At 44.6% G+C, this 72,089-nt stretch overlaps 2 protein-coding genes across 4 annotated transcripts; both read right to left on the bottom strand.

Annotated features, from left to right (window-relative positions):
- Window positions 1-19,410: 19,410 nt before the first annotated feature.
- Window positions 19,411-44,229, bottom strand: fbxw4 (F-box and WD repeat domain containing 4). The gene is made up of 9 exons (XM_035754158.2): window positions 43,776-44,229; window positions 42,674-42,769; window positions 41,237-41,422; window positions 40,856-40,988; window positions 40,377-40,462; window positions 30,474-30,539; window positions 22,142-22,282; window positions 19,790-19,931; window positions 19,411-19,605 (listed from the first exon to the last, which is right to left on the bottom strand). The coding sequence occupies exons 1-9, from the start codon at window positions 43,958-43,960 to the stop codon at window positions 19,474-19,476; spliced, it is 1,167 nt and encodes a 388-aa protein (XP_035610051.1). The 5' UTR covers window positions 43,961-44,229; the 3' UTR covers window positions 19,411-19,473.
- Window positions 44,230-64,180: 19,951 nt separating this feature from the next.
- fgf8a (fibroblast growth factor 8a) lies at window positions 64,181-70,631 on the bottom strand. 3 transcript variants are annotated; one of them, XM_035754156.2, is made up of 5 exons: window positions 69,826-70,631; window positions 69,708-69,744; window positions 68,479-68,626; window positions 66,622-66,728; window positions 64,181-65,318 (listed from the first exon to the last, which is right to left on the bottom strand). In XM_035754156.2, exons 1-5 carry the CDS (start codon window positions 69,855-69,857, stop codon window positions 65,034-65,036), a joined length of 609 nt encoding a protein of 202 aa, XP_035610049.1. In that variant the 5' UTR covers window positions 69,858-70,631; the 3' UTR covers window positions 64,181-65,033. The 3 variants fall into 3 exon arrangements, with proteins under 3 accessions (XP_035610049.1, XP_035610048.1, XP_035610050.1); XM_035754155.2 differs by having other exon boundaries at window positions 68,479-68,659; window positions 69,826-70,629; XM_035754157.2 differs by having other exon boundaries at window positions 68,479-68,555; window positions 69,826-70,627.
- Window positions 70,632-72,089: the final 1,458 nt, after the last annotated feature.

Genomic DNA, 72,089 nt, shown 5'->3' with positions numbered 1-72,089 from the left:
AGACACACATACACCCTAACCGACACTCCCATGTCTGACCTATGTAGTCTCAATTTTAATTGCAGCCTCGAAAATCGCAAATGCAGATTTGACAATTACATGTCACGCAATCACAACAACGACTGCCAAGCAGCCCCGAATTTAGATTAGCCTCACTCCTGTATCGGCTATTACTGAAACACGCTGGCCAGACCCGAGGGGTATACTACGAAGGAAGCTAGATCTGCTCAATGTTTTCTAAAGCTAGCCAGCTGCAGTTAGCTTCACATTCCAGCTCCAGCTCAATCTGTACTTCGACTGTGGATATTGCTTGCTTATCAATGCACAAGCAGCTTTTTTGCCACTCCTATCGATAACATAACTGTATTAAGTGGGGTTGGGGAGTATCGGATTACAAAAGATGCTAACTGTAATCCCAGTAAAAAATATATTTATATAATATAAATCAGCATTGAAAAAGGTGCAAATTTAAGTTTGTTCCACCTGAGCGAGTCTGACCACAAGTCAGAGGCCACTATGATGACACACCAAATATAAAAACAGATTCCCTACCAAAAAAAGTAAGAGATAAAAATAACAAATAATAAAAGAGCAGCAGTAAATAACAATAGCGGGACTATATACAGGGGGTACCGATACAGAGTCAATGTGAAGGGGCACCGGTGTCGAGGTAACTGAGGTAATATGTACATGTAGGTAGAGTTATTAAAGTGACTATGCATAGATAATAACAGAGTAGCGTAGAAGGGGGAGGGGGGCACTGCAAATAGTCTGGGTAGCTATTTGATTAGATGTTCAGGAGTCTTATGGCTTGCGGGTAGAAGTTGTTTAGAAGCCTCTTGGACCTAGACTTGGCACTCCGGTACCGCTTGCCATGCGATAGCAGAGAGAACAGTCTATGACTAGGGTGGCTTGAGTCTTTGACAATTGTTATGGCCTTCCTCTGACACCGCCAGGTATGGAGGTCCTGGATGGCTGGAAGCTTGGCCCCAGTGATGTACTGGGCCGTACGCACTACCCTCTGTAGTGCCTTGCGGTCGGAGGCCGAGCAGTTGCAATACCAGGCAGTGATGCAACCCGTCAGGATGCTCTAAATCGTGCAGCTGTAAAACCTTTTGAGGATCTGAGGACCCATGCCAAATCTTTTCAGTCTCCTGGGGGGAATAGAATTTGTTGTGCCCTCTTCACGACTGTCTTGGTGTGCTTGGACCATGTTAGTTTGATGGTGATGTGTACGCCAAGGAACTTGAAGCTCTCCACAACAGCCCCGTCGATGAGAATGGGGGTGTGCTCTGTCCTTATTTTCCTGTAGTCCACAATCATCTCCTTTGTCTTGGTCACATTGAGGGAGAGGTTGTTGTCCTTGCACCACACGGTCAGGTCTCTGACCTCCTCCCTATATGCTGTCTCATCGTTGTCACTGTTGTGTCATCAGCAAACTTAATGATGGTGTTGGAGTCATGCCTGGCCGTGTAGTCATGAGTGAACAGGGAGTACAGGAGGGGACTGAGCACACACCCCTGAGGGGCCCCCGTGCTGAGAATCAGCGTGGCGGATGTGTTGTTACCTACCCTTACCACCTGGGGACGGCCTATCAGGAAGTCCAGGATCTAGTTGCAGAGAGAGGTGTTTAGTCCCAGGGTCCTTAGCTCATTGACTACAGACCCGTCGATGTGAATGGGGGCATGCTTGGCCCTCCGTTTCCTTTAGTCCACGATCAGCTCCTTGCTCATGTTGAGGGAGAGATTGTTTTCTTCCTCCTAACATCATCATGTCGTCTGCAAATTGAATGATGGTGTTGGAGTCGTGCGCGGTGCAATTGTCGTGGGTGAACAGGGAGTACAGGAAGGGACTAAGCACGCACCCCTGAGGGGCCCCTGAGTTCAAATCAAATGTATTTATATAGCCCTTCGTACATCAGCTGATATCTCAAAGTGCTGTACAGAAACCCAGCCTAAAACCCCAAACAGCAAGCAATGTAGGTGTAGAAGCACAGTGGCTAGGAAAAACTCCCTAGAAAGGCCAAAACCTAGGAAGAAACCTAGAGAGGAACCAGGCTATGTGGGGTGGCCAGTCCTCTTCTGGCTGTGCCGTATGGAGATTGTAACAGAGCATGGCCAAGATGTTCAAATGTTCATAAATGACCAGCATGGTCAAATAATAATAATCACAGGCAGAACAGTTGAAACTGGATCAGCAGCACGGCCAGGTGGACTGGGGACAGCAAGGAGTCATCATGTAACAGAACATGGCCAAGATGTTCAAATGTTCATAAATGACCAGCATGGTCAAATAATAATAATCACAGGCAGAACAGTTGAAACTGGATCAGCAGCACGGCCAGGTGGACTGGGGACAGCAAGGAGTCATCATGTCAGGTAGTCCTGAGGCATGGTCCTAGGGCTCAGGTCCTCCGAGAGAGAGAAAGAAAGAGAGAATTAGAAAGAGCATACTTAAATTCACACAGGACACCGGATAGGACATGAGAAGTACTCCAGATATAACAAACTGACCCTAGCCCCCTGACACATAAACTACTGCAGCATAAATACTGGAGGCTGAGACAGGAAGGGTCAGGAGACACTGTGGCTCCATCCGAGTTGAGGGTCAGTGTGGCGGATGTGTTGTTGTCTACCCTCACCACCTATGGGTGGCCCATCCAGGATCCAGTTGCAGAGGGAGGTGTTCAGTCCCAAGGTCTTTAGACATTTTTAAAAACTTGTATTTATTCAGGGGAGCCCAATTGTGAACTGGGTCTCATTTTCAATGGTGCCCTGAGGACATAAAATAAAAACTAAACTACTAGATACAAGGCAGAATAACAATATACAAGTACATTACATTAGAACATCAAACATCACAGGCATCATAAACAAATGAAAATCAAAACAATTGCACACCTCAGTGAACTCATTAAGGGGTTTAAGCTGCCAAAATGGCACCAGTGAATCCAAATGAATGTATTTTATTCCAAAAATGTGAGTGACTGGCTCAAATTCGGTTTATGTAGCAAAATTTGAAATTGTGTTTTTTACATTGGATAAAAGTAGAGACTCAGAGCTTAAATTATATATCATACACTACAGTTGAGGAACAATGGGAAAGTAGTTATGCTTCTAAACTTCTAACCCCACTTTTGAGAAAATGGACCTTGAATGTTTGGGTACACCCACTAGAGAGCTCCTCTTTGTCTACACCCATTCAGCATCGTTCACACCCTCTTAAGCCTTAGCCCCACCCATCTCTTTAAGGATTCACATGTGAGGCCATGTGCTATACTGAGTGAATAAAGTAGTGTACTAAACAACCAACGATTTCAAGACTTAAGGCTGGTTGAAACTATGTCTATAGACAGTTGTCGCAGTGACATCATGAACGTTCTGTTGTCATCCGACATCGAACTAATTGTCGTTATGAAAAAGTATACACACAAATCGACTGGCTGCATGACATCAGCAGCCTTGTGGTCCAAAATAACATAACTGGTGTATTTTAACACTAATCCATCCCCTCAAAAAGATATTGAATATATGTCAATCTAGCAAACCAGCCAACTAAAATCAACTTTCTAAACAATGTTTTGGTTTGTTTCGAGCTTGTTAGCTAGCTAACTCTAAGTTAGCTGGCTAGCCAGTTCAAATAATGACCATATCATATAGCTGACAACGTCTTAGCTAATTTGTATTTGTTAATACAGAAAAATAAACTCACAACAATATAATTATTTACAAGTTAATGGTAAATATACCTCGTTTCCTGACAAGAGTCACAAATGTGGAGCGTTAAAACTAAAAGTGGATTTACCTAGTTCGGTGAAGACCCAAGGACTTTCAAGAGTTAACCAACCCTGGGAACGGTGTTGGGATCTCATGTTTTTATACTTTAACTGCAAAGTTAGGTAAGTCGGAAGCTTGTATAGTAGAGCGTTGTAAACAAAAAGGAGTCATGAAGTGATCTACGGAACTTTAATGAGGACCAGCCAACCTTTTGATACAGGATGCAGTGATGCGTATTAAAAGGAACACCTGTGATAAGGCGAAGGGTGCTATGGTAGACGACATCCAAAGGATTAAGAGTAGTGGTTGTGCATTCCGATAAATAGTGTCACCATAGTCAAGAACTGGCAGGAATGTTGACTGTACAATCTGCATCCTGCTGTTCAGAGAGAGGCATTATTTATAGATGGGATATTTATAGGCGGGAACCTGCTCAATGAAAGAAACATCCCATGCATAAATGTGTAAGCCATCTGAAATATTTCTACGAGAATTAGAAAACAGCATACGTTTAGTTTTTCCCGCATTAAGTACTAATCTTAAATCAACAAGGACTTTCTGCATGGCAACAAAATCAGATTGCAGCTTCAACATAGCCTGGTCAGCTGTAGAATAGGGTACATAAGTGTCTTCTGCATACAGATGAACGTTACATGTTTTTGCATATAGTTCTTTGTGATATTATTTATATAAATAGTAAAGAGGACAGGTCCCAAAATCGCCCCCTGCGGGACACCTTTAGTAATATCGAGATAACATCAGAAAGCACACATTGGCCTTACTGACAGATAGTTTCCTATTTCAGACAACCTTTGAATGAGTAGTGGATGGTATCAAAAGCCTTGGATGGGTCTATAAATATGTCAGCACTGTGATTCCTATGATCTAAGCCAGGGGTTCTTAAACTTTCAGCCTGGGACCCAAATGAGAAATTCAGTGTTTTCCTGGTACCCAAGCTTTTGAAAATATGCAACTATACATACATATTGGTACATTTCATTACCCATATGCCTAAAACAAATGCAATATAGACCAAAATAAAGAACTATGAAATTAAATGTTCATTTAAATAAGTATTCATGTTTATTTTTCCCCATTAAAAGCACTTTTACATATCTGTCTAGGTTGGAACTGTTGCTGTTAAAATACAATAAATAATTTCATTCTGACCTGGAATAAACTGATTGATCACATCACACAGATGAATAACAGAACACAGGCTTTTTGATAATGCAACCCTAAGTAACAGTACAGATGAAAGAAAATGATCAGGCCTACTGTACATCTTACTGTTGGAAGTATTATTGAAAAAAAAGTCTAATTTTGAACTGTTGCCGTTAAAATACAATAACTATTTGTTTATTCAGAACTGGAATCACACAGGTTGAAGTATTCAACAACATGTCTATTCTGGACTCAGTGCAACACAGAGGTCATGCTCAGCATTGAGTCTATTTCTGTACTTGTTTTTTAAGTATGTCAGAGTTGAGAACCATGACTCACATAGTGTAACGGTTTTCAGGTGGTGAAGGAGAGTCGGACCAAAATGCAGCGTGTAGATTGCGATCCATGTTTAATCAAACAAACATAACACGAATCAATACAAATCAATACAAAACAATAAACGTAACAAAAAACCGAAACAGCCTATACTTGTGTCAACTGACACAGACCAAGGACATCAGGACACTAAGGACAATCACCCACAACACAACCAAAGAATATGGCTGCCTAAATATGGTTCCCAATCAGAGACAACGATAAACACCTGCCTCTGATTGAGAACCACTTCAGACAGCCATAGACTTACCTAGAACACCCCACTAAGCTACAATCCCACTACATACACACCACATACAAAAACCCATGTCACACCCTGGCCTGACCAAATAAATGAAGATAAACACAAAATACTTCGACCAGGGCGTGACACATAGGTATGTGGTGCCAAACTGGACCAGAACATCTACTGCTTTCTCAGTCAGGCAGGAGACCGCTTCCTGTTGTAGATGAGCAACCCAGAACTGTGTGCCGTTTGCCTCAAAAAGCATCTTGCTTCAATCAGTATATTCCAGTTATTATTATTGTATTTTAACAGCAACAGTTCAAACCTAGATCATTTTTCATCTTCATCTGTACTGTTTACTTAGGGTTGCACTATTAGTAGTTTGCTAGCTTTCTTTGGCTAACATTAGCTGTTAACTATGTACAAGGCCAGGTGATTGTTTGAAAGAGAAACTCACATCTACAACTGTTGACTAACCCCATTCCGTACAAATTTCGCGCAACTGCGGCATTCAAACGAGGCTGCAATGAAAACTAATGGGACTGTAGCGAATGTGTTGGCTTCAAAATCTGGGGTGTGAACTACGTTTCTATTCAAGCGTTGATTGACATGGTAATAGCCCTCTAGTATTAGAAAAAAGTTTTTAAAAACGGACCCCTCTGATGCTGTACGTTAAATTGTGACGTGTCATGACGTACAGCAAGCATAATGCAACTCATTCTGTGCTGTACAGCCTCTCTCCACCAGATGTAGTGCTCCTCTCGCACATTAAAAACAGGAAAGGGACAGGGACAGGAACAGGGACAGGGTAAGGGGGGATACCAAGTTAATTGTACAACTTAATGCATTCATTTTTTGCGTCATCACTGCAAGCCAACTTGACTCTCAAAAGCCGCTGTTTACTTCTGAAGATCACTTTAGTGCCGCCCTAAAAACCTGATTCAAATTTGACACAAACTTTCAAATAGGTATGTAATGCCACATTATATAAACTCTTTATAGTGTTTTATTTACATTTTAGAGGTGATAAGTTGGACAGATCGGGTCATTGCCAGATCATTGCCTTCTTCAATCATGCAGAGACGGGCAGCATCAAGGTCTCGTCATTGATTTTGCAGGAAAGGGGAGAAATTGTGCATTACAAGGGTATTCATATTACAGTTGACCTGGAAGTATTACGTTTTTTGGGGCGCTAAAATAAGGTAAATTATATGTTACAGCATTATGTACAAAAGTGTGTTAGCTAACTATATTATGAAAGATAGTACTCCCTTATTTCGGCTTACTTACTTTTCCACTGTCGAGGCACTGTTTCCTGAAGCATTCTTCACTGTTCTGAAAGAACTCCCTGGGTTTACCCTCATGCTGTGGATGTTTGGACAGGACGTGTCGTTTTATACATTTTTCCATATTGAGAGACTCACTACTAAGCACTTCCCAGCACAAAACACATTGTGGGTGCTCCTCATTATTTCTCAAAGTTTGTATGAAACCGAGAGAGAGAAACTCATCTCTGTATTTGCGTTTCATGACGACTGAGCTCAGTCAAAACTAGTGGCTAGCTTGAGTCCATTTGATGACAGTGGTGAGAGATGGCGAGTGGGAATGATAAGTCAGTGGCTGACAGTGCATCATCTGTTGCTGAACGACAGCGCTGCAGCGGGTGGATCAAGGAGTGATTTTCAATAAAACTGCAGAAAAAAAAGATACTGTAAACCCCGAAGCACACGGCATCTCCCACTTGTGCAGCTGCCAAACGGAGCAGAGACCGCTGCTAAGCAGAGAGCGCACTGAACAGTGAGCACAGTTGCACTTGGCTAAATCAATTCCAGTAATCAATTATATAATTATACATTTACTCTGACACGTTGCGACCCACCATTAACAGGTCCACGACCCACTTTGGGTCTCAACCCATACTTTAAAAAAGGGTGATCTAAGCTATTTAATATACAATTTAAGATAAGTGTAGCCGCTGAAACGGTGCTATGTCCAGTTCTAAAACCAGACTGGTGTTTTTTTTATCTCCAAAGATTTGACCCTTTTCCAGAATTTTGCTGGATTTCTCCACTCAGATACACAATTCAAGAAGTATGTTGAGTGTTGCTTTTCTAACCAGTGTAAGACAGCTATTTCTCAAATGTCTGAAGGACTGAGGTAGAATCAGTCAATTAAGCCTTAGCCCAAACTAAGTTTCTTTCATGAAATCTTTCATGAAATTCATGTGTGAACCATGTGTTAGATCTGTCTTTTACCCTTAATCTCTTATATGGGGCATGCTTATCTGCAACAGAGTTAAACAGAGAGGTAAATTATTTAAGGGTCTGATAGAGGACACATACAACAATCATACAACCACAGGTCAGACAGGAAATGTTGCTCATTGAAAATTCTTAATTTCCTCTTTGTAATAATGTGTGGATTTGATTTTGGTAGCTTAGTATCTCTAATGCAGGCAACAGGACAATGGTCACTAAGCTCGTTAGCAAAGATTCCACTGGCTGTATACTTGTAAGGTGCGTTTTTTAGAATGAATTCCAAAAAAGATGTCAGGGTGTATTAAGTTGAGTTATATGTAGCTCAGCACAAATATATTTCAGTCTATCTGATACTGGCATCACCAATCCAGGTTAAGATCACCCAATATTAATAATTCAGATTTAGCATAGTTACAGTGCCTTAGTTAAAGTATTCACCCCCTTGGCATTTTTCCTATTTTGTTGCATTACAACCTGTAATTTAGATATATTTGGATTTGGATTTCATGTAACGGACATACACAAAATAATAAAAATTGGTGAAGTGAAAAAAAATTGTTTAAAAATATTCTCAAAAGTAAAAAACGGAAAAGTGGTGCGCGGATATGTATTCACCCCCAATTACCTTCAGAAGTCACATAATTAGTTAAATAAAGTTAACCTGTGTGCAATCTAAATGTCACATGATCTGTCACATGATCTCAGTATATATATATATATACACCTGTTCTGAAAGGCCCAAGAGTCTACAACACCACTAAGCAAGGGGCATCACCAAGCAAGCGGCACTATGAAGAGCAAGGAGCTCGCCAAACAGGTCAGGGACAAAGTTGTGAAGTACAGATCAGGGTTGGGTTATAAAAAAATATCTTGAAACTTTGAACATCCCACGGAGCACCATTAAATTCATTATTAAAAAAATATAAACAATATGGCACCAAAACGAACCTGCCAAGAGAGGGCCGCCCACCAAAACTCACAGACCAGGCAAGGAGGGCATTGATCAGGGGGGCAGCAAAGAGACCAAAGACAACCCTGAAGGAGCTGCAAAGCTCCACAGCGGAGATTGGAGTATCTGTCCATAGGACCAATTTAATCCACTTCGCGGAAGAGTGGCAAGAAAAAATCCATTGCTTAAAGAAAAAAATAAGCAACACGTTTGGTGTTCGCCAAAAAGCGTGTGGGAGACTCCCCAAACATTTGTATTTTTATTTCACCTTTATTTAACCAGGTAGGCTAGTTGAGAATAAGTTCTCATTTGCAACTGCGACCTGGCCAAGATAAAGCAAAGCAGTTCGACACATACAACAACACAGAGTTACACATGGAATAAACAAACATACAATCAATAATACAATAGAAAACTATATACAGCATGTGCAAATGAGGTAGCATCAGAGAGGTAAAGCAATAAATAGGCCATGGTGGCAAATTAATTACAATATAGCAATTAAACACTGGAATGGTAGGATGTGCAGAAGATGAATGTGCAAGATGAGATACTGGGGTGCAAAGGAGCAAGATAAATAAATAAATACATACCGTATGGGGATGAGGTAGATTGGATGGACTATTGACAGATGAGCTATGTACAGGTGGAGTGATCTGTGAGCTGCTCTGACAGCTGGTGCTTAAAGCTAGTGAGAGAGGTAAGAGTCTCCAGCTTCAGAGTTTTTGCAGTTCGTTCCAGTCATTGGCAGCAGAGAACTGGAAGGAGAGGCGGCCAAAGGAATAATTGGCTTTGGGGGTGACCAGTGAGATATACCTGCTGGAGCGCTTGCTACGGGTGGGTGCTGCTATGGTGACCAGTGAGCTGAGATAAGGCGGGCTTTACCTAGCAGAGACTTGTAGATGACCTGGAGCCAGTGGGTTTGGCGACGAGTATGAAGCGAGGGCCAGCCAACGAGAGCATACAGGTCGCAATGGTGGGTAGTAGAGAGAGTCGGCCCGAGAATTCAACCCTGTGGCACCCCCATAGAAACTGCCAGAGGTCCGGACAACAGGCCCTCCGATTTGACACACTGAACTCTATCGAAGAAGTAGTTGGTGAACCAAGCGAGGCAATCATTTGAGAAACCAACGCTGTTGAGTCTGCCAATAAGCATGTTGTGATTGACAGAGTCGAAAGCCTTATCCAGGCCGATGAATATGGCTGCACAGTAATGTCTCTTATCGATCGATGGTGGTTATGATATCGTTTAGGACATTGAGCGTGGCTGAGGTGCACCCATGACACGCTCTGAAACCAGATTGCGTAGTGGAGAAGGTACGGTGAGATTCGAAATAGTCGGTAATCTGTTTGTTAACTTGGCTTTCAAAGACATTAGACATTAGTGCCCGTGTTTACGGATTTGGGGTTGTAACGGGTAGGTTCATTGATAATTTGTGTGAGATTGAGGGCATCAAGCTTAGATTGTAGGATGACCGGGGTGTTAAGCATGTCCCAGTTTAGGTCACCTAGCAGCACGAGCTCAGACGATAGATGGGTGGCAATCAATACACATATGTTGTCCAGGGCACTGCTGAGGGCAGAGGGTGGTCTATAGCAAGCGACAACAGTGAGAGAATTGTTTCTGAAAAGGTGAATTTTTAGAAGTAGAAGCTCAAATTGTTTTGGTACAGACCTGGATAGTAAAACAGAACTCTGCAGGCTAAAGCTGCAGTAGATTGCAACACCGCCCCCTTTGGCAGTTCTATCTTGGCGGAAAATGTTATAGTTAGGGTTGGAAATTTCTGGGTTTTTGGTGGTTTTCCTAAGCTAGGATTCAGACACGGCTAATACATCCGGGTTGGCAGAATGTGCTAAAACAGTGAATAAAGCGAACTTAGGGAGTAGGCTTCTAATGTTAACATGCATGAAACCAAGGCTTTTACGGTTACAGAAGTCAACAAATGAGAGCACCTGGGGAGTAGGGGAGTAGGAGTGGAGCTAGGCACTGCAGGTCCTGGATTAACCTCTACATCACCAGAGGAACAGAGGAGAAGTAGGATAAGGGTACGGCTAAAGGCTATAAGGAGTGGCCATCTAGCGTGTTCAGAACAGAGAGTAAAGGGAGCAGGTTTCTGGGCACGATAGCATAGATTCAAGGCATAATGTACAGACAAAGGTATGGTAGGAAGAGAGTACATTGGAGGTAAACCTAGGCATTGAGTAATGATGAAAGAGATATAGTCTCTAGAGACGTTTAAACCAGGTGATGTCATCGCATATATGGGAGGTGAAACAACATGGTCGGTTAAGGCATATTGAGCAGGGCTAGAGGTTCTACAGTGAAATAAGACAGTAATCACTAACCAGGACAGTAATAGACAAGGCATATTGATATTAGGGAGAGGCATGCATAGCCAAGTGATCGTATGGGTCCAGTGAGTGGTTGGGCTGGCTGGGGACATGGCGATTCAGACAGTTAGCAGGCCGGGGCTAGCAAGCTAGCATAAGGGCCTTAGAGGGACATCGCGATGGGGGAAAATCTGTTTTTGTCTCCTCGTGTGGTGACGTCGATAGACCAGTCGTGGAATTAGTATGGTTCCAAGTAGCAGAGGGGTCCAAGTCCAATTTGTCCAAGAAACTGGCCGATGGATCAGCTAACAGTCCAATATGCTATAGATAGCTAGCAGGCCGCGGTTAGCAGAATGGGCCTTCAGGGGAAATCGTGCCTGAGGGGCTTGTTGGGATCCTTGGGCAGATTATGTCGGTATTCCAGTCGTGAAGGATCGGCGAGGTTCCGTGCCCCGTACCGGTATCCTTTAGCTCGATGCTTGGGGTCTTTTAATATAAGCTCCCTCTCTTGTCAGTCAGTAAAGCCACCAAGCATTGAAGGAAGGCAGCTAGCTGGTTAGTGTTAAGGGAAGTTTTATCAATGATGACTAATTATGTATACATTTCAATCAGGACTGACTAATCAGAATACTATTATGTTACTGTATATGTACTAATCCGAATACTATTATGTTACTGTATATGTACTAATCAGAATACTATTATGTTGCTGTATATGTGTGAGTTTTCTTTCTTGATCCCAGTACTGAATATAATGTGTGTGAATGTGGTCAAGAGTTAGAACAATGACTGTCTGTTCCTTGGTAGCAATGAATGAACGATATCTTCAGACTGGCTAGAATGCTTATCTACACGAGAAGACCTTGGCTCGTAAATTATATTAAATTGGTAGGGAGACGGATGTGGGAAGGCTTGAGATACAGCCTTTGTACTGGAATGGAGATGGCACGGGTTGGTGCTGAAACTAATGACATCATTTTCAGTTTATAACCTGTGGTAAACTGTATCGTATTCAGTACTCTCGTGAATAAAGGCTGCTATTTGACTTTAAGACCGGGCTCTGTCGATCTCTATAAAATTAGGGTCATACAAATTCTTATGAATTGACAGAGTGTTTAATTTTAATTGGGAATTAAAACAGAGGAATTAAATTCCTGTAACAGTTAGCTAACTAACTAACGTTACTTGTTGGTGGCCCTTACTATAACTAACCTGGCGAAAGCTAGCTAGCTGGAGCGATGGCCAGGTAATGTTAGATAGTCACATGGCAGCGCAGGTATTCTGTTGCATCCCCTCCTCTCCACACCCACACTGCCTCTGTTCATTCATTCAATCTTGTGAACGACATTAGAAAAATGAATTAATGCAGTCGAAATGCTTGTCCGTCTTTGTTGTCTAAGTTTGGATATTGATTGAAAGAACGGTACACGATAACGATGCAGTGCCAGCCATGTTATTTGTGAGGATTGTGAGGTGCTATACAAATTAGACAGTCACAAGACAGGGAATTGACACATCAAGGGAACTGTATAGGCTACTGGGTTAAATAGAATAGTAGCCTGAAATCTGGACACTGACTGTAGGTCTATAACCATTCACATTGCCTAATATAATGTTAAGTCCTGCAGAATGAAGCATTTCTTGCAGTAAAATGCTACACCAAATGTACATTTTAACACCGGAACAGGAGTGGAGGGACCGTCTGTAAAGTTGCTATCTTTATCACCATCATAAAAGTTGATTAGTAGCCTATTTCAACCACATAAAATATGTATCCAAGACAAACTGAAATCTTATTAGAAACGTTAGGTAGTTTTCACAGCTGTTAATTTACTTAATTTAAAACCGGTTAAACAGATTTTTTCTAAATTACATTTTTGTGCATTTTCACCCCGGTCCCCAAATGTCTTTGCTATATTGTGTGCAGAGAAGCCGAGATGAAAGAGAAAACTTTACTGATTCAACTTTATTGAAGCATTCATTTTATCAATGTATTGCATTATTCTGGTGAGCAAGGGTTTATTTATTTCAAAGTCCTGCGAATGTCGCTCTGTGTTCATCACAATCCTGCCACTGCCCAAATACATACCTGTCACATGTCTATTATATTGACCCACCACACCCACAGTTCAATATACTGGCCCACCACTAATATTCAATGTGCCATACATTCACCTGTAGGTGGCAGCATGGAGTTTCAATGTAATTCCCCATACTGGCAGTCTATGGGTATTATTGGGTACACATACAGTATATTGACTCATTGGGGACTCCTAGGGGTTTAGACCATTTAGCACTTACAGGTTTGCCAATGTCCATTTTTCCATTTTGGGGGGTGCTGTCAATTGTTCCCTGACTAAGTGTAGCCTAAACATTGTATTTTATGGATGGAGCTTTGGGTTAATTTTCTTGATAGAGATTGATGCCATGTCTCATTCTCCTGGAGTCTATGGGAAGTGTATGTGGGATGACGATCAATGGCTGGAGAGAAAAAAAATAGGTAATGGTGCAATTCTATCACTTTAAAAACAGGCAATACATAAGGCAATACGTCATGTATTCAAGTACAAAAAAACAAGATAGGCCTACATGTTTGTTATAGAAATCTCCCCCTCTCTCCCTCCCTTCCTTCATCTCTCTTACACTCCCTTTTCCTTCTCCCGCCTTGGTTCCCTCTGTCTCTCTTTCCCTCCATCTTTCCTTTCCTCTCTCTCGCTATCAATCTCCTCAGGAAGCTCTTTGAACCTTTCAGCCCAGTTAAAGGGAACAAAAGGAAACAAATCACATTGTTCTTTCAAGAATTTTTCTTGTTCACTGCCTTTCATTGCCTCTTTTTTAGGCACTTCTCTCATTCAGATCCCAGAAGTCAATGGTTCTTTACATCCCGACTTGACAAGTAAGGAGGATACAAACTAATCCCCTTAATCTGGCCTTTCTCCCGCGCGCAGCCACAGGGAGAGAGGGACCACAGAGAGTAATCCTGTAGAGGACACAATAGGATTAGGCTGCGACTCTCAGAGTGACAATCAGGTATCTACTGAGTGATCTGCAAAGTAGGGCCGCCTTTCTTAAATTTGACTTATTTTGGCAGGGGAAGGGGGGGTCTTTCTTTGAGGGCTAGTAGAAGTCCCTCTGACAGGACTGTGTTCCTCAGCCCAGGGACCCTTGGATGACTGACAGGTGAGGGCAGAGTTAGAGTTGACGGTGTTTGGGATGGAGAGATTGGTATCATTCACATTCTGGTACAAACAAAGGCACACACACACAATTCATTTGAGTGAAACCATTTTCCTTCAGTAAATGTTAAAGTGGGTTCCCTCCGTCTTCCTTAAGAGCAAACACATGGGAATGGGTCGCTGCACAAAGGGAAGGGTTCGAGGAGCACAGATGTGCCTCTTCCCGATGGTGCAGCGAATTTCCCAAGGCAGAAGTTGACGGCCCTCCTTTCTTTAAAGTTCACATTTCTGATGCATTGCGTTGACAGCCGGTCCAAACAGTTTCTTCAGCTCGAAAGGAGCGTCAAGGAAACCTGCTTTCTCCCTGTCCGACAGGCTGGACAAGTTGAGCCACAGGGCTCTCTCCCCCACCAATGCAAGGCTCATGGCACGGCCACAGTCTTGAATGTCGCCTCTGGAGGTTGAGGTCTGTGACACCACAGACCTCAAAGGTCTTCTGGGTTACACTTGCCAATGGCTAGAAGACTATGCATCTCCAGTATCAAATCGGCTTGGTAGGCCAACGGTATGGACATAACATTCAACGGCCATAATTAACATGCGGTAGACACGTAGACTTTTTGGTAGATGGATGTGGAAATGTGGTCCGTCTTATCAGGGAGGGAAGTGCCTGTCAGTGATGAGGCACTGGGGTTGAGGTGGTTGGCCAGTGACAGCTCGATCACCGGTGGCTTGCCAAGGCCCAGATCCTCTATGTTCTTGACATTCATGTTGGCAAAAAGTCTGGTTTGGACTTTGCCTGTCAAGGGTTTGTCCCAGTTACATTTGGCTTGCCTGGGACGGTGCGAGAGGGGAGTTTCCTCCATTCATACCAGTCTCTCTCTGCGCTGCCACCCCCAATGGGTTCGGGCCACTCAATGGGCCACTGCGCGTTTTGAAGATGTCGATGGGCAAATATCTGTCATCTGCCATCAATGCCCTGCTAAGGGTGGAAGAGGGCCTAAAGGTAAGGGTTGCGCCTCCATGTCCTCTTCCTCTTCTGTGCCTTGAGAAGGTCAGTCATGCCCTCGCCATTGTACTCGTCGACGACAAGATTCTCGGGGTAGCCGTCCAAGACGTCGGCCCATGTGGGCTGGGTCTGTGAGGTAGCCTCCCTGCTTGAAGGCAGTGTAGGAGACTGATCAAGCTGGGCTGCTCTGCACACTCTTCAACGGAGGGTGTTAGCAGGAAAGTCTTTCCTCCGAGTCATGAACGCATGACTCGGAGTCGTAGAATGCCGCTTGTGTGTGTTTTCGAGCGCAAGGCAGACTGCACACAGGGGGTGCGTGTCTTTGCTTGATCTGGTTTCCCCGCATGGACACGGATTTTCCGGTGCTAGGGCAGGGGCCATCGCCTTGCTCGGTACGCCTTGGGCCCGGCTAGCAGGCTCCATGGCGCCAAAAAACAGCTCTTCCGAGACCAAAGTGAAACTTAACTAGCGGCCTCCGCGTGGGCTAATAGCCTAGCTAGTTAGCAAGGTGCTAGCAGGAGTAAGATAATCCTTTAACAATATGAACATAGCTAGAATTCACCTCGTGGGCTTGTAGCCTAGCTAGCAGCACACTGTTAGCCAAAGGAAGATAGTGCTTTGTTAGTCTTCCACTTCCAACTAACAAAAACGTGTCTCTCGAGAGATAAGCAGTATAGCTAGGACGGTATGTCTAGTCAATGCGGCACGGTAGTGGGTTGAGCTAAACGAGATAGCAAACTAGTAGCTAGTCGGTAGGATAGCCAGCTTTGAGGTCGAACAAGCCAGGTTAGCTAAGCCTTGAAGTCTCAGAAGCTAGCCGTGTGACGCTAGTTACGACAGGAGACTAAGGGAAGAAAAAGCGGAAAAGCTCATTCTTACCCGAAGCGAAAACTTTCCTTTCGGTAAAGTCACCCGGCACCGAAGACGAGAGCTGAACAACCTGCACTCTGAGTTATGATCTAGCTGCACACCTGTGAACAGTTTATCAAGAAACCTGCGAACAATTAAGCAAGTAACATGGCTCAAGTCCTGCTGAGGAGAACTTAGAGAAGTGCTCTTCGTGAGGAAGAGAGGTGAGAATGACCAGAGGATGGGCGTGTGGCTTCTTATAATGAGGGGAGGGGTCACCTCATTCGCCACTCGACCTGTCTGTCTCTGAAAGACGTGTGTGATTGGTTCTTCGGACTTCTGAGATTCAGGTGAATCTCACATGTGAAAACTCTAGTAGTGGTGTCATGCATGCATTTACTCTCATCACCTGTAGATGGCAGCATTGGTATAAAAATCATAGAATTCAAACAGGTTTTCTTTCTAAAATGTGATTCAACTGGATGCTAGAGCTCCAGCACCTTTTGGTACATAAATGCACAATGGTAAGTCAGTGTAAAAACCTTTTAACAGACAGCCCATTTATAACAGCTCAACCACCTCCCCAAAACCAATCTCAACCCTGGTATGATGCTCCTATGCTCAGCCCAGAATTGCTCTGACATCTGATCCTCTCTGTGGTTGTACCCCCTGAGCCCAAGGAAACAGGGCTCACCTCCACTGAAAGGGAAGCCATTCCTTCCATTCAAGTCCAATGAACTTGGCCAAAGAAAACACTGTGTGATTCTTCACATGTTCTCATGTTACTCTGCTAGTCTTGCTAAGTGCTGAGGATAAATTACAGGTTATCCATTGTGAGAGAGAACAAAGTCAAAGGATGGTGGATTGCTCTGTGAGACAGGTGCCAGTGAGTTACTCTGTGTTTATCTAGTGGGAGAAGTAACAGTAGTGGTACGGAAATTACAATTCTAATTGGTCAAACCATATTGTGTTGAAAACAGTTAAACATTGTTCCTTCACACACACACAGCCTGGTTTGTTCCATCAGCTCTCATCTGCTAACACGTTTTGGCATTAAGCTAATGCAATTTAGTGCAAGTCATGCTCCACTGCGAGGTAGTTGCAGTACTAGACTATACTTTATTTCCACATCCGTCATCTGCTTGATCCAAGTGTGTGTGTGATTTACGTCTTAAAGCAGGTCGCCACTAACCCACAGACGCACCCTGATGCTCTGCATATGGTTCCCTCAGCTAAATATACTGTGTGTCTCGGCTGGCTGTGTTTCAGTGAGGTCACGATGGCTTGCCCTCTTCATACTTGCTAGATGTCAGATTGAGCCTCAGACTCTTCATTTGAATATCCTGCTAAACAAACAGCCACCAAGGCCAGAACATTTAGCAAAATCTAATGAGTGTATCTAAATGTAGAATTCTGCTAACCATACTTTTCTTATTTCACAAGCCATTTACTAACAATTTGTACTGGTACATTTAACTTGAATTAAAATCCTTATCTTTTGTGTTGTTGTTGATTTAAACCATTGATTTAATCATTTCTGTCAATGGACATGTTGTTATATCCATGTCTGAAACAGGAATCATATTGTTTAGATGTAAATTACAGTGGTACAACTTGTACAACAGTAGCTTTTAAATCATGATGTAACTGAATATGATGTCACAGAAATTAAGGCAGTGTGGCAGAGTTGAGTGAGGTGAAATCTTTTGTCTCCCTGCTAAGCTCCCATCACCTGTGACTGAGAGAGGTTTGCACAGGTGCCCTCTGCACCCACTCCTCCTCATCCATTCCCACCAAACTGACACTACTGAGGGAGAGGGGCAGGTATAGATAGGCAAGGCATACATCACTCACTATTGAGTCTGTATGTGAGCCCATGGTTTGTGAAAGTGTAGCTAGGTGAGTGTGGTGTGCGTATTGGTGTGTGTGAGCTCTTTAGGTCTGATGAGGGATACCACAAATACCCTTCGTGTGACCCTCAGCCCAGCCCCCTCTCCACCACTTCTGTCCCACCAGGGGGTCTTCATTTCAGCCTCTTCCTGAGAGCGGGGTGGGTGGGTGGTGGGGTTGGGTGAGTCACTGTGTTGAGTTTGTGATGGAACCTCAAGACAACAGCACTGCATCGTGGGTACCAAGTAGTGTGGCCTAAAGGCTCTTCAGTTTGGGGCATCCTCTGTGTGTGTATGTGTGTGCTTCCTCACACGGTCAGGCATTTCATACCAAGCCACACAATAGGGGAAGGACGACATTTTAAACTATCAAATCATCATTATCATCAGTGCCAAACCAGTATATCTAGCCCTTTCACGCAGTGTTTCAGTCTACTGAGTTACAGATAACAAAACACTGGCCACACTACTGAACAACTTCTGTGGGGCCCCTTCCCTGGGTAGTTATGATTAATTCAACTCTGCCGTCTCTGGGGGCCACATCTCCTGCATGGTTGTGCAATGTCTGTCCGCAGCATGGCCATTCCTCTTTTCTGCAACTGTGATATTAGCTAATGGACTGCCCCACCTTGCATATGATCTAATATATGCCATTAATGGCCAGCAGGGAGGGTCTCCGGGAATTCACTGTGGAACCCCGCCAAATGCACACACCCCAATCTCCAAATCACCCTCCCACCCAAGCACAACACAGAATAAAACCCCAAACTATCTCTCCCCACTGACCAAACGAATCCGAAGACAGAAATGAGTCTAATTTGAACTATCTACAATGACTGACACACCGCCAGGTGTACGTGGGGTTTGGATATGCTTCTAGAACTTTGATATGCCAGATGTGTGTATATTTGACATCTGTCCATCAAATGAATCCTTACATGATAAGATGTGGATTTTCTAAGCTCAAACACTTCAATCCATAAAACTGATTGATCACAGGTGTTGAGGTCAAATGAATGGAAGACTAAACACAGTGTTTCTATGTTACTGTCAGTGGCTAATATGGTTTATCCCCTCAAAGCAAATGACAGAACCCACAGCCACTCAAAGTGTAAGGTGGAAACACCTCCCTGTGTGTTCTTCAATGGAAGACTTATCTAGGTTAGGGCTTTAGCCTGTTTGTGTGTGTCTGTGGGCCTCCAGGCCACTGGATTAGTTCTGTAACAACAGGTTATTGCATGCCCTCTAGTCCAGGATCTGTGTTGCCCTGGCAGAGGTTAATATGTTGGTATCAGTGTGGCGTATCCCCATATTTGATATTTCATGCATGAACATTCCCAACGGTCTTTCTAGCTCAGTGTTCCAGTTATTACAGAGAATGAAGCCATTTACTGTCAAAAACATTGAATTTATTGTTTTAAATCCTAACAGCTGTCTGTGGGAGTGGGTGTTATCTGCGAGGCCGGGGGCCCTGTTTGAAGTCAAGAGAGTGCAGTGCTGTGGCGAGGGCAGCGTACAGGTGAGAGGTGTTGAAACGCAGGCAGTACACTGGGCTACTCACAGCAGAGGACAGCTGGAACATCTGTGGCAAGGACAACCACAGTCATAAATGGCACTCACCCACACACATTCGATTCCATACACACACACACACACACACACACACACACACACACACACACACACACACACACACACACACACACACACACACACACACACACACACACACACACACACACACACACACACACACACACACACACCTCTAAGCAGCGGGTTTGCCGCTTATCCCACGTCCGTATGACGCCATAGTAAGAGGAGCCACTGGCAATCATGTGATTCCCATCCGTCTGGATGCAGTAGAGGGCACTGTCGTGAGGCTCCTCCCACTCCATGACACACTTCCTGTTGGGATAGGAGGAAATGACATCAGAGAATGTTCAGAAAAAGTAGACATCAGTTTAATTTGAAATACAGCATGACAGCAATACGGCATTCATTTTGTTCAACTAACGTTGATGAGCTATGTTAAAAGGTCCACTGCAACACAGTGCAGAGTGTGACTGGATTTAGGAAAGTGCACTCTGAAGAATTTTAAAGAAGGCAAATGTCTGTGTGCATGTTATGAGGAAGTTACGTTTTGTATGTTGGCGTGCGTTTTGTGAGGATGCTGAAACTTCCTCTGTTGTTAACGGAAAGGCGCTGGGGTATTGGAGCGCTGGCTGGGGAAAGAGGTGGTGGTAGGGGAAGTATTTTGGGGGTTCTGCCAATAGAGATCGATCATCCATTAGAGCCTCATCAATAAGTGATGCACAGGGGCCGAGAGCAGACAGAAGGGCAGATGTCTGGAGTCCCTCTCACAAGTATGCACATACGCAAATACACAAGGGCGCACATACAGATAGGCTTACAGGCTTACACACACACACACACACACACACACACACACACACACACACACACACACACACACACACACACACACACACACACACACACACACACACACACACACACACACACACACACACAGTCTGTTCGTCCTCATTTTAGCAATCCAATGAGTGCAAGCTCAATTCCCTGTAATTAACCAGGTTTCCATCCAACCAATTAATTACCTGACACATAAAAAAAAAAAACTCACGGCAACAAGTCAATTTGATGTAAACCTAGCTAGTGGGTACTAAAGGGTTGAGAGACACCACCAGATATCGACAAATATAGCACCGATTCAACCAGACTCAAAGGAGGGTCGCCATCACAAGTCTACTTTGCCTGTCGTGGCATTTGAGGTAAAGACATAAAATAACATTGTGCGTGTCTGAGAGTTTGAGCTGAGTCGGTTTCTCAGAGTGTGTTTTTCTGGGACAATTTGAGACAAGAGTGCATGAGGTAGACTAGGCCAATTGGGCTGACTCCTCTTTCTCTCTTTTTCCCTCTCTCTGCCAAACCTATAGCCGACGTGGTGTGTGGTTAGTCGGACGAGGTGAGAATGCAACAGTTTGTGAACAAAATGCATACACACTGACCATTTCACCCAGAGAATGTCACAGCCACGACACAAAAACATAACTAAATAAGACAATACCACATTGCATGAGAAAACTATTTGCCATGACCCAATTACAAAAAGCCACACTATAAATACAAAGAAACAACCCCAAAAAGATGATGCAATGACCCAACACACAAAAACACAAAACTCACATATTCAACAAGACCATGAGATGATAAAAGACACTACGTACATCCCAACAACACTACACAACATAAAGCCATAATAAGAGACAACACCAAGACAACACTGTATTTCAGACAGAGAACAAAGTGTGTATGTGTGTTGGGCATGTGTTTTTGTCCGCTGGTCAGTTACACTCAAGGCGTCTGCGAGACTCAAAGTCCTGCTTTCAGCGGGAACCCAAGGTCCACACACCCTGCACCACCTCACTGTCCCAGGGAGCCTCCTGGTGGTGCTGTGTGTGTGAATTATTGATGTCTAAAGAGGGACCCCCTCCCAGCCCAGCCCCCCCGTTCAACTCCCCAGAGCTAACTGACAATCAGCTCTTATTTGTGTTACTTGACTGACCCACGCCACACACACACACACACACACACACACACACACACACACACACACACACACACACACACACACACACACACACACACACACACACACACACACACACATACACACAAACACACACACACACCGCACCCAAATAAAAAGGCACCCTCCCCTCTGATAGCAGGACCCTGCTTGGTTTGTAGTGGAAATGTGCAAGGGTCCGAATCATTCAGGTACCGCCCAGATTGGACTGGGTTGGAATATACTGTGCTCTTTCTTTTTGGAAGATGGAGTGGAGGGGAATGATTGGACTGTGTTGCTAGTGCTGTTATGTGTGCTGTGTTGACTCATAGCACGTGTGTAGATGTGTATGATGTAGCCGTGATGTTATTCTTGTTTTGGTATGGCTCAGAACGCCTCCCTGCCAATCATAATGCTTGATCGGAATCTACATTTTGACAATTTATACATAAATACGAACAAAATTATTGATTGACAGCTTAATATATGGACTAACTGACTGACGGCTGACTGATTGACGGTGTACCTGGGGCTGAGGCGAAGGTCCCAGGAGCGGATGTAGGTGTCATAGCCACAGGTGAGCAGCTGGACAGGCGACTCATAGACTATATCCAACACACCTGCACCCCGACGGAACTCTGAACCCAGACAACACAGCAGCTCACACCTGAGAGACAGGGAGAGGGAGGATGGAGAAATAGGGAGAAAGTAAGAAGAAAGATGAAGACAGAGACAGTTCAGGGGAAGTTCTGCACCTAAGATCACAGGCATGTTACACTGTATCAATACTATAAATGCCTGCTGGCCACTGACTACTAATATGTCCAATACAGGATGTCCTTGGTGCTTCAAATGAGGATGTGCAGTTTTCACTTACGCCCCTAAGCAACCATGAATAATAAATGGAGCCCCTACTCATTGATGTAAGGTATAACTCACCTTAACCCACAGTGAGATGGATAAAACACTATTTCCACCTGTCTCGGTCTTTATAGCGATCCTTGATACACCCCTAAGCTCTCTGTGTGTATCTTTATATTCCCATATACTACCATTCTCTCTCCATCTCTATATTCCCAATCCCACTGGCTCCAGACCACCCAGAGGAGATCAAAGTCAACACCTCTCTATCTGGGAGAGGGCTCTGAGACTGATTACAGGGATCCCCCCACGCTACAACACCAGGATGGTGAGGTGTGTGTGTGAGAGAAAGAGAGAGAATGAGCGAGAGAGAGAAAGAAAGAGAATGAGAGAGAGAGAGAAGACATCGTGGTGTATGAATGCACAAAGGATGTGTAAGGTGTGTGTATGGGCAGTACCATGCTCTTGTGATCACAGTCCTCCGTTGGCTGCCCACTCGGCGGCTCTGATTCTTGGAGAATAACTTGCCCTCCGCAGGGCGGATTATTGCAGAATAACTGTCTCTTTGTTGCGGTTTAATTCCCTCCATGACCGTGACTGTGTGTTACTCGCAGACCTTTGATACCTGCTCCCTAGCAACCATTTAAAGGAGGCCACTGGCCCTGGTGACCGCACTCCCTCCCCCTTCTCGCTCGTGCCCCCACTGCTCCAAACACCAGGGGCAGACTAGTAATCCGCTAGCCTCACCCCAGGGGGCCATCTTATTGGACGAGGGCTTTCCCCACGTGGCGTCTTATTGGACGAGAGCTTTCTCAGAGCTGGGGTCTAAGCCTGGCCAATGGGGAGTCCGTGATGGGGCTCTCTCTCTGGGATATGTGTCTGTGTGGGGTACCGATCCCTCATTTTCTTTTTACTGCTAAAACCCTGAGCTTAACGCATGTTGGACAAAGAACACCTATACCACTCAAGCCACATGTGAATAATTGACTCATAACTCAAATGTGTCTTATAGATAGCCCCTACACAACTCAACCGACAAGGCAATAGGCCAATCAAGTCGTTATCTAAATACAATGTCTCACAGACAAACCCAATTGTGCTGATCGCACTCAAGGTCTTCGTGGCCCTCTAAAAATGTCAAACACCAAGGTGAGACGCTAAAAATCCAGATCCCTGAAAGCGGTCTTCACATCTGCGTCGAGAACTTAAAGCCATAATAGCACTGTGCGGTGGATGGCGAGCAGCAGAACAGCCGGGATTGTCAAATTGTTAGGTCACCACTTTTATGAGCCTCAGGAAAATTACAGGACGGAGCAAACCATATAATCTGTCAGAAGGACTGTATCTGCTAGTGCGGCTGCCGCTTGCCTTTGAGCTGCGGCTTGATTGTGTGATCTGACAATCTCATGTCTGGGTCCACACCATCACATACTTGTGTCTGGTCCAAAGCATGCCTGAGTGGGATGTTACATGGGTTGAGTCTATGAAATAAACCCGACGAGTCGTTACTGTCACATACCTACCTGAGTCTGTCCGAATGTAGCCTGTCACATTCTTGAGTCTGTGAAATCACAGGGAGTCAATACCGTCACATGTTAGAGTCACTGTAGAATAGCTAAGACTCCATCTTACACCAGAAAGTGGTATATATATATATATATACAGTTGAAGTCGGAAGTTCACATACACTTAGGTTGGAGTCATTAAAACTTTTTTTTCAACCACTTAACAAACTATAGTTTTGGCAAGTAGGTTAGGACATCTACTTTCTGCATGACACAAGTAATTTTCCAACAATTGTTTACAGACAGATTACAGATTATTTCACTTATAATTCACTGTATCACAATTCCAGTGGGTCAGAATTTTACATACACTAAGTTGGCTGTGCCTTTAAACAGCCTGGAAAATTCCAGAATATGATGTCATGGCTTTACAAGCTTCTTATAGGCAAATTTACATAATTTAAGTCAGTTGGAGGTGTAACGGTGGATGTATTTCAAGGCCTACCTTCAAACTCAGTGCCTTTTTGCTTGACATCATGGGAAAATTAAAAGAAATCAGCCATGACCTCAGAAAAAAAATTGTAGACCTCCACAAGTCTGGCTCATCCTTGGGAGCAATTTCCAAACGCCTGAAGGTACCACGTTCATATGTACAAACAATAGTACGCAAGTATAAACACCATGGGACCACGCAGTCGTCATACCGCTCAGGAAGGAGACGCGTTCTGTCTCCTAGAGATGAACGTACTTTGGTGCGAAAAGTGCAAATCAATCCCAGAACAACAGCAAAGGACCTTGTGAAGATTGCTCCTAATCTCAGTTTGTTACCTGTATAAAAGACACCTGTCCACAGAAGCAATCAATCAATCAGATTCCAAACTCTCCACCATGGCCAAGATCAAAGAGATCTCCAAGGATGTCAGGGACAAGATTGTAGACCTACACAAGGCTGGAATGGGCTACAAGACCATCGCCAAGGAGCTTGGTGAGAAGGTGACAACAGTTGGTGCAATTATTCGCAAATGAACTGTCAATCTCCCTCGGCCTGGGGCTCCATGCAAGATCTCACCTCGTGGAGTTGCAAATGATCATGAAAACGGTGAGGAATCAGCCCAGAACTACAAGGGAGGATCTTGTCAATGATCTCAAGGCAGCTGGGACCATAGTCACCAAGAAAACAATTGGTAACACACTACGCCGTGAAGGACTGAAATCCTGCAGTGCCCGCAAGGTCCCCCTGCTCAAGAAAGCACATATACATGCCCGTCTAAAGTTTGCCAATGAACATCTGAATGATTCAGAGGAGAACTGGGTGAAAGTGTTGTGGTCAGATGAGACCAAAATGGAGCTCTTTGGCATCAACTCAACTCGCCGTGTTTGGAGGAAGTGGAATGCTGCCTATGACCCCAGGAACACCATCCCCACCGTCAAACATGGAAGTGGGGCCTCCCGGGTGGCGCAGTGGTTAAGGGCACTGTACTGCATAGGGATGTCCTTGTCTCATCGCGCACCAGCGACTCCTCTGGCGGGCCGGGCATAGTGCGCGCTAACCAAGGTTGCCAGGTGCACTGTGTTTCCTCCGACACATTGGTGCGGCTGGCTTCCGGGTTGGATGCGCGCTGTGTTAAGAAGCAGTGCGGCTTGGTTGGGTTGTGTGCCGGAGGACGCATGACTTTCAACCTTCGTCTCTCCCGAGCCCGTACGGGAGTTGTAGCGGTGAGACAAGATAGTAGCTACTAAAAACAATTGGATACCACGAAATTGGGGAGAAAAAGGGGTAAAAAAAATAATTCAAACATGGAGCTGGAAACATGAGTTGGGGATGTTTTTCTGCGGAGGGACAGGACAACTTCACCGCATCAAAGGGACGATGGACGGGGCCATGTGGCCTAGCCAGTCTCCAGACCTTAATCCCATAGAAAATCTGTGGAGGGACCTGAAGGTTCGAGTTGCCAAATATCAGCCTCGAAACGTTAATGACTTGGAGAAGATCTGCAAAAAGGAGTGGGGCGACAAAATCCCTCCTGAGATGTGTGCAAACCTGGTGGCCAACTACAAGAAACGTCTGACCTCTGTGATTGCCAACAAGGGTTTTGCCACCAAGTACTAAGTCATGTTTTGCAGAGGGGTCAAATACTTATTTCCCCTCATTAAAATGCAAATTAATTTATAACATTTTTGACATGTTTTTCTGGATTTGTTTTGTTGTTATTCTGTCTCCCACTGTTCAAACAAACCTACCATTAAAATTATAGACGGATCAATTCTTTGTCAGTGGGCAAACGTACAAAATCAGCAGGGGAAAAAATACTTTTTTCCCTCACTGTATATCCACAGTAAAACGAGTCCTATATCAACATAACCTGAAAGGCCGCTCAGCAAGGAACAAGTCACTGCTCAAAAACCGCCATAAAAAAGCCGGACTACGCTTTGCAACTGCACATGGGGACACATGGAGAAATGTCCTCTGATCTGATGAAACAAAAAGAAAACTGCTTGGCCATACTGACCATCGTTATGTTTGGAGGAACAAGGGGGAGGCTTGCAAGCCGAAGAACACCATCCCAACCGTGAAGCATGGGGGTGGCAGCATCATGTTGTGGGGGTGCTTTGCTGCAGGAAGGGCTGGTGCACTTCACAAAATAGATGGCATCATGAGGGTGGAAAATTATGTAGATATATTGAAGCAACATCTCAAGACATCAGTCAGGAAGTTAAAGCTTGGTTGCAAATGGACAATGACCATGTCATACTTCCAAAGTTGTGGCAAAATGGCTTAAGGACAACAAAGTCAAGTATTGGAGTGGCCATCACAAAGCCCTCACCTCAATCCGATAGAAAATTTGTGGGCAGAACTGAAAAATCATGTGCGAGCAAGGCCTACAAACCTGACTCAGTTACACCAGCTCTGTCAAGAGGAATATTGTGGGAAGCTATTGTGGGAAGCTATTGTGGGAATATTGTGGGAAGCTATTGTGGGAATATTGTGGGAAGCTTATGGAAGGCTACCCGTAAAGTTTGACCCAAGTTAAACAATTTAAAGGCAATGCTACCAAATGCTAATTGAGTGCATGTAAACTTCTGACCCACTGGGAATGTGATGAAATAAATAAAAGCTGAAATAAATAATTCTCTCTACTATTATTCTAACATTTCACATTGTTAAAATAAAGTGGTGATCCTAACTGACCTAAGACAGGGAATTTTTACTTGGATTAAATGTCAGGAATTGTGAAAAACTGAGTTTAAATGTATTTGACTATGGTGTACGTAAACTTCTGACTTCAACTGTATATATATTTTTTAAGATGCTACTAGATCCATAAAAACAGGTAACATTTAGTACAAGTTAGTTAATACTATTCTGTAGCTGATTTGATTGAATGACGAAAGGAAATATGAGGGTGTGCGCTCCGGCTAGGATGAATAGTGGCTGGTGCATGAGAGAAAAAAAATCTGTAGCGAAAAGTTAGTCGTACTCAAACCATGAAAAGGAAAAACCCAAGGAGGCCGAGATGCAAAAATATACTTCATTTAATCCATGTTCGAGAAAATACAAAAGGTGAAAGTGAAAAGTGCTACATAGAAAAAGGAGCAAATGATTGCATGTCACCAAGGATGATGTCTACAATATGGACATGTGGGAGTTCAGAGATCAGTAAGGTGCACTTGGGAGATAGATCATATGGGCAGTATACTCCAGAGAGTGGAGAGAGGGAACTGCTGCTCTCACACCAATGTTCTGTGACCCCACTCAAACTACAGAGTAGCTAGTGCCACTGACCCTGGATGAGCCAGAATGTGGGACTTAACTAGGTGTGATATGGGGTTGACATGAGGCAAATCACATTCTCAGTAATTGAGGAAATTAACTGAAATTCGACTGAAATAAAATATTGAATGCTCATGTTTGTCTAAGGGGAAAATCGGTTTTCGGTTAATAAATAGTGAGAATTTGAGATAAAATGAAGCCCAACACTGAATTGATTTTGGAAGGTTAGTTGACTGTCCGCCATAGGGGGGACTGACTGACTGACTGTTATGAGAGAAGTGACTGTCTGCGATACACAGGGAGAATTAGTTAGTCCTGATTTAAGCCTATCTGGTCTCACTGCAGGAGTCAGGTTGGCTTTCGGGCCACACACACTCACACATATATACACAACCAGTTTGTGAAAGGAACCATGAATGAATTTACAGACTTTAAACAGGAGAAGCTAAGGGGATTCTCTCTTGGTGTTGGGGGGCTATAGAAAAGCAGTATGGGTGGGAGAGCTCTTGTAAGGTTAAGTCTGGTGTCTAAACTGGGCCTGGGGACGTCCGCGCTGGGAAACAGCCACTCCTCTGAAAGGATGTCAGACAGGTAGAGAAAGAGTCCTGCTGGGGTTTTCAGACCCTAAAACAAACAGTGGGGACTCAGGGAGCTGGGAGAACCGCGGGACACAGAACCGGGCAGGAATGTACGGGCAGAACAATGGCCACCTTTAAATGTCACACGCGTTCTCTCCAAAAACAATGCCCGTGCAATTTGTATAACAGGGCGACCTCCCAACGCAGACATTTAACCCCCGCTTTTCAGAGAGGAATGCCAGGAATCTGCCAGGCGATTGTGGGGCTCCTTTGACGGGAATCTCGGAGCGATGGTTGGGGTTCTTTGATGCTTTTTCCCTGTTTATCCACGAGCGAAGGCACCATGAAAAGTTGGGGTGCGCTCAAAAACGCCACTTGTGTGGGATCCCTCTGTATGGGTGATCATAGGCTTTGTGCTATCGAGATGAAAAAGACACAGAATTAATTGCAATGGGAGAAAAAAGAAATGTGTTAAATTAAATTAAAATCAAAGCCACAATGGGTGAATGGTCAAGGTTCCTTTGCCCCACATAAGTGGGAAGGTTCTGGTTTTGCATGGCAACACTTAGATGGGTCAACAAAGAGAAACTGATTTTTAATGAGCCTGTTATAGAATAAAGCCACGTCTGTCATAAAACAAGGACATGCTTCATTCAGGTCACGATTTCTTGAAAAAGAATTAAGAGTAAAATAGTTGTTTTGTGAAACTAGATTAATCACATAAAGAACACAGACAGAACAAATATCCCTTTCTTCCTCCCCTAGTCTCCCTCTCTCCCCCTTTTTCTCCATCTATATTTCTTCACCTCTTTCCCTCTCTTAAAGAAAGTGGCAGTCCATGACCTGAGCATCAGCATCTTTGATCTCAGTCACATCCTGTGCCACTATTTTCCATCCTCGGATGACAAGTCATTTCTGGAATCAGCAACATGTTGTGGTTCCTGTCTTGTTCAGATCCTGATGCACTCAGCTGTTTGGTGCTGCAGGTGTAACGGTGTCTTGGTTGTGATCTTTTCTCTCTGATGTGTCTGCTGTCAAAGGGAGTGTGGCCGCACTAATGCACAGGGTTGGGTTGGGATGCTGCTGGTAGTCTTAGGTTGGGGGGTGGATCGCGATGGTGGTGTGTCTGGAGAGGTTGAATATGTGCTCTATGTGTGTGGTGGGGTTGCTGTGTGTGTGTCTGTGTTTGTGTGTGCGCACGTGCATCTGAGATATGGGAAATAAGAGACCGTTACAGACAAACAGAGTACCCCCATAACCCTCATCCTGCTGTCATCGGTGTACAGTATGTGCCCTGCCCTCTCCCAGACCGCTTTTTGTACCTCAGCTGATTACCAGACAGGAAGTTACAGTGGGGGACACAGATCAGCCAGGCCACTTGTCCCAATCATCATACTACAGCAAAAACATACGATTTTCAGGCTTGGGACTTAAAATATTTACTCCTAAACTGAGAAAAAACCACAAACCACAATACCTGAATACTATTCTGCATGTACATACTGCACAAGGACATGTTGTTCATGTTTTCTAGCAAGAATGAGCTCTGGTACACTGTGTCAATATATTTTCGGAACACCTGCAACGCACAAATAACTTCCCCTCCCTTCTCCTCCCCTTCCCCCGTTTCCCCAGCTCAAATGTCCATGTCATTTGGAGCAGGAAGCGCCTTTCTCTGTCCGGCCCGGGACGTGTCAGAAGGTTTAATTCGGCAGGTAAAGCTGGGAATTACAGTGGCCTGTCAGGGCTGTATCAGGTTTAAGCTTGGGCTTTCAGTGCCAGGAATTCTCCCAGCCCTCCTTTGAACTTCTCAAAGCAAAGGCTTTTAGACGGGACGATGAAACAACAACTATCATTACAGCCAGGTTCCACTTTCACTGCCGTGATCAGTTATACTGACAGATGGGCTAGGATGGGAGGTCTTGGAATAGTTGGGTTGGTAAGAAGTGGGTTGGTAGGAATACTACTGGTGGACGATGAAGGGCTCAACTCTAAATTTCTATACGGTATAGGAATGTACTTAAAATGCTTGGTCATGGTGCACTGTTGTTTGTGGGTTGTGTGTGTGTAGTAAGTGGTGTGTAAAGTCTGTGTGAATCAGTGGAGTATGTATCTGTGTGTGTGTGTTGTGTAGTTAGTTACCTTTCAACATCCCAGATCCGCAGAGGAGAGAAGTTCGCACAGCAGGCCGTGCCAGTCACGAAGGAGCTGTGGAGGAGACAACAGCGGAACGTTTAGGAAAACTGGGAACACTGAGACACCTCAAAGGGCAAAGCTAAAGCGTGACACCCTCAACAGTCTCCGGTCAGAGACACACGTTTATTGTTTCAGTGGTGAGAGAGAAAAGAGGAGAAACTAAAACACTCCTTTGATTGGACTGACAGGTCGGAAGTAGTGGCCTAGGTATGCATGGGCGGCACAGGGGTGAAAGGAGAGGAGGGGTTGGAGGGGTGTAGTAGGGTCTGTGTGTAGAGGGTGGGGTGGGCCAAAGGGGAGAGGGGCAGTAGGGGGGCTTCTGTTAGCTCTGCCCAGGTCTGAGGCTTAGGGCCTCCTGCAGGTTTGACTGACAGGGGAAGGTCCAACACCCTGGGGCACAACCACCATTTGATTATCTTTTTACTTTCTTCTGTACCACTTATTCATTTACTATTTTTCCGTTTTACTTCACAGTTTCAGCATCAACTGCTTTCGCATCTCAAGAAAGAACGGCAGATCTCAAATCAAAAACAGCGGGATAGAATAGCCAGAGAGAAGGACAGAGAAGTAGACAGATAACTGTGTTGAAGCAGTGGTGGGTGGTTTGGTTGGCGTTTCTTCCTCTGACGGCTGGGTGGGTTGGCAATGGGGTAAGGGTGGCGTGGAGGCGCTTTGCGTTGAGACAGGGGTAACGAGGGGCGTGAGCGGGGCACGGGAGGGTGTACTGAGGCACAGGGGCAGCTGTCAGGCCCGTTAAGCGGAGAGGCCCGTTAGCAAAGCCCCCGTTAATTAGTGTTGGGTAAACTCATTTGGTCCAATCAGGGCGGCGGGCCCTCAGCGAGTATGACCTCTGAACCCTGGTGACACAAGATACAATAGGGTTAAGGTCACACTCGCTGCCTGGCCCTTATTACTCTCCATTACTCACATTACTCACCCCTCACTGGGCTCTGTTCTGCTGGGGGAGGAAGGGGGGTACACAGCACAGACATACAATGAACCGGTTCTGTCCTCCCGAGCACTGGCCTGATCTAGGGTCAGATCACTCACTGATATTATAGCTGCTAAGGTCAAAGCCTCTCTCGCCTGATGTGGGACAGGTTTCCCCTCCCTAAAACCCCTCACCCCCCAATCACCTCCCTGAGATCCTACTACCACCCCATCCTGAAATCACTCCCATCTCTGTAGCCTCCCAACCTTCTCCCTCTCCCTCTACTTCCCAGTCCACTCCTCATTATAAGGACATGCTGGGCCTCTGCTGCCGTTTGGGTAACCTCATCAGCTGGCTGCATTATCTAAGGGGCTGTGTGGCAGGGTCACACAAACTAACTCAGCCCCCATTGGGAACCCAGCCAAATGAACACACACACACAATCACAGACAAGCGCACACACATAATTACACACAGACAGAAACACGCACACTGAGCCCCTGCTGGGAGAAGAGCCCAACAGTACCAACATTGTTAGCTCCAAATCAACAAGCTGACCGCACAGGGTGCTCCACGCTTTCCCAAGACCACCGCAAACGCTCCACTTCTGTTAACCCATCCCCATTCTCAGCCCCAAAATCACTTCTAGTTTCCTAACAAAGAGGTGAACAACAGCCTGGTCTAGGAATCTAGCCCAACAAATGGCATGTTATGATAATTATTTCTCAGTTTTAATAGGGGATTCTCCAATTGCTTTCCTTAGAAATGAAAAAGGTTACCTATTTGAACCTGCTTGGAGTCAAACTGCAGTAAATCAAGTCCGAAAGTCAAACACATAGAAAGTACATTTAGTGTCAAACACCAGAAAGTAAATGTATGGACTTAGGAAGCAGAATTTGACTCTAGTGTTCTAATGATATGTCCGTTCTACAGCCTGTGGGTTAGGGGTGTACTTTGGTGTCGGGCTGCACATTCTAAACCACCAGTTTGGCTTTAGCATTTGGCTTGCATCACTAGTCACTACAAAAGGATACAATTTCCATGTGTAGGACTTTCAGCTTACTACCTAAACAGCTGTACTACACCAAATGGAACAACTACACTCCAGTCTTGCAACGTTTATTCTTCTGAGAGACAAGGGTAACAGATACGCACTGTCAGTTGAATTTCTCCTGGCACTATTGTAGCTTATGGCAAAATAGAAAAGTGAAGTGTATTTGCAAAATACAAAAAAGTGAAGCTTACTGTTTAAAATGGGATATGTGGCTATCTGACATCAAAATTAAATGTTACATTTGACCTGACTCCAATTCTTTCACCATTGCCAAAGATTGGCACCACTTTCGTGAAATTCAATGAATCCCACACAAACCTATCGCATGAACAACAATACTCCAAACAAAACAAGTAAGTCACCATTTATCTAAACTAAACCCCAGCCAATTACAGAAGAATAGGCTAAATAGCAGAGATGAACACAGACCATGCAGGCGCTGGGAATGTAGAGGCATGGCGATGGACTCCAGGGGCGATTTAGCTATGCCCCCTGCCCCCTTCTCCTCCCTCCTCCCCCCCTCTAGGCAAAAGAGGTTGTTAATTTGTTGCGCTTGACCCCCGGCTTTGTGCCCGCCGTGTATCTAGTTTGTAAAAAGTGCTTTTATCTGCTCTCTAAATATGTCTGAGCTCAAAGGGTTATGATGCTTTTATATCAGCCGGGAGGGGGACAATGGCAGGGGCTCGCCAAGACCCCCCCCCCTCCCCCCCAATACCCCACCCCCTTGGCCCTTTTGGCTTCTGTTTGTGTCCCCTCTGTCTGAGGTCACCAGGACAGCACCAGGACATTCCACACACAGCCCCTCTGCGCTGCTCTGCTCAGCCGGCTGGAACGGAACAGAACGGCCCGCCACCATGTATTGAAAACACAAAACACCATCCGGTCTCGCTATACTAACGGCTATCCTCCAACTAACAACAGCTAAACATTAAAGTTCAGATGATGTCGATTATGTGTCTAGTGGATTCCTATAATGGATTACAACAATAGACTATTTAGCAGACTCTTTTGTCCAAAGCAACTTACAGTCATCGTGCATGCGTACATTTTACATACGGGTGGTCCCGGAAATCGAACCAACTATGCTATGCTCTACCAGCTGAGGACCAATAGACAGACACAAATGAGGATTAATTCATTGTGGTTTGTGTCAGCTCAGCTCCGGTTCCCTTGAATGATCAGAGACCTTGTCACTCATCTTCTTCTCACTCAGAAACATGAAAGGAGCGACAGTCATTAGGATACTGGATTATAAGAACTAACATCCATTCAATTGACCATTGGACCATGTTGGCAAATTGAGGTCTGTGTGCAAAGAAACAAAACAAACATCAATGCTTTCAACAAACAATCAATTAAACCTAGACCATCCACGAGAAGAGGGATATTTCAATGTTGATAGAACACAATTAATGAAATCAATAACAGAATCTGATATACCAACCCATGTTGACTGGGCAGTTGTATCATTAACCCAATTTATGCCATGATGTCGATCACGAGTAGTGTTGTTTCCATTCTGTACATTGAACAGCAGGCCTAGTCTCTCAGGTAGAGCAAGTGAACCTGAGGAACACCTGTATGAGGTGGTGTGTAATGAGAGGCCTGTGTGAGTTGTGTATGTGTGTGTTTGTCAGGTATGTCTGAGGTGCTAGTATGTGTATGTCTGTAAAATGACTTTGAGCAGTGTGTGCACGCGTGTGTGTGTGTGTATGAGGTGGGCACATGGGTATGTGTTTGAAGTAGCTTAGGAGTGCCTGTGTGTAAATTTGTGGTACCGTATGTCTGTGGAATGTGGGTGTCAGGTGTGTGTGGGTGTGTGTGTGTGTGTGTGTGTGTGTGTGTGTGTGTGTGTGTGTGTGTGTGTGTGTGTGTGTGTGTGTGTGTGTGTGTGTGTGTGTGTGTGTGGGTGTGTGTGTGTGTGTGTGTATAATGAGTGGTTCAGAGGAGCTGTGATTATTCTTGCCTCCTGCAGTGTGGGTCCTCCGGCTCTGTGGGCCCCAGAGAAAGCGCCCTGTATTTAGCGTGTGGGAATGCACATTCTGCCCCTTATCGCTGCATTGTTGCAGCCTCTCTCTTTTCTTCTCTTTTTTTAACTAATTGAATTCTTGACTCCTGAGCCACAGGCCGAGCCTGTGAGAGACGAAAGAGAAAGACATGAATTTCAGGCTTTTTCTTGCGGTTGAGTGGGGCAGAGCAGTGGGGGTAAAATCAGGGCTGGAGGGGGCGTCTCCCTGTACTTTGATACTAGAGGTCAGAGGTCAGCCTCCCTCCGTGGTGAGAAAGTGGCGAATCGGGGCGGTTTATCCAACAATCATTTTCTTTGGAAACGTTCAAAGGCATTGCCCCTGCAACATCTTTGTAGTTGTGCTTGAGGAATTCTAAACAAAACAAACCCAGAAAAAGCGCCCCTTTCTCACCTCTCCTCGGGGTAGCTTCTCCCTCCAGTGGCTTCCAGCCCCCTCCCCTTTACGAGTGGTCAGTATAGCCCCCCCCCCAATCTTGCCGACATACATTGTGTAACTGCATTTTGGCACTGAGAAATGGATTGATCTTATAGGCTCTTTGACACTGAGCGTCAAACCCTAATTGGTTCTTTGGAGTGGTCTGTTATTGGCTATTCCGTTCTGCTAACCCTGTAACACATGCACATAGGTGATACTCTGGGTGTGTGAGTGACAGATTTTGTGGCGAATCTCTTATGGAATACAGTTGGGTCATTCTCACAAAACAAAAAATTGATCCAAAAATTCTCAGGTGTCATTTTAAAATATTTACAAAATGTATATATCTTGGATCACTGAGATTAAGATCTGTACTTATCAATTTCATAATTATTACTATGTTTTTTTGATCAGATATTATGCATTCTACTAAAATTTCCACAAAATTCTCATTACGGCAACAGTCCAAAAAAAGAAATAAAGAAATCAATTCATCTTTTTAACATTCCTCCTCTAATGAAAAGGCCTGAGTTAAACATAACACTGAAAATGCACATATCATAAAATGATTAGAAAATGTAAGACCTTTTCCCAATTTGAGCTTTTTAGCCATTACAGTAATGAGAAGGCCAAGTGGGGTAAAGGGGGGTGTTTTGAGAATAAGAACCTCATTCTGGAGGCATATAAGCAAATGAATTAACTTAACTTTTACTACTCCTCTAGATGATGCATCACGGGTGGATAAAACTTTATATCAAAACTGATTGGAGTTTTTACAGGAACTTGAGAAAGTGTTACGTTAATGAGACATGTCCACAGACTCTGTGTTTGTACGTAATAAATATAATAGTTCAATGTAAACATTTTTAGGATTTATGGATAAACTATAGCAACACAGATTATTTTTCATGAGAATCACCCAGTTATCCGATTAACACCAGAGTTCCAGCCAATCCATTTATATTTGTAACAAAGAGTCGGACTTAAACCCTCAATAAAAACGCAGAGGTAACAATGGCAAGAATTCCCTAGGTGGGAGAAACCTTGCTTTCATTACATTGTTCCTAGACCATTTCCTTACTCTTCCTACAGAGCAGCAATACAACAGCAATACATAGTATCATCACACAATAAAACAACATATGGTACGAAATCCACTCAGTCGTGACTCCATGCTCTCTCCCATCGAACAGTGTGATCTGCCACGACAGCTCCAGTGCTCAACCTGTCCGGTCTTGTTGGCTCAAGCCTATTCGCAGGGCACTCCTCAGTCAACTACTAACCACCTGCCCGCTTCTTTATAATTCAAAGAAACTGTACTATAAGAGTGGAAAGAGAGGGTGAGAAAGGGAGAGAGGGAGAGAGAAAGACAGAGATAGAGACATGGTGGGAGAGTGGAAAGAGAGGGTGAGAAAGGGAGAGAGGGAGAGAGAAAGACAGAGATAGAGACATGGTGGGAGAGTGGAAAGAGAGGGTGAGAAAGGGAGAGAGGGAGAGAGAAAGACAGAGATAGAGACATAGTGGGAGAGTGGAAAGAGAGGGTGAGAAAGGGAGAGAGGGAGAGAGAAAGACAGAGATAGAGACATAGTGGGAGAGTGGAAAGAGAGGGTGAGAAAGGGAGAGAGGGAGAGAGAAAGACAGAGATAGAGACATGGTGGGAGAGTGGAAAAGCCAGCATTTAGACCCATGTCCGCCCTCATCCTCTCTCACTAATACTACAAGTCCTCATATCTAATGTGTAGTCTTGGTACAGTGACCCCTCTTACTCAATTGCTAGTCAATGACAGAAAACCTCTAGGACATGGATCCAACAGAGCCCAGTCCTATTCCATTCCAATAACCATGTGCCATATTTATAAAAATAAAAAATAAAAAAAATATATAGTGGGTTAACTGCCTTGTTCAGGGGCAGAATGACAGATTTTTACCTTGTCAGCTCGGGGATTCAATCCAGCAACCTTTCGGTTACTGGTCCAACGCTCTAACCGCTAAGCTACCTGCAACCCCAGGTAGCCTATATGAAGTGGGCCTCGGGACAGAGACAGTATCACACAGAGTGGCGTGGAAAGACATTCAATTGAGAAAAGCATGAAAGAAGGGGCCAGATCGGGGCCAGATCTACTGCTGGGATCAATCTCGCCCAAAGTAGGCAGGGACCAACACGGAGTCACATCAGCATTGGCATTTCAATGCAGCCACAATACACCTCTTTGTAATCCTTTAATAGACTTTGAGATGATATTTACTGGAAAACCCAAGAGAGAGAGATGGAAAAAGAGGGACACCAAGAGAGGAAGATTACAGAGAAAGGGGGGAATGGGAAGGATAAAGAGAGGGGAACATTTCGCCGCCCACAGCTTGAACACGAGGGTGAATATGAGAAAAGCAGCGACAGCGGCAGTGTAGCAGAGCGGGGGGATTCCATTCGCTGCTTCATTCTGTAGAATGACTGTGAGAAGGACATTTCTGGTAGAAGGACATTCTACTCCAAAATGAATGACACCATCTGAAATATAAGTTTCCCTTTAAAAGCATTATAATTTGTAGACCAACTGATGCAGCATAGCGGCTTTAAATAAATAGGCTGGAGCATGGTGTTGCCCATCCGCATTAGTCTCCGACTGAACATTTTAGAGGGTCTTATCTTGTCTGCAGCGACAACATTTTGCTGTTTTAAAGCTAATTTCCTGCAATTCTACACATTTTGCCTTGGGGCGAGAGACAACATTTTACCTCGGGGCGAGAGACGACATTTTGCCTCGGGGCGAGAGACGGCATTTTGCCTCGGGGCGAGAGACGACATTTTGCCTAGGGGCGAGAGACGACATTTTGCCTTGGGGCGAGAGACGACATTTTAAAGTTCTAAAGAGCGACTGCCTTTAAAAGCAACCTCTCTTTTTGAAAACAGCCTCTATGTGGCATCGATATGAGTCCGAATGTACTACAATGTGTAAATATGATCATTTTGATCATAATGTCAGTCTCGTCCAAAATGGCGATTTGCAAAACGCTAGGAAAAAATGGTGTGTCAAGGAATGAAGGGTACCGTAACAGTTTCCCTTGGTTTGGGTTTATTTCAATCCTGCCCACAGCTTGCAGCACACAAGTAATCATCAATTCGGAGTGCAGCTGATCGTAATGCCCATGTTCATACTGCCGCTGCTAAATTAATATAGGGCAAACGCTGCCATTGGGTAATATCAGTATAGTTGTGGTAGTACCGACCACAAAAGTGGATATGGTTAGAAGGGATTCAATTGGGCTGGGTCCCGCCGAGCCTGAGACCCGGCACCTACAGTACAATCAAAATGAGAGCCAGACAAAGCTGAGATCCGGTACCATTTGGTTATTTGAATTATCTGATGAAAAATTGTTGACCCCATTTAATATGCCACAGCTAACAACAAAAGAAAGCAACAGCAAAATCAGAAAACCCCATAGTAAAATAGTTTACCTATTCAATTGTTCAGCCTGTCACATTCTATGCGAAAAATTATATTCTTCTTGAGGCGCATTCAAATTGCAAGTGTCGCACTCAATATCATGACAGCATAACAGACATTGTTATGTGTGGCTTAGTTGGGAGAGCATGGCGCGTGCGACGCCAGGGTTGTGGGTTTGATTCCCATGTGAGACCAGCACGAAAATGTATGCACTCACCAGTGTAAGTGGTTCTGGATAAGAGCGTCTGCTACATGACTCAAATGTAACATTTAGAAAAGCAGCCCTAAAGTTGTAGCTACAGTATGGTACCAACACTACAGTTAGCCATTGCATGGCAGGCTGATCTCACACATCACACCAGCCCCGTCTCCTGCTGCACCCCCTACTCTTTAGATTCTGTGAGCGTAAAGCAGGGACAATTACATTTAAAACACAAGGAGCCCCTCCCGCCAAATCAAAAAAACATGCTGCTTCCACCATTTTGCTCCCTGTCGCTGTCAACTGTCATTTAAAACAAGATAAAACTCAAACTTTCAATGCCCCTAACTGACCCTTAACGGGTAAGCGATAGCACCTGGGTCATGCGACACAGTTGGTAGAGTAGAAAGGTCTACCATAACGAGCTAGGTTATTAGATTGATTTTGAGCCATTTCCTTATTAACAAGACCTGTGTCATGCAATCATTTTAAATTAATTGGCGATTTTAAATTAATTGGCAGTGCCATCACATGTAATATTTGACAAAGCACTGACTAAGCGATGACATCTCTCTCCTTGTATCCTCTTAGCTCCAGGAGTGATGAGGTTGCAAGGGGATAGGTGGGCTTATAGGTTTGTCAGCGAGTTGACACCTCGGTTCCAGGGGTCTATTAATTAACCAGGTCATTGGTCAGTGTGTGGAAGGAGCAGGTTTATTATGAGGGGGCAGCAGGCTGAGGCACGGTTGCTATTTCAGCCAGCAAATTGGAGAATTAATGATGTGGATAATCGCCCCATACTCTCAGATCTAAAGTTCTGGCTGAGCAGACAGGGCCACCGGGGCTCAATGTGAATGTGTGTGTCTGTGTGAGAGCAATATATACTGAAGGAGTGTGTGACAGAGCGATCGAGTGAGTTCATACTGTCTGTGGCTGTGTGTGTTTCTACAATAAAAGTGTGCGTGTGAAGTTGAGTTTATACCGAATGAATGTATGGCGGGGGTCAACGAGCAGAAACAGCCAGTCTCATTACAGTTTCAGTCTTCCAGGTCTACCTGAATAAATTCAAGTCAATTCATGGAAATGTAATGCATGAACAATCCACCCAGAAGATGATGGTGTCTCTGATTGCCTGAATTTAACAGAGTTGACCAGGGACCTGTCAGCCGAGGAGAGCTGCCCTTTGTTGCTGTGACTCATGGTGTTTCCACTCTGCGGCAGCGCTAAGGCCAGTTTGAAGGATCAGCTGCCTGCCGGTCTAGGGCAGGTGGTGAAGCAGGGATACTGTTACAGCCTTGTGCGTCTGTGTGTCATTAAGGGTGTGTGTGTGTGTTCGCTCTAGTGTGTGTATGTATGTGCTCGTGTACTTGCTTTCGTGTGTGTGAGCATCATTAAGTGTGTGGGTGTGTAGCTACATGGCTGAGCAATCAAAGGGCCTATGAAGGCAACCCCGCTTTGCCTTGATATCCTGTTTTTTCACCTCTCTCGATCCCTCTTTCACCGTTCCCCAGACCACCCGAGGGAAATAAATATTGTCCTATTCAGTAACAGAGGACAATGAACCCACCGCTCAGGTTAATCTAGCCCCAAACTCAACTAACACCCAAACCGGTAGCTGACAACTGTTTTTATGCCAATGGCATAACTGAAGTCAGGGTGTCGTACTGACTGATGGGGGTTGTCCGGGGGGGCAGGACTTTACCTTTTGTGCACTCATGTATGATGTTAGTGTAGCTGTTTGACTGTTTTGGGACATTCTAGGCATGTATATTACATACCTCTGTGTGGGACTAATAGCCACAGACCACACCCTGTCGTTCATAGGGATCGTGTCTCTGGGGCAGTTGGAAGACAAAGTCCAAATCTGAAAGGAAACATTAAGAAAATATGAACATTAAAACCATAGTTGTCTGTGGTTGACAGTACACCCTAATGTGCCACAGAAGTTGCGTTCCCACAGGCAACCCAATTCTGATATTTTCCCACTAATTGGTCTTTTGACCAATCACATCAGATCTTGTTCAGAGCTGATTGGTCTAAAGACCAATTAGTCAAAAAAAATGTCAGAATTGGGCTGCCTGTGTAAATGCAGCCAGGGTGGAACACACAGAGTTAATGATATCAATTTGTTTGCCAAGCTTGCATATGACACATACTTTGGTTGCCACCCAATGTGAAACTACAGTGGAGCCCTATTTCAGCCAGTATCATCTAAACAAACATACACATTTGGTGCTAGAATATTAGTGTGTCTCACCCGGGCTGTTCTGTCTCTGGAGCCGCTGACGATCAGTCCTCCTCTGCAGTCCAGGCAATTCACTTCCTGGTTGTGACCTGAGTACTCCATTGAGAACCCATTCCTCCTGTGGTGCACCAGGATCTTACCATCACTGAAAGAGGCAGATAATAGTTCACTATAACAGACATGAGTACATTAAGTGGAATGTGATATCTTTGACTGAGAGTGTGCTTCTATGGCCGTGGGTCTGCATTAGTGATGATGCTTCAATGACCTTTAGTTGAAGCATGTACACAGTAAGAATGGCAAGTGAGTATTGAAGCAACATGATAGACTGAACTTCAACCACTGATATTATTCCTTTCAGGAGTTTGAGTTAAGGTGATTACTGCTGATTACCTTCCTCCACTAACGAGGTGTGTGTCAGTCACAGCAAATCGACACACGTCTTCCAGGTGTCCTGAGAACAGAGCCATGGGGCTGCGCTGGAGCTTCCCTGTGTCCGGCCTCAGATGGTACGCTCCGATGTCTGCAGCCTGAGACAGATACAGCACATCCCCGTCTAGCTGTATCCATGGCAACAAGCTGTAGGGGGAACACACAATCAAATAATGGAAAATACTCTGACATACAGAACCAGTCAAAAGTTTGGACACACCTATTCATTCCAGGATGTTTTCTTTATTTTTACTGTTTTCTACATTATAGAATAATAGTGAATAAATCCAAACTATGAAATAACACATATGAAATCATGTAGTAACCAAATAAGTGTTAAACAAATCAAAATACATTTTATGAGGACCACCACAGGAAAGAAAGAGTTACCTCTGCTGCAGAGGACAAGTTCATTAGAGTTAACTGCACCTCAGATTGCAGCCCAAATAAATGCTTCACAGAGTTCAAGTAACAGACACATCTCAACATCCTGTTCAGAGGAGACTGCGTGAATCAGGCCTTCATGGTTGAATTGCTGTGAAGAAACTACTTCTAAAGGACACCAATAAGAAGAAAAAAGTTGCTTTGTTGCTTGGGCCAAGAAACACCAGCAATGGACGTTAGACCGTTGGAAATCTGTCCTTAGGTCTGATGAGTCCAAATTTGAGATTTTTTGTTCGAACCGCTGTGTCTTTGTAAGATGCAGTAGGTGAATGGATGATCTCTGCATTTGTTGTTCCCACCGTGAGGCATGGAGGAGGAGGTGTGATGGTGCTTTGCTGGTGACACTATCCGTGATGTATTTAGAATTCAAGGCACACACAACCAGCATGGCTACCACAGCATTCTGCAGCGATACGTCATCCATTCGGTTTGCGCTTAGTGGGACTATCATTTATTTTTCAACAGGACAATGACCCAACACACCTCCAGGCTGTTTAAGGGCTATTTGACCAAGAAGGAGAGTGATGGAGTGCTGCATCAGATGACCTGGCCTCCACAATCACCCAGATTGAGGTGGCACAATGACTAAAAGGAGAGCATGATTCTCTCTCTAGTTGAAACCTTGTGAATGGTAATCTAGGGATAGATCGTAAACCCACCATTGACTCTCTGGATAGTGCTTACTGGTACTCCTAATGAGCTTTTCAGCCCCAACATCTAGAACTATGAGCTATTCAGCAACCATTTTCCAATGTTTAATACCTTTTACTTGTATACAGCTTCATTAAAAAACTAACAATAACTCTTCAGGACCTCTTTTGCCATTTTTTCTCCCTAAACTTTCACCAGCCAATCCCTGTCGTGTGTTCAGTGGCGCAAGAGATGAGATGGATTAGGGAAACTCCTGAAACTACACTGTGGTGCCATGATGCCAAAACTCACATACACACTCACTTAATCCTCCATTTGAGCATGACTTCCTTTCTGCAGATCCCATGGCACCAGTTCTGAGATACCTTCACTCTGTCCTTCAGAGGGATGTGGGGATACCTGTAACATGGATAGTGATGTGATAACACAATTATAACCCTTGAAGAACACCACATAAATAAAACCTCCGAACGGACAATGCACACAAACAATGCCCAACAGGCGTAGAATTACAGCATAGCGTGCTGTATATTAGCAGATATGGTGTGAATATCACAAGGAATAGCAGGAGGCCTCAAATAGACCCATATTGTCATACTTGAACCCAACACTGTCGTCCAGAACACTAGCATATGTGTTCAAATGTGTTCAGGAGGCCTGTGCCAGAGAGGGTGGATGTGGGCTGGAGGAAACAGCCTGCTTCTCTCACAGAGCTGTGGGATGTGGTGTCCTGTAGCGCTCAGCAGGATTACCAAGTTTATTTACACTGCTGTTAGGCTGCATCTCAAAGGAGACCCATGGTTTGATAAGAGTGGCTGTCACTTTGGCATAAGTCGCTGTGCTGGGGGAGAAGGCAGTAATGCCAGAATGGCTCAGGTCCAATTCACAATGTTAGGTTCTCTAGAACAGTGTTTCTAGACCAGTCAGTCAGACTCAGGGCTTCCACGGCAGCAAGTGGGAAATAGGCTATATATATTTCACACAATGAATGTATCCTGACAAACAGTGTCGTCATGTCAACATAACTGCAGTCATTGGCCGATGATATTCTTCTAAGGATTATGTAGCACCATGACTGTGTGCAACAAGGAATGTGTTATTATGCAGCTACAACTTATTTGTAAACGCCGTTCAGATATCTACAGCAAGTAACCACGAGGCTATCTGTATGCGTTTTTACAACACATAAACGTTTTCCATGGGCACCATGCTGAAACAGTAGAGCCCATGTAGTGCATGCTACAGTGTTGCATAACTTTGCATCGAGAAGGATAGCGGTGTGAATGGTAACAACTGTAGCAAGCCGCGTGGAAGTAGATGTAAACAACTCTTGGGAAGTCATGATGCTTATCATGAAACGACCACTGTACCCTACTTATTGTACGAATAAAACAATATTTCTTACACATCTGCTCCTTGTCGTGTAATTCCAGTGTTTATTAACTCTTTTGCTATCTTCCTCCATACGGCGTCACGATTTGCAAAATGGTAAATTGTTTTGCAAACTTGAGAAAGGCGACTCAAAGACTTGTATTCCAAATATGACATAATGTGGTAGAGCACAACCTCTGGTAACTGGAATAAGAACATTGTAAGTTCGTATTGAAGGTTTCTCTTTTCCGTTTCTGTATTGCCCTGTATCTTTCTCTTGGTGTATTGCCTCTTCTATGGTAGTTCTTAAAAAAAGGTTTAATAGCGTTAAACAGTAATCCATGTTCTTAGAGCGCGTGAAAAGAGAAGATACAGGAAGCCATTCCAAAATAGTGACGAAAGATCACGTGGTGACGTTGTGCGACGTAATGACGTTTATATAAGTATATTTAAAATAAAATACAGTTGTATTTGTCACATGCGCTGAATACAACAGGTGTAGTGGACCTTACAGTGAAATGCTTACTTACAAGCCCATAACCAACAAAGCGGTTTAAAGAAAAATAAGTGTTAAGAAAAACAGAAATAAAAAGAACAAATAATTAAAGAACAGCAGTAAACAGTAGCGAGGCTAGATACATGGGGTACCGGCGCTCCAGTACTGCTTGCTGAAGAAAGAGACTGACAAACAGCTTCTATCTCAAGGCCATCAGACTGCAAAACAGCATTCACTAACTCAGAGAGGCTGCTGCCTTCACTGAGACCCAATGACTGGCCACTTCAATAAATGGATCACTCGTCACTTTTACAATGCCACTCTAAATAATGCCACTTTAATAATGTTTAATATCTTACATTACTCATATAAATATAAATATATATATATATATATATATATATATATATATATATATATATATATATATATATATATATATATATATATATATATATATATACTGTAATTTATACCATCTATTGCACTTTGCCTATGCCGCTCGGCCATCGCTCATCCATATACTTACATTCTACATATTCTCATTCACCGCTTTAGATTTATGTGTATTAGGTAGTTGTTGGGGAATTGTTAGATTACTTTTTAGATATTACTGCACTGTCGGAACTAGAAGTGCAAGCATTTCACTACACTTGCATTAACATCTGCTAACCATGTGTATGTGACAAATAAGATTTTATTTGATTTGAGAGAGCAGTCTATGACTAAGGTGGCTGGAGACTTTGACAATTTTTTGGTCCTTCCTCTGACACCGACTGGTATAGAGGTTCTGGGTGGCAGGAAGCTTGGCACCAGTGATGTACTGGGCCGTACGCAACTACCCTCTGTAGTGCCTTGCTGTCGGAGGCTGAGCAGTTGCCATACCAGACAGTGATGCAACCAGTCAACATGCTCTCTATGGTGCAGCTGTAGAACTTTTTAAGGATCTGAGGTCCCATGCCAAGTCTTTTCAGTCTCCTGAGGGGGAATAGGCTTTGTCGTGCCCTCTTCACAACTGTCTTGGTGTTTGGACCATGATAGTTTGTCGGTGATGTGGACAACAAGGAACTTGAAGCTCTCAACCTGCTCCACTTCAGCCCCTTTTCCTGTAGTCCACAATCATCTTCTTTGTCTTGATCACGTTGAGGGAGAGGTTGTTATCCTGGCACCACACGGCCAGGTCTCTGACCTTATCCCTATAGGCTGTCTCATCGTTGTTGGTGATCAGGCCTACTACTCTTGTGTTGTCGGGAAACTTAATGATGGTGTTGAAGTCGTGCCTGGCCATGCAGTCATGAGTGAACAGGGAGTACAGCAAGGGACTGAGCACACACCCCTGAGGGGCCCCTGTGTTGAGGTTCAGCGTGGCGTATGTGTTGTTACCTACCCTTACCACCTGGGGGGGCGGCCCGTCAGGAAGTCCAGGATCAAGTTGCAGAGGGAGGTGTTTAGTCCCAGGGTCCTTAGCTTAGTGATGAGCTTTGAGGGCACTATGTTGTTGAACGCTGATCTGTAGTCAATTAATAGCATTCTCAAATAGGTGTTCCTTTTGTCCAGGTGGGAAAGGGCAATGTGGAGTGCAATAGAGATTGCATGATCTGTGAATCTGTTGGGGCGGTATGAAAATTGGAGTGGGTCTTATGTTTCTGGGATAATGGTGTTGATGTGAGCCATGACTAGCCTTTCAAAGCACTTCATGGCTACAGACGTGAGTGCTACGGGGCGGCAGTCATTTAGGCAGGTTACCTAAGTGCTCTTGGGCACAGGGACTATGGAGGTCTGCTTGAAACATGTTGGTATTACAGACTCAGTAATGGTGAGCACATGCTCGGAGTACACGTCCTGGTTCCTCGTTTGGCCCGCGGCCTTGTGAATATCGACCTATTTAAAGGTCTTACTCACATCAGCTACAGAGAGAGTGATCACACAGTCATCCAGAACAGCTGATGCTCTCATGCATGCTTCAGTGTTGCTTGCCTCGAAGCGAGCATAGAACTAATTTAGCTCATCTGGTAGGCTTGTGTCCCTGTGCAGCTCGCGGCTGTGCTTCCCTTTATAGTTTGTAATAGTTTGCAAGCCCTACCACATCCGAGGCGTGTCGGAGCCGGTGTAATACTATTCAATCTTAGTCCTGTATTGACGCTTTGCCTGTTTGATGGTTCGTCAGAGGGCATAGCAGGATTTCTTATAAGCTTCCGGGTTAGAGTCCCGCTCCTTGAAAGCGGCAGCTCTACACTCTACACTTAGCTCAGTGCGAATGTTGCTGTAATCCATGGCTTCTGGTTGGGGTATGTACTAGAGGTCGACCGATTAATTGGAATGGTTAATTATGATTAATTAGGGCCGATTTCCTGTTTTCATAACAATCGGTAATTGGCATTTTTGGACACCGATTATGGCCATTTACATTGCACTCCACGAGGAGCCTGCGTGGCTGACTACCTGTTATGCGAGTGCAACAAGGAGCCAAGGTAAGTTGTTAGCTAGCATTAAACGTATCTTGTAAAAAACAATCAATCTTAACATAATCACGAGTTAACTACACATGGTTGATGATATTACTAGTTTATCTAGCTTGTCCTGCGTTGCATATAATCGATGCGGTGCCCGTTCATTTATCATTGAATCATAGCCTACTTTGCCGAACGGGTGATTTAACAAGCGCATTCGCGAAAAAAGCAGTGTCGTTGCACCAATGTGTACCTAACCATAAACATCAATGCCTTTCTTAAAATCAATACACAGAAGTATATATTTTTAAACCTGCATATTTAGTTAAAAGAAATTCATGCTAGCAGGCAATATTAAACTAGGGAAATTGTGTCCCTTCTCTTGCGTTCATTGCACGCAGAGTCAGTGTATATGCAACAGTTTGGGCCGCCTGGCTTGTAACAAACTGATTTGCCAGAATTGTACGTAATTATGACATAACATTGAAGGTTGTGCAAAGTAACAGGAGTATTTAGCCTTATGGATGACACCCGTTAGATAAAATATGGAACGGTTCCGTATTTCACTGAAAGAATAAACGTTTTATTTTCGAAATGATAGTTTTCCGCATTTGACCATATTAATGAACTATGGGTCGTATTTCTATGTGTTATTATGTTATAATTAAGTCTATGATTTGATATTTGATAGATATGTGATAGAGCAGTCTGACTGAGTGGTGGTAGGCAGCAGCAGGCTCATAAGCATGCATTCAAACTTTATTTAACTCTTTGCAAACTGGAAACCATTTATCCGGAGGCTGCATTCATTGTAGCTGGGGATTTTAACAAAGCTAATCTGAAAACAAGACTCCCTAAATTTTATCAGCATATCGATTGCGCAACCAGGGGTGGTAAAACCTTGGATCATTGTTACTCTAACTTCCGCGACGCATATAAGGCCCTGCCCCGCCCCCCTTTCGGAAAAGCTGACCACGACTCCATTTTGTTGATCCCTGCCGATAGGCAGAAACTTAAACAAGAGGCTCCCACGCTGAGGTCTGTCCAACGCTGGTCAGACCAAGCTGACTCCACACTCCAAGACTGCTTCCATCATGTGGACTGGGACATGTTTCGTATTGCGTCAGATAAAAATATTGACGAATACGCTGATTCGGTGTGCGAGTTCATTAGAACGTGCGTTGAAGATGTCGTTCCCATAGCAACGATAAAAACATTCCCTAACCAGAAACCGTGGATTGATGGCAGCATTCGCGTGAAACTGAAAGCGCGAACCACTGCTTTTAATTAGGGCAAGGTGTCTCCGCAAGGCTATTAAACAAGCTAAGCGTCAGGACAGAGACAAAGTAGAATCTCAATTCAACGGCTCAGACACAAGAGGCATGTGGCAGGGTCTACAGTCAATCACGGACTACAAGAAGAAACCCAGCCCAGTCACGGACCAGGATGTCTTGCTCCCAGGCAGACTAAATAACTTTTTGCCCGCTTTGAGGACAATACAGTGCCACTGACACGGCCTGCAACGAAAACATGCGGTCTCTCCTTCACTGCAGCCGAGGTGAGTAAGACATTTAAACGTGTTAACCCTCGCAAGGCTGCAGGCCCAGACGTCATCCCCAGCCGCGCCCTCAAAGCATGCGCAGACCAGCTGGCCGGTGTGTTTACGGACATATTCAATCAATCCCTATACCAGTCTGCTGTTCCCACATGCTTCAAGAGGGCCACCATTGTTCCTGTTCCCAAGAAAGCTAAGGTAACTGAGCTAAACGACTACCGCCCCGTAGCACTCACTTCCGTCATCATGAAGTGCTTTGAGAGACTAGTCAAGGACCATATCACCTCCACCCTACCTGACACCCTAGACCCACTCCAATTTGCTTACCGCCCAAATAGGTCCACAGACGATGCAATCTCAACCACACTGCACACTGCCCTAACCCACCTGGACAAGAGGAATACCTATGTGAGAATGCTGTTCATCGACTACAGCTCGGCATTCAACACCATAGTACCCTCCAAGCTCGTCATCAAGCTCGAGACCCTGGGTCTCGACCCCGCCCTGTGCAACTGGGTACTGGACTTCCTGACGGGCCGCCCCCAGGTGGTGAGGGTAGGCAACAACATCTCCTCCCCGCTGATCCTCAACACGGGGCCCCACAAGGGTGCGTTCTGAGCCCTCTCCTGTACTCCCTGTTCACCCACGACTACGTGGCCACGCACGCCTCCAACTCAATCATCAAGTTTGCGGACGACACAACAGTGGTAGGCTTGATTACCAACAACGACGAGACGGCCTACAGGGAGGAGGTGAGGGCCCTCGGAGTGTGGTGTCAGGAAAATAACCTCACACTCAACGTCAACAAAACTAAGGAGATGATTGTGGACTTCAGGAAACAGCAGAGGGAACACCCCTATCCACATCGATGGAACAGTAGTGGAGAGGATAGCAAGTTTTAAGTTCCTCGGCATACACATCACAGACAAACTGAATTGGTCCACTCACACTGACAGCGTCGTGAAGAAGGCGCAGCAGTGCCTCTTCAACCTCAGGAGGCTGAAGAAATTCGGCTTGTCACCAAAAGCACTCACAAACTTCTACAGATGCACAATCGAGAGCATCCTGGCGGGCTGTATCACCGCCTGGTACGGCAACTGCTCCGCCTCAACCGTAAGGCTCTCCAGAGGGTAGTGAGGTCTGCACAACGCATCACCGGGGCAAACTACCTGCCCTCCAGGACACCTACACCACCCGATGTTACAGGAAGGCCATAAAGATCATCAAGGACATCAACCACCCGAACCACTGCCTGTTCACCCCGCTATCATCCAGAAGGCGAGGTCAGTACAGGTGCATCAAAGCTGGGACCGAGAGACTGAAAAACAGCTTCTATCTCAAGGCCATCAGACTGTTAAACAGCCACCACTAACATTGAGTGGCTGCTGCCAACACACTGTCATTGACACTGACCCAACTCCAGCCACTTTAATAATGGGAATTGATGGGAAATGATGTAAATATATCACTAGCCACTTTAAACAATGCTACCTTATATAATGTTACTTACCCTACATTATTCATCTCATATGCATACGTATATACTGTACTCTACATCATCGACGGCATCCTTATGTAATACATGTATCACTAGCCACTTTAACTATGCCACTTTGTTTACTTTGTCTACATACTCATCTCATATGTATATACTGTACTCGATACCATTACTGTATGCTGCTCTGTACCATCACTCATTCATATATCCTTATGTACATATTCTTTATCCCCTTACACTGTGTATAAGACAGTAGTTTTGGAATTGTTAGTTAGATTACTTGTTGGTTATCACTGCATTGTCGGAACTAGAAGCACAAGCATTTCGCTACACTCGCATTAACATCTGCTAACGATGTGTATGTGACAAATAAAATTTGATTTGATTTGATTTGATTTGATCATTCAAACAGCACTTTCGTCCGTTTGCCAGCAGCTCTTCGCAATGCTTCAAGCATTTATGTTTATGACTTCAAGCCTATCAACTCCCGAGATTAGACTGGTGTAACCGATGTGGAATGGCTAGCTAGTTAGCGGGGTGCGCGCTAATAGCGTTTCAAACGTCACTTGCTCTGAGACTTGGAGTAGTTATTCCCCTTGCTCTGCAAGGGCCGCGGCTTTTGTGGAGCGATGGGTAACGATGCTTCGAGGGTGGCTGTTGTCGATGTGTTCCTGGTTCGAGCCCAGGTAGGGGCGAGGAGATTTGCCAAATGGAGGGCAAGGGAGAGCTTTCTCTGTGTGTGGAGTAAAGTTGGTCTATAGTTTTTTTCCTCTGGTTGCACATTTAACATGCTGGTAGAAATCAGGTACAACGGATTCAAGTTTCCCTGCATTAAAGTCCCCGGCCACTTGGAGCGCCGCCTTTGGATGAGCGTTTTCCTGTTTGCATTTTATACAGCTCATTGAGTGCGGTCTTAGTGCCAGCATCAGTTTGTGGTGGTAAATAGACCGCTTTGAATAATTATATATCCCCGATATCTCCGTCTCTTTCTCTTTCTCATGCGAATCACTGGGATTTTGGCCTTGTCGGGTGTCTGAAGTAAATCCTTCATGTCCGACTCTTTAAAGAAAAAACCTTCTTTCAGTACGAGGTGAGTAATCGCTGTCCTGATATCTAGAAGCTTTTTCAGTCATAAGAGACAGTGGCAGAAACATTACGTACAAAATAAGTTACAATTAACGGAAAAAAAACACACAATAGCACAATTGGTTAGGAAACCGTAAAATGGCAGCCATCTCCTGCGGCGTCATTGGTTGACCATATATACAGTATATATGTTTTTCCAGATCTCTCCAGAGATGTTCTATCGGGTTTAAGTCTGGGCTCTGGCTGGGCCACTCAAGGACAGTCAGAGACTTGTCCCGAAGCCATTCCTGTGTTATCTTGACTGTGTGCTTAGGGTTGCTGTCCTGTTAGAAGGGAAACCTTTGCCCTAGTCTGAGGTCCTGAGCACTCTGGAGCAGGTTTTCATCAAGGATCTCTCTGTACTTTGCCCTTTTCATCATTCCCTCGATCCTGACGAGTCACCCAGTCCCTGCCACTGAAAAACATCCCCACCATAGGGATGGTGCCAGGTTTTCTCCAGACGTGATGCTTGGCAATCAGGCCAAAGAGTTACATCTTGGTTTCATCAGACCAGATAATCTTGTTTCTCATGGTCTGCTTGTCCTTTAGTTGCCTTTTGGCAAACTCCAAGTGGACTGTCAAGTGCATTTTGCTGAGGAGTGGCTTCCGTTTGGCCACTTTACCATAAAGGCCTGATTGCTGCAGAGATCCTTGTCTTTCTGGAAGGTTCTGCCATCTTCACAGAGGAACTGTCAGAGTGACCATCCTGTCTCGGAGCTCTACGGACAATTCCTTTCAATCACATGGCTTGGTTTTTACTCTGACATGCACTGTCAACTGTAAGACCTTATATAGACACGCATGTGCCTTTTCAAATAATGTCCAATCAATTGAATTTACCACAGGTGGACTCCAATCAAGAAGAAACATCTCAAGGATGATCAATAGAAACAGGATGCACCTGAGCTCAATTTCGACTCTCATAAGCAAAAGGTCTGAATACTTATGTAAATAAGGTATTTCTGTTTTTTATTTTTAATATATTTTAATACAAAACCTGTTTTCGCTTTGTCATTATGGGGTATTGTGTGTAGATTGATGAGGATTTATTTATTTAAATCCATTTTAGAATAAGGCTGTTAAGTAACAAAATGTGGAAAAAGTCAAGGGGTCTAAATACTTTCCGAATGCACTGTCGTTCCACTTTGACATTATGGGGTATTGTGTGTAGGCCTGAGACAAGGCATCCCTATTTAATCCATTTTATATTCAGGCTGTAACACATCAAAATATGGAAAAGGCAAGGGGAGTAACTGCTTTCTGAAGGCACTGAATACTGTATATATACATTTTTGCTCAATCTGATTGGTTGGGCCTGGCTCCACACTCGTGCCTATGCGGCTTTTCCACAGTGCCTTATAGCATTTCAACAACTTCTTTTAAGTTCATTTTGGTTTTATTATGCTTTTTTCTTGCATGTGTGTGTGTGTGTGTGTGTGTGTGTGTGTGTGTGTGTGTGTGTGTGGTCGGCGAAGGTGGTCATGTCCCCAATTGTTCTCTGACAAGGGAATTTATGAGAAGTGTTTAATTGATTCAGCAGCTTTATCCACTAAATCAGAATTCAGGCTTCTCATTGCTCATTGGCCTCTTTGGCTTTCCCCTTGTCTTTCCTCGTCTATTGGCCGTTCTGAGTTCCCCGGCAGCAGGCATGAGTTCCCCGGCAGCAGGCATGAGTTCCCCGGCAGCAGGCATGCGTTCCCCGGCAGCAGGCATGCTCCGTGGCTTGTGGAATGCCCCTCGGCCCCTCAGTCATTCTCATCTCTCCATGCCTCTTCTGTTCCGTGGCGTATTGACTGACCCAGTCTCTCTGATGTTTTGTTGTTATGTTTTTTTTTGTTTGGGGAGCTTCTTGTAATTATTGGCAGACCCCCATCTCATGTCGGTATTCAAAGCTGTCATTGTCTGACATGTTTTTTTATTACAGCCACAATGGTCAGGGGTTATGGTATGTGATAGGTCATTTGATCAGAGGTCATGGTGTGTTGATGGGCTGAAATGCAGCTCCTAGGTGGTGGTTTCTATTTAGACCAAAGTGACCTCATCTCATTCAGCATCGTGACTGTGTTGCTCACAGAGAGGTGACCGAACTGCGACCAAGTTCCTCACAGTAACTGGACGGTGACCAGGTCAAACACAGGAGACCAGGCCACACTACACCGCTCACTGCGACCATAGGACCATGGGACCACATCCTACAACATTATGATTTATAAAACAACAATATCATTGACTCTCTGTATGTATCTGACTAATACAGTTTCTAAGCAAAAGCACCTGCGGTTCTTCGGATGATGCTAACTGTGAAATACTAGAATAACATGAAAAAGAGTGCTGTGGGAAAGGCTTTATAATGCAAGGAGCAATGGTTTAAAAAATGGGTTGTCTTATCTCTGAACAAGTTTATATGACACTGTAAATCATGTGAACATAAACCAAAGAGAACAACTTCTGTTAAATCTATCTGCATGCTAAATATTCCTCCTTTCCACCTGCAGTACCTTATTATCAGGTGTGCATATACTCTTATAATGATACATCTGTCTTACTAAGCAATCTATGTCCAGAATTTAAGATGCTATTCACAAAAAGTCATACAATGGTGAAATTACGACTAATATCGACCATTCAACTGTACGTAAAGCTTACCGTAACCGTTTAGTGTCAGTAGCATCAATTTGTGCACATTCACATCACGAGGGTGCTCTAGCCTTTAGTTACAACTGGCAGCCCCAAAAGTCTTTGATCAGCTGTGCATAACAGCACATCATTGAAATATGCAGATCTTTTTAGAGACGTGTCCTCTGTTGAAAGCTGCACACTCTGAAAGGCCATGTCCCAAACACTGGGACGTCTAAAAAATCATTTATGGTCGGGTTTCCAGCTGAACTGACATGGCTAAAAGGAAATGAAGAGGTTGGGAGGAGGGAGCTGGGGAGCGGAGGGGTGCGCCGGGGGGGCCAGGGGGGTCTTCCCTTTTGATCTTTTTAGGGCAGAGAGGGGGGACTCTCCCTGAGCTGGCAAACACATTTAGCTGGTAATTGTTCAGATCATTCTGACAATCAGTCTTGGACAAACAAAAGTTTACAGCTCCAATTGGAAAAGTAAACAGGTCTCCTGTACGGCCTGTATATAAACAATGAAACTGTCGAGTTGGCACTCCACTTTGATCAGTGTTTGCATTTCAATTATCCAGCTTGGTTTGGCTGCTGGTTCTTCCGTAACATTGCAGGAAGAATAAGGACATGGATTTAAGGGAATCTCTGTCACTTGGAATGAAAATCAATGCAACTAGTCTTCTAGGCTCTAAGAATGAAATGCAATGAGGAGAAGGGGAGTTAACTAACTGTACTCTGTTTCTGGACAGTGTCAAACACAGAAAACTCAGACTCACTGATTGATTGCTGCTTATTGTGGGTTTCCTGATTTGTGTTTTTGTTATATTTTCTATATTGAGAAAAATAGATGGTAAACATGCCATGGAAATAAAGCTATATGAACAACCCCAAACTGCATCCTAATGTAAGGACACACCTGAGACCCAGGACACTTAAACCCCCCATAGGCCTCACAGTATGTATCTCCAGATCAAGGTAAGATAATGAAGGAAAGCTTGTGGTATCTGATCATTCATTAAAGTCTGTTTAACCAAGGCAGTGTGTGTCAGTCTGCGGCAGTGCTGGTTAAGACAGCAGGGTCGCGCTCCCTGCTCACCCCTGCTAGCCTACGAGGGGGGAAGCAGGGGCTAAATTGCTCCCAAAGCAAATTAAGAGGGTAGCTCTGTTTGTTTATCTGCTCAATAAAACGGATGAAAGCAATTTTACCCCCTTCTTCTGGAGCAGAATTGCTCTGCATTTGCATGGCATCGCAGGCTACACAGAAGGTGTGACTTTTCCCACAACCTACTCCTTCCCTGGGTCCATTGGGGCTTTACTGTCATAGAAGGTGTGGACAGACTAGAGAGTCCGTGGGCAGACAAGAGAGTCACTGCAGAGAGCCCAGGGGGACAGAAACCCTGTTAATCCGTCATGGAAGGACTCAATCAGATTACTGTCAAGTATTGTGAATAGACATTTTAACTCAGTCCTCAAGGGTGGAAGAGCATTTCAACACCTTAGCACTGACTTAAAACAGTTAAGATGTAAGGTTAGATACAGTATTAGATACGATAATGTGTTTCAATTCATCTACAGGGATCTGTTTTGAATCTACAATGAAGTATGAGCTGGGAAGCCTGATTATAGCGCCAACAGATATGGCAGTTCTGCTTCTAGCTCCTAAGTAACTTTGTAGTATTTCGTTTTTTTGTGTGTTATGTCTTACATTATTAGCCCAGAATGTTTTTTGTGTTATTACGTACAGCCCGGAAATAACTTTTGGATATCAGAGCGGTGGTAACTCACCAGCATTACGACCAGGAATACGACTTTCCTGAATTGGATCCTTTGTTAGTTATTCCAGAGGCTGCTCCACCGCCCGGTGGAGAAGAGGAATTCGGAGTGGACTTCTAGTCTGACTCAGGAGGCGTGCACACCATCCACTGCTTCGAGTATATTACTCACTAATGTTCAGTCTCTGGATAATAAAGTAGACGAGCTCAGGGCGAGGATCTCCTTCCAGAGAAACATCAGGGATCGTAACATACTTTGTTTCACGGTAACTTAGTATTTTGTGTTTTCGTTATATATTTGGTCAGGCCAGGGTGTGACATGGGTTTATTTTGTTGTGTTTTGTATAGGGGTTTTGTAGGCATTGGGATTGCGGCCGAGTAGGGTTGTCTAGATTAGGCTTGGCTGCCTGAGGCGGTTCTCAATCAGAGTCAGGTGATTCTCGTTGTCTCTGACTGGGAACCATATTTAGGTAGCCTTGGTTTCACTGTGTATTTTGTGGGTGATTGTTCCTGTCTCTGTGTTAGTTATTCACCAGACAGGCTGTATAGGTTTTCACGTTCCGTTTGTTGTTTTGTAATATTTATAGTTATTTCATGTATCGCTATTCTTCATTAAAGAACATGAGTAACCACCACGCTGCATTTTGGTCCGCTTCTCCTTCAACAGACGAACGCCGTTACAGAATCACCCACCACACCCGGACCAAGCAGCGCGGTAACAGGCAGCGACAGCAGGAGCAGCGAAAGGAGGAATGGACATGGGAGGACGTTATGGACAGCAGGAGTATAGAGTATACGACTTGGGAGGAAATAGACAGGTGGGCGGTCGACCTAGAGAGAGTGCCGGAGCCCGCCTGGGATTCGCTGGAGCAGTGCGAAGAGGGCTATAGGAGAATGGAGTCGAAGAGAAAGGCACGGCGGCTCAGAAATAAACCCGAAAGTCAGCCCCAAAAATGTATTGGGGGGGGCTCAGGGAGAGTGTGGCAGAGTCAGGAGACAGACCTGAGACAACTCCCTCTGTTAATCGTGAGGAGCAGCGATCAAAGGACTTCTGGACTTGGGAGGAGATATTGGACGGAAAAGGACCATGGGCACAGCCTGGTGAACATCGACGCCCCAAAGAAGAACTGGAGGCGGCAAAAGCGGAGAGGCGCTGGTATGAAGAGACAGCACGACGACGCGGATGGAAGCCTGAGAGTCAGCCCCAAAAATTTATTGGGAGGGGGCTCACAGGGAGTATAGCTATGCCAGGTAGGAGACCTGCGCAAACTCCCTGTGCTTACCGGGGAGCTGGAGAGACCGGGCAGGCACCGTGTTATGCTATGGAGTCTCCAGTGCGGGTGCATAGCCCGGTGCGGTACATACCAGCTCTTCTTATTGGCCGGGCTAGAGTGGGCATCGAGCCAGGTAAGGTTGGGCAGGCTCGGTGCTCAAGAGCTCCAGTGCGCCTGCATGGTCCGGTCTATCCAGAGCCACCTCCACACACCAGTCCTCCGGTGGCAGCTCCCCGCACCAGGCTTCCTGTGCGTGTCCTCGATCCAGTACCACCAGTTCCAGCACCACGCACCAGGCCTTCAGTGTGCCTCGCCTGTTCAGGGCAGCCAGAGCCTTTCTCCTCTCCAGTGATGTCGGAGTCTCCCACCTGTTTAGCGCTGCCGGAGTCTCCCGCCTGTTTAGCACAGCCAGCGCTTTTCTCTTCTCCTGCGCTGCCGGAGTCTCCCACCTGTTCAGCGCTTCCAGAGCCTTCCTCCTCTACAGCGCTGCCGGAGCCTCCTGCCTGTTCAGCGCAGCCAGAGCTGCTAGTTTGCATGGAGCAGCCAGAGCTGCCAGTTTGCATGGAGCAGCCAGAGCTGCCAGTCTGCATGGAGCAGCCAGAGCGGCCAGTCTGCATGGAGCAGCCAGAGCTGCCAGTTTGCATGGAGCAGCCAGAGCTGCCAGTCTGCATAGAGCTGCCAGTCTGCATGGAGCAGCCAAAGCTGCCAGTCTGCATGGAGCAGCCAGAGCTGCCAGTTTGCATGGAGGAGCCAGAGCTGCCAGTCTGCATAGAGCTGCCAGTCTGCATGGAGCAGCCAAAGCTGCCAGTCTGCATGGAGCAGCCAGAGCTGCCAGTCTGCATGGAGCAGCCAGAGCAGCTAGATCCGCCAGTCAGCCATGATCTTCCAGATCTGCCAGTCAACCAGATTCTTCCAGATCTGCCAGTCAACCAGATTCTTCCAGATCTGCCAGTCAACCAGATTCTTCCAGATCTGCCAGTCAACCAGATTCTTCCAGATCTGCCAGTCAACCAGATTCTTCCAGATCTGCCAGTCAACCAGACTCTTCCAGATCCGCCAGCCAGCCAGGATCTGCCGGAGCCAACTACCTGCCTGAGCTTCCTCTCAGTACTGGACTTCCTCTCAGTACTGGGCTTCCTCTCAGTCCCGGGATTCCCCTCAGTCCCGCCTTCCCCTCAGTACTGGGCTTCCCCTCAGTCCTGGGCTTCCCCTCAGTCCCGAGCTTCCCCTCAGTCCCGAGCTTCCCCTCAGTCCAGAGCTTCCACCTCAGTTCCGAGCTGCCCCTCAGTCCAGTGGGGTCCTTGGTGAGGGTTATTAGGCCAATGTCGGCGGCGAGGGTCGCCAATCAAAGGACTCGTTACAGGGGGACTAAGACTTGGTTGGAGTGGGGTCCACGACCCGAGCCGGAGCCGTGGACAGACGCCCACCCGGATCCTCCCCTATGGGTTTAGGTGTGCGGAAGGGAGTCTGCACCTTGGGGGGTTCTGTCACGCCTTGGTCTTAGTATTTTGTGTTTTCGTTATATATTTGGTCAGGCTAGGGTGTGACATGGGTTTATTTTGTTGTGCTTCGTATTGGGGGTTTGTAGGCATTGGGATTGTGGCCGAGTAGGGTTGTCTAGATTAGGCTTGACTGCCTGAGGCGGTTCTCAATCAGAGTCAGGTGATTCTCGTAGTCTCTGATTGGGAACCATATTTACGTAGCCTGGGTTTCACTGTGTATTTTGTGGGTGATTGTTCCTGTCTCTGTGTTAGTTATTCACCAGACAGGCTGTATAGGTTTTCACGTTCCGTTTGTTGTTTTGAAATATTTATAGTTATTTCATGTATCGCTATTCTTCATTAAAGAACATGAGTAACCACCACGCTGTCACGCCTTGGTCTTAGTATTTTGTGTTTTCTTTAATTATTTGTTCAGGCCAGGGTGTGACATGGGGTTATTGTATTTTCGTAATGGGGTTTGTAGTATTTGGGATTGCGGCTGAGTAGGGGTGTTGTATAGGCTTGGCTGCCTGAGGCGGTTCTCAATCAGAGTCAGGTGATTCTCGTTGTCTCTGATTGGGAACCGTATTTAGGTAGCCGGGGTGTCACTGTGTATTTCGTGGGTGATTGTTCCTGTCTCTGTGTAGTTTCACCAGATAGGCTGTAATTAGATTTCACGTTCCGTTTGTTGTTTTGTATTTTGTAATAGTTATTTCATGTATCGCGATCCTTCATTAAAAGATCATGAGTAACCACCACGCTGCATTTCGGTCCTACTCTCTTTCTACAAACGAAGAACGCCGTTACACACGCTGCATTTTGGTCCGCTTCTCCTTCAACAGACGAACGCCGTTACAGTCAGAAGTTTACATACACTCAATTAGTATTTGGTAGCTTTGCCTTTAAATTGTTTCCCTTGTATCAAACGTTTTGGGTAGCCTTAAACAAGCTTCCCACAATAGACTGGGTGAATTTTGGCCAATTCCTCTTGACAGTGCTAGTGTAACTGAGTCAGGTTTGTAGGCCTCCTTGCTCGCACACCCTTTTTCAGTTCTGCCCAAAAATTCTCTACGGGATTGAGGTCAGGGCTTTGTGATGGCCACTCCAATACCTTGACTTTCTTGTCCTTAAGCCATTTTGCCACAACTTTGGAAGTATGCTTGTGGTAATTGTCCATTCTAGGATTGATTTGCACTTTTCGCACCAAAGTACGTTAATCTCTAGGAGATAGAACGCGTCTCCTTCCTGAGCGGTATGACGCTACGTGGTCCCATGGTGTTTATACTTGCGTACTATTGTTTGTACAGATGAACGTGGTACCTTCAGGCATTTGGAAATTGCTCCCAAGGATGACACAGACTTGTGGAGGTCTACAATTTATTGGGGGAGGTCTTGGCTGATTTCTTTTGAGTTCCTCATGGTGTCAAGCAAAGAGGCGCTGAGTTTGACGGTAGGCCTTTAAATACATCCACAGGTACACCTCCAATTGACTCAAATGATGTCAATTAGCCTATCAGAAGCTTCTAAAGCCATGACATCATTTTCAGGAATTTTCCAAGCTGTTTAAAGGCACAGTCAACTTAGTGCATGTAAACTTCTGACCCACTGGAATTGTGATAGTGAATTATAAGTGAAATAATCTGTCCGTAAACAATTGTTGGAAAAATCACGTGTCATGCACAAAGCAGATGTCCTAACCGGCTTGCCAAAACTATAGTTTGTTAACAAGAAATTTGTAAAGTGGTTGAAAAAAAAGTTTTAATGACTCCAACCTAAGTGTATGTAAACTTCCGACTTCAACTGTAACTACTCATGGTGTGATTGTGATAACATACAGAAACTCAAGTCCTTTTGTTCACCAGACCTAGAATACCTCACAATCAAATGTCGACCGTATTACCTCCCAAGAGAATCGTCTTGGGTTATAGTCACAGCCATGTATATTCCCCCTCAAGCAGATACCAGGATGCCCTGAAAAAGATCTACATTGGACTTTATACAAACTGGAAACTACAGATCCTGAGGCCACATTTATTGTAGCTGGGGATTTAAACAAAGCTAATTTGAGGAAAACGCTACCGAAGTTTTACCAACACATTGACTGTAGTACTCGCTTTGGGAAAACATTGGACCACATTGGACCACTCAACTTTTCGAAATGCCTACAAGGCCCTCCCTTCAGCAAATCTGATCACAACTCCATTTTGCTTCTCCCTCCATATAGGCAGAAACTCAAACAGGAAGTACCCGTGCTAAGGTCTATTCAATGCTGGTCTGACCAATCGGAATCCATGCTTCAAGATTGTTTTGATCACACGGACTGGGATCTATTCCGGTTAGCCTCCAGCTGGCTGGAGTGTTTATGGACGTATTCAATCGCTCCCTATCCCAGTCTGCTGTCCCTACTTGCTTTAAGATGTCCACCATTGATTCTGTACCCCAAAAATCAAACGTAACCTATCCAAATGACCATCGCCCTGTAGCACTCACTTCTGTCATCATGAAGTGCTTTGAGAGGCTAGTTAAGGATCATGTCACCTCTACTTTACCTGACACCCTAGACCCACTTCAATTTCCTTACCACCCCAAAAGATCCACTGATGATACAATCGCCTTCTCACATCACACTTCCCTATCCCATCTGGACAAGAGGAATACCTAATTAAGAATGCTGTTCATTGACTATAGCTCAGCATTCAACACCATAGTACACTCATCATTGAGCTCGGGGCCCTGGGTCTGAACCCCGCCCTGTGCAACTGGGCTCTGGACTTCCTGACAGGCCGCCCCCAGGTGGTGAAGGTAGGAAACAACACCTTCTCAACACAGGGGCCCCACAAGGGTGCGTGCTCTGCCCCCTCCTGTACTCCCTGTTCACCCATGACTGTGTGGCCACGCACGCCTCCAACTCAATCGTCCAGTAGTAGACCTGATTACCAGCAATAAAGAGACAGCCTACAGGGAGGAGTTGAGGGCCCTGGAAGAGTGGTGCCAGGAAAATAACATCTCACTCAACATCAACAAAACAACAGCAGAGGGAGCACACCCCTATCCACATTGACGGGACCGCAGTAGAGAAGGTGGAAAGCTTCAAGTTCCTCTGCATACATCACTGTCGATGTAAAATGGTCCACCCACAAAGGCAGTGTGGTGAAGAAGGCGCAACAGTGCATCTTCCACCTCAGGAGGTGGCCCCTAAAACCTTCACAAACTTTTACAGATGCACAGGGCTCTCCAGAGGGTGGTGTGGTCTTCCCAACGCATCACTGGGGGCAAACTACCTGCCCTCCAGGACACCTACAGCAACCGATGTCACAGGAAGTCCAAAAAGATAATTAAGGACGTCAACCACTCGAGCCACGGCCTGTTCACCCCACTATCAGCCAGAATTCAAGGTCAGTACAGGTGCAACAAAGCAAGGACCAAGGACCAAATACAGCTTCTATCTCAAGGCCATCAGACTGTTAAATAGCCATCACGAGCCAGCTTTCACCCGATTACGCAACCCTGCACCTTAGAGGCTGCTGCCCTACATACATAGACTTGGAATCACTGGCCAATTTAATAATTGAACACTAGTCACTTTAATAATGTACAAATAATGTTTACATACTGCTTTACTCATCTCATATGTATATACTGTATTCTATTCTACTGTATTTTAGCCAATGCTCAAGCATTCCAACATTAGACCAGGCCTCGCTCTGCCATACAGAGCTCAACCAGAAGGCGTTACTCTGAACACACACCAGAACGATGGGTGGCCAAGTGCAAGCGAGTGCCTCTGACCAGAATAACGGACATCGTCTTGTGTTCATTTCCCTCCGATTCTACACCGCTCGGCAGATGGAACAGCTGCCTACTGCGCTTGGCCGTCCTTCGTTCTGTTTTTATCTTTTCCAGAGATGCATCACCAGGTCTTGCTCTGCCATGCAGAGCTGCATCAAGAGAGCCTTCTGTAGCAAGAGACTTCGGCTTAGTCTGATACGCGGGAGCAAGGGCAGCAGAAGGGGTCTGAAGACAACTTGTTGGAAGGAACTGAATCCCTGTGGCGAAGGAGTTGTCAGAACCCAACCTCCCTCACTCAGCACAGCTCTCCACCCATGAGGACACTGTCAGCAAACAAACAAACACACATCGGAGCTGTCCAATCAGATTATAAACACACACACACACCAGGGCTGTCCAATCAGATTAAGACCTGGGGTGTTAAAGGAGTGAGATGAAAGAAAAACAGTCGTCTGCATACGAGGAGACACTGAGACAGTTACTGAACCTGGAGAAACCAAAAGCCTTAATTAAACAAACACATTGCTATCGTCTCTGGAGGACCAACCAGTAGAAGACCAACACACTGCTATCTGCTAAAGGGCTCCAACATCAATGACCTGCTGTAGTCTCACACTGCTTGCTATAGACTGCTGTTCGGCCTTCTAGGGGGCTAAGAGTTGCATTCCAAACAGGGCAGAGCAGGAGGAAATCTATACCTAACTCTCTATCAAACTTTACAGATATATTTTTTTTGAGTGCAAGGTTAGAGGACGAAAACATTTCCCACTTTACAGTTCACATTTCTAAGATCAACTCATGGAAACGACATGATGTATGCATAAAGGATTTGAAGGCTGGGAAGGGATGACCTTCTGTGTTATATATCATTAGAATGCTGATGTGATCCAAGTGCCCTGTGTGTGTGTGTGTGTGTGTGTGTGTGTGTGTGTGTGTGTGTGTGTGCCTGTGCGCTTGCGCGCATGAATGGAGCGACTGAAGCCATCTCCAGTGTGTGTCTGAACGATACTCCCACTTCCCAAGCAGAGGCGTGTATTCATGATGCCAAGGGAAACCCCCAAAAAACATATCAAATGATTTATCTTTCATCTCTCTGTTTCATCATTTTCCTTCAGCTGAATGTATCTGAGCGAGCGAAACAGTGCCCCTCTGTCTCTGTTTGTCTAGGCCATCTATCTGATGGTGTCTGGTCAAAAAGAGTATGACATTGTTGCTGCCCGTAGAATGCAAGGGAAGCCAGCAAGCATTTGGCCTCCCTTGATAAAAAAAGTATAAAATAATAGCCAATCAGCGTTGTGCGAAACTGAGATCTCATCTGTGAATGGTCCTAAAAAAAGTGTCAAGGGACGCCAGTTTGGATTTGGCTTCACTCCTAGCACATCGCATTGACAGAAATACGTAACTGACAGAAACTACTTGAATTGTTGCATCTCAATGTGTTGTTGTCCTCCGGTGGCTAGCTAGCTAGTTAAAATGGACCCTTTCCTAAATTAGCCATGGATAGAGATAGGGATTTGGACTTAATTCTCTGTACTGGCTAATGATTATAATGGCGATTCTGATCCAACCATAAATTCATACATTGTGCCCCTGGACTGAGAGGATGGAAGTTCAATATGTAGCTAGATGTAGAAGGCTAATGTTAACTAGCTAACGTTGCCCATGAAAGGAGGTAAGCATTTTAGACAGGTAGCCTAGGACGACAAAAAATAAAAGTGTGCACTGTATGACAGAGTGACCATTTGGTCAACATGAAAGAGAGGAGGATGGCATTGGCGTTTGTCTACACGTAGGATGAGTCAATATGTCTTTTCTACTTGTGCGAATGCACACATTCCACAAAAAAAATATCTAAATCATTGGACAACATTTTTTTTTTTGGTATCTTTTAGTTGTCACTGTAGTAGACTAAGCTTTGGTGATTTGATGATGTTGAAATGTAAATGGTGCTGGAATAGTGGAGGCAGCTCCGGTATTCTGTGCGACTCGCAGTAACTCTCAGTGGTTCTGAAGCAATAGTTGTTTAGTAGTTCAAAAATGTAGGAAACATTAACTTACTTCACCATGCTGTGGGTCATGTAACTGTTTGTTACATGCTATATGCTTTGTGGACTTCACCAGACAGAGGTTGCTCTCCAGTTTTGTGATGAATCAAATGTATGGTTGAATAAATTCTGCCACTGTGTCTACTTATTGTCTCAGCCTTAGGCATACAGGTTTCAATCACGGTGGCAAGACATATGAACTAACAGGTTATAGAGCGAACAACGCAATTATCACAAGACATAGGTTGCAATATGGCTTTTTTTCTGGCTTTTCCAGTGATTTTACCCACACAACCCTACTGTTCAAAGTGTGCAAAACAACCACATCACAAACAAGAGTTTAATATCAGTATTCTAATGTACATTTATTACACATTTTAAATAAATAATCCATTGTTAAAATTATTTGTACACATCCTTAAAATAAAAATAGATTTATATACGTATAAAAACAGACAGGGTAACAAAAACAAAGGGGGTTTCCGGCATATCAATGCATTTTTACACCTCTAATTTACAGTTAGAACCATTGCAGGAAACCTGTGATTATCAATATAGCTGCCACATTTTCCATTGTGTGTACCTAAAGCACTGTTAGCTTTAACAGCGTTTGTCTCTATAGAATTCCCAAAGTAGCAAGGTCACACCACAGCGTTCAACAGAGGTGTTGTGGCTGTGTGTGATACTGAACACAACGTTACTCAACATGGCGCTCCTGAATGCAGCATCGATGCTGTGTGTGTGTGTGTGTGTGTGTGTGTGTGTGTGTGTGTGTCTCTGAACGCAGCATTTTCTGGCAGTGCGGTCGATCAGGGCCCTTCAAGTCTCTTGGAGCAGCAGGTGTGAGTCCAAACGACTCCGAACAGTCAAACAAAAGCAAAAACACAACCCAAAATACAGAGAGACAATACAAAGTCCACGCTTTACTAAAATGTCAGCACCCCAAATGTTCGATGATGAGTTATGTGCATCTAAAAACAACACATCAGTACTAAAAGTATCAGGTACAAAAATATATTTGTTATGGGTTTTTTCTTTTAAAAAATTTACTTTTTGAAAAAAAAAAAAAAAAACTACATGTTAGGTATAGTAACGCTCAGTACAAAACAAATGTCTCTAGAGGTTTTGGAAAGGAGTTAATTCTTGCTTCAGTCATTGTTTTTTATCCTCTGTATCACCCTCTCTGCCCCCCTCAGCCTTCGGATGAGTAGCGTGTGCGTTTAGTCCTGGGGCTGAAGGGGTAGTGGACGAAGTCAAAGGCCTTGTGCTGGGCCGGGTGAGTGGGATTGGATCCCCGAGGCAGTCGTTTCATAAAATGGACCTCGCGTTGATGCTGCCGTGTTTGCGAGCCTTTCCGGGGGCGTCCACGTCTGGTGAAAGCCATGTACCAACCCTCGAAGCGTGCGTTCCTCAGCGCCGTGTAGTTATTCTCCAGGACAATCTCTGAGAAGATGCAGTCGCGGCCTTGCCCATTTTTCTTTGAAAGACAAACACACACACACACACACCAGGTCAGTCGGAGCGTCTGAAGGAGCTTTCTATGAAGACTTACAGATAGGAAATATCAGATGTAAGAAGGCTACCCCGAACAGTATGTCCCTGCGCACACACACACAAACACGTGTGCACGCAGCGCTCTCCACACGCATGAAGCATATGCTACAGTCATTACAGGCTCAGATCAGAGAGGGGATGACAGTAAGCAAGGAGTCTCCCTCCTCAGTAAACACAGAGATGCATTCATGAGGACCACTCAAGAGTTAGCAGCCTAAGACATGCCATCATAGCAGAAATACCTGAGGAGTTCAAGTTCTTTATCAGCTTCATTTGTGGATTTCCTTCTATTTAGCGCTGCACTGTCTCGTTTGTGGCTGAATCGAACCACAAAGGGCTCATCGACTTGAATATCAATCAATAGATCCTGAAATAAACAACTCTAGTCTCCCTTTAGTACAATCAAACACATGGTTGTCTTGCATTTATTCTATCTCTACATTTTGAGAAATGGTACGACGGGGTAGATGTTGTTTCTGTTGATCTAGTATTCTACATTGAGGGTGAAGGGGGGTTTGTCCTCTTGTACTATGAGCAGTAGCTAGGCCCTGCGTCCTCCCACAATCCCTCCAGCCCAACCTCCACTGGTCTGTGACACGTCACACACCGGCAACACTAATGTAGCTAAACCTGCTCAACAACCTAGCTGAACAAAATGGGCTGTTAAAAATAAATCTAGCATCCCATGCAGCCAGAAAGCAAGTGAAACATACACAAATATACACATACAGTCGTTCAAACACACACACAGGCTGTTGCTGGGCCGGTATGGCAGAGAGAGGCAGCTCAGGGCAGATGGTACACCTGGCAGGGTTCTGTAGGGGGGCGGAGATGGCAGCCCTGTTTATTAGCCAGCACAGCAAGAGAGGAGCAGAGACACCCTCGAACCCACAACACGCTACACAGAGGAGGTGACTTCCAACAGCATACAATGACTCTAACCTTCTCCCATGCAGAACATACCAGAGGTGGACAGTCCTGGAGCTACAGCTGTAGGGAACCACCAAACAGAACCACAGCCACACTGAACTATGGTGAGAACTGCTGCCGAGTCGCCATACAAAACCACAAGTCTTAGAAAGCCCAAACAGAACTACAATATAATCAAACCTTGGAACCACAGCTTAAGAAGCTTGAAAACAGAGCCAATGGAAAAGGGCAGCATTCTGGCATTACCATAGATCATTACCCACAGTGCAGTGCTCAAAGGATTTTTTTCTCTTTACCTTCCCGATCAGCTTTCCCTTCTTGTTCATGCAGATGTAGAATCCTGTCTCTGCTCCTTTAATCCGCACGCGACTTCCAAACGTGTCCGTCTCTACGACAAGTTTGGCTGAGGAAACAAAGGGGTTTTATTATCAACCAGGACTAATGCACTGTTAGTAATAGGATGTTGCTTAAAGACACGGTTAAGCTGATTCAGTTTATATTTTTACAAGAGAAAATTCTATATCACACACACACACACACACACAAAACCTGTGGGGACCATTCCTGAGGATTTATGCAAGCTTAAAATCTTGCACAATCATAAAAACATGTGTACCTCAATTCTTTGAAAACTAAAGAGGCCATCCTGGAAGGACTATCAACTTTTTTCTCTCTAAATCTGTACTCACGTCACACATAAGCACCACATTCATCTCTGTCATAGATCATAGATCTCGCTTGGAGACAGATGGACATAAATAGAAGTGTGTTAAATGGCTTATCTTAATGTGTGTTCATAGATACTGTTAGTCTCACAACTGCTTCTATCATTGAAAACACCGATATCCTTATTTTCCAAACTAAAATATGTTCATCTATTTTGTTGTTGCCTTCCACGGAGGCACACAATGTCTACCTAGCCATTATGAATCAACTTTTCAAAGGCTTACTAAGAGTTATGATTGAGTATTTTATCAGGGTCCCCATTAGCGTCGGCCAAGGCAGCCCCTACTTGTCCGGGTTTCCCATCCCCCTACCTACACGATGATGGCACACATTCCTGGACCAACATTTGGAGAAATGAATAACCCTTGGTGCATCTGATCATTTTACTGCTCAACCCCTGTTCTTGTTAAACACGGCAAAATTCAACAGATAGGCACAACGTTGTTTCAAAATGTTAGCCACGTGTATGTCCCTTACTAGAGATTCTAACCACTCCCTGATCCATGCACACCCACGTGGTCATTGAGTTATGGTTATGGTTGGATGGTTGGTGTGGGGCTAAGCAATAAACGTCTCATGCAAGCCACAGCTTTAGACCCACAAGTACAACCTGCTACCGTGGTACAGGTGGCACTGGCATAGGTGACCCGAGCACCTCCACACCCTCTGGTGCAAACCACAAACACACACACAAGTATGAATACACACCACATTAGACAGAACCTACAGCAGCATACACACAGAGTCAAAGGTCCAGTTTGCTGCCAAATTATGTTTAAATCTAACACTATTTAATGGCAATGGGAATAGCCCAAATGAAAAATCGCCAAAAAAATGGACTTAATTTTAAAATATAAAATCCACTAATATAAAAATAGTTAATTTGTGAATATGCAAAGATAATAGATAAAATGCAGGCGGGCTGGGCCCTATTTTGGTTCTGAAGCTGGTCAGAGGAAAGAGAGAGCAGGAGAGCTATGCAGGAAATGTTCAGGAGGTTGAACGATGATTATTTCTAATGGCTCTTCCAGACATGAGTATCTCTGGAGATCTATTAAGCACCGACAGCACAATCTTCAATCCATTTGACAATTTTTTTGACGGTCTGCGGCCTCTTCTTAGCAATACCAGCTGATACAGTAGCCGGGTTATTTACTGTCAAAAACGACGAGAGAAAAACAATTTCTGTAGAATTCACAGTAAGCATTTGGCTACTAACCTCTTGCACATGAGATAGTTTGTTATGCCAAAATGGGCCTTGAGGCCCTGTGACTATATAGGCATAGCCTAAGCCTGTTGTAGACACAAGTTTATTTTAGTAGGTTAGTTTAGAGATTCAGAAATATTAGCAATGGATTTCTGCAAGTTAAAACCGACAAAAATTAGGAACTTGAAACAAATCCATGAAGTTTGGATATTGGGCTTACCGTGTATGTCTCCATCTTCTGCCATGGCGTTGATCTTCTTGTTGGGCAGAACCTGCACATGCTTCCCGCTGGTTCGGCTGTAAAGTTGATAGGTCCGAATTAACCTGCGGCTCACACGGTCTGTCACCTTGCTCTGCTCGCTTACATGCTGCGTGAAATTAGGCGAGGACTGATTGGTTACCTGTCAGAAATTAAATGTCATCACAATCAGTATTTGCAAAAATTGCTTCAATGTAATTACAGTAGCGTATGTATTAAGCAATAATAACATCATTATTTAGCTCTAAACCCAACAGAAGCAAATTTGGAGGGATGTTTCCCATTTTCTTTAGACCTACTTGGCATGATTGGCTATAATAACACATGCAACATGCAATAGACCACGTGAATATACCGCCGATACAAAGGCCTTACATTCCTTCAATTATGCATGCATAATTAAAAGCATGAAAACCTAGAAATGAAAAAGGGCGCGCAATCTGCAACAGCTTGTGCGTAAAAGTGAGTGGAGGTAGACGTTAAAAAACATGTCAAAAATATCAAACAGGCTATAGCCTACATAATAAATGCTCATTATTTCCCTCATATTAAACGGAGCAAATGGACATATTAATGCCTATGTTAAAAGCTTCCATATTTGACACTTAGCCATACGCACTCATTCTGTTCCAAGGAGGACAACGAAGGAATTAACTTTGGCCTTTATATTTGAACCCCACGACATTTTTCACAGACTCGCCTTTCCCCGCGCGATGCCCATTCTGTGCCCACGCATCCTGCGCGAGGGCAGTATGTTCTCAACATACGTCGTGCCAAAATGTGACGCTGGCGGCATGCAGCGCGCCCGCTGCCCTTTGCGCGGTGGGACCCATCTGATGTGTCGTTATATCACAAATTATATGAGCTCTCGTCTCTCTCTCCCTCACTGCTCGCCATTATTACACCGTGCTTTCACCCCAGAAACCTAACCATATGTTTTAACAGTGACATTTGATGTAGATTAGTTATACGAATTTTCAAGATGCGTAAACTAATCACTTGTTGTTCAAGGAGATTTACAGTTGTAACCAATAATCCACTGATAGACTGAACAGTTTGTAAATTATTTGCAAATTTACCGAAAACGCGTGAGATATTTAAAATCATAATCAAGAATGCTATATTATTTTCACAAAGCCTGCTGATATACAAAATATTTGGGCTATTTCAAAGCATGCATATGAACATACCTGAGCATAGTAACAGAATGCGAAGAAGTGTAGGAACCTGAAAAAGAGCTTAATTAATGAGTTATAATACATTAGGGCACATTAATCAACATAATTGAGACTCGCAGGAAATACTCACAGATAACTCAACCGGGAAGGGAGGCGTCGCATGTTGATTGTGTTGATTGTTCCTTCGATAAATACAGACCACAGGGCTTGCAGTGTTCCAAAATCGAGGTTATTTGGTAAAGGTAAGCTGTGTGAAACACTGGTGTCGGTTGCAATTGATTAAGTCGTCGCTCTTCAAAAACTTCATTAAAATCCAAAACGACCAAAGATGGTGGAAGAAGTGGTTAAGCCTATTATTGTTTTGTAAAAATGTGGGTACATTTCATGTCAAATAAATGTCCATAGCCTGTTTTGGCAAGGCTGGTGCTTACAACTGATCGACAACCTTGCCAGTAAAATGTGAAACTGTGACAATGATAATTGATAATAATGATTAATGATTATTGATAATAACTGTCTATCTGTCAGGCGGCCCTCTCGATTAGCAACGTTTAAGTGCACTTACTTAGAAGAGAGGTGCATTCAAGTTTTGGCAAAGAAAGCGCTGGATGAGTGTTCTAATAATAAGGATACAAATGCAAGGTCATCCGAAACCAATGAAGATGACAGTTAATTTGCTGCAGATTGCTATCTCTTTGTAATTCCTTCAGAGAATCCTCAATCGCTATCATCCAGTGTATCCTGTTGTAGAGAGTTTATATCTGGCTTTTGCGTGGTGGATAACGTGCGCGTCCCGTGCGTTCAAAGCGGGTGATGTTGCTTCAGTGTTCGGTAGTGCAGGACTGGCGACTCCCGTCTCCCCTCCTCTACTCCCATCGCAGGCTCCAATGTCAACCCCTTGTTCGCACTCACACCCCTGGTTAAAATGGAAGGGCGATCTGCGAGGAACAAGCCCCCTTTTCTGCAGAACAAAAGCGTCCCTCCTCCCCCTGTGTTTAAAACATATCTTCACCTGAGGAAAAGTCAACACTTGCGGAGAAGCAGGAGTCTTGCGTACCCAGCGCGCAATGACGCTTCTTCACCGAAACGACCCTCTGAATTAATGAAATAAAAAACGAGTTAAAGGCACGTTCCTAGATTATCCTAAAAAGTATATTCCAAATTGAAAGAGAAAAATCCAAACATAAAATTGCAGTCCATTTCAGGACAATAGCCTCTTTCCATCAATGCGAATGTTATGCAATAGCCTAGTTTACAGCTACATTATGCCTAGATTGAATATTTTTCGTTTTTTGGATGAAATTGGGATATGTCACTGGGATTAGCTATGGATACTTTTTAGCTTTGTCTCTTGTGTATTGCCGAAGAAAAGTGAGAGACTGGTATATTAACAGGATTACAGGCGATTAACGTTTTTTTAACCCCCCTTCATTTGATAAAGGGAGACCATTCATCTCCACTTGCCTAAACAGCCGCTTCTCACCCGATGCTCCTCATGGGCTCTTAGACATTGTGGATTTTAACGAAGAAAACTAGGGTAGATTAACAAACATTAGGCTACATGAATATCTTTGCAAAATGTAAATTTACAGTATAGCTGAAACGATAGCCTATTGAATAGCCTATCCAATTGATCATTCAGTCACACTGTCCCGAATGCAACAGACTTCTTCAACGAAAACTCACTTAATTATGAGAGAAATCAGACAACCATTTTCATCGTTGTGGACATTTTGTGCAAGAGGACGTTCTCACCTAGGATGGGTGAATGGGCCATTAGAGGCCAAGTGTTCAAATTAATCACTCAATTAATTTATTTGGGTTAAGTGAAGCGTGAAGACCCCTTAAAGGGATAGTTCATGATTTGGCAATGAAACCCTTTATCCAGCCTACTTTTCAAGTCAGATTTTTTTTAAATGTTAAAAGTGTAACCTTCATTTAACTACGCAAGTCAGTTAAGAACAAATTCTTATTTGCAATGATGGCCTACCCTGGCCAAACCCGGACGACACTGGGCCAACTGTTCCGCCAATCACAGCAGGATGTGATGCAGCCTGGATTTGAACAATGTACTGCAGTGACACCTCTTGCACTGAGATGCAGTGTCTTAGACCACTGCACCCCTCATGAGCCCAAGTGAACTTGTTGATACCATTTTTATGTCTTTGCATCCAATATGAAGGAAGTTAGGGGCAGTTTCCTGAGCCAATGCTAACTATGGTTAGTCCTAGTTTAGCACAAAGACTGAAAGCATTGGAGTAGCCTACACCCTGAAGACTTTCAGTCTTTTCACTAAACTGCATCCTTCATACTGGATGCAGTTATAAAAATGGTATCCCAAAGTTCATCTGACCTTGGGGAAGTAGATAAAGGGCTTCATTGACAAAATCCCAA

Source organism: Oncorhynchus keta, chromosome 36 (genome assembly GCF_023373465.1).
Source record: "Oncorhynchus keta strain PuntledgeMale-10-30-2019 chromosome 36, Oket_V2, whole genome shotgun sequence".
In the NCBI taxonomy this organism is placed as follows: domain Eukaryota; kingdom Metazoa; phylum Chordata; class Actinopteri; order Salmoniformes; family Salmonidae; genus Oncorhynchus; species Oncorhynchus keta.
The sequence above is the reverse complement of the archived record's forward strand: the minus strand, read 5'-3'. Positions and strand labels throughout refer to the sequence as shown.

What these genes read in the sequence shown, in the direction of transcription:
- fbxw4 (XM_035754158.2), bottom strand. Translation starts at nt 43,960, where the DNA reads ATGTTCTTATTCCAGTTACCAGAGGTTGTGCTCTACCACATTATGTCA. An exon ending in CCAGAGACAGAACAGCCCGG is followed by an intron (nt 40,463 to 40,855) that starts GTGAGACACACT and finishes GTTTCCTTTCAG; the next exon opens with ATTTGGACTTTGTCTTCCAA. An exon ending in GCTATTAGTCCCACACAGAG is followed by an intron (nt 30,540 to 40,376) that starts GTATGTAATATA and finishes TCTCCTCCACAG; the next exon opens with CTCCTTCGTGACTGGCACGG.
- fgf8a (XM_035754155.2), bottom strand. Translation starts at nt 69,857, where the DNA reads ATGCGACGCCTCCCTTCCCGGTTGAGTTATCT. An exon ending in CCTTCCCGGTTGAGTTATCT is followed by an intron (nt 69,745 to 69,825) that starts GTGAGTATTTCC and finishes GCTCTTTTTCAG; the next exon opens with GTTCCTACACTTCTTCGCAT. An exon ending in CATTCTGTTACTATGCTCAG is followed by an intron (nt 68,660 to 69,707) that starts GTATGTTCATAT and finishes AATTTCTGACAG; the next exon opens with GTAACCAATCAGTCCTCGCC.